This window comes from Lathyrus oleraceus, chromosome 2 (genome assembly GCF_024323335.1).
Source record: "Lathyrus oleraceus cultivar Zhongwan6 chromosome 2, CAAS_Psat_ZW6_1.0, whole genome shotgun sequence".
Taxonomy (NCBI): domain Eukaryota; kingdom Viridiplantae; phylum Streptophyta; class Magnoliopsida; order Fabales; family Fabaceae; genus Lathyrus; species Lathyrus oleraceus.
In genome coordinates, this window is record NC_066580.1 from 105,846,597 (window position 1) to 105,918,685 (window position 72,089).

Below are 72,089 nucleotides of genomic sequence, written 5' to 3' on the forward strand. Positions count from 1 at the left end.
AACTATTAGAACACTTTGAGGTTACGGACATAAGACATGTACCGAGAAACGAAAACTAAGAAGCCAACGAGTTGGCCCAAATTGCTTCCGGATATAAGATGTCTAAGTCGATATTCCAAGATATGATTGAAGTTCGAGAGAAGATGGTGGCGAACACACCACCACTGACAGAAGATACCCTCGACAAGAATGACAGTCGTAATGAAGGGCTCGACGTATAATGTCAGAAAGCCTGTGGAGTCAAGAAGTCCCGGGGACATGGAGTTTTCATTGTCAACAGTTCATCACGAACAGACTGGAGGAAACCAATTGTAGAATATTTAGAGAACTCAGTCAGAGGCACTAACAGGAAAGCCAAATACAGAGCTTTGAGCTATGTGTTATCTGGAAATGAGTTGCTGAAGAAAACACCAGAAGGGGTATTACTTAAATGCCTAGGAGATACTAAAGCGTATTTGGCCATATATGAGGTACATAGTGGAGCCTGTGGCGCCCACCGGGAAGGCCATAAGATGAAGTGGTTGTTGTGTCGGCAAGGGGTTTATTGGCCCAGTATGTTGAAAGATTGCATCGAGTTCGCCATGGGATACCAAGAATGCCAAAGACACGCAGGTGTTCAACATATGCCAGCGAGTGAGTTGCATGTGATCATCAAGCCATAGCCCTTTATGGGGTGGGCATTAAATGTCATTGGAGAAATTCGACCAGCCTCGTCGAAGCAACAAAAGTTCATCCTAGTGGGGATAGACTACTTCACCAATTGGATCGAAGTCATCCCTCTGGTGAAGGTGGATCAGGAGGCGGTAATTGAATTCATCCAAAAACATATAGTATATAGTTTTGGCATCCCAGAGACCATTACCACAGATCAAGGGTTAGTGTTTGTGGGACAAAGGATGCAAGAGTTCGTTGGCGAAACAAGTTTCAGGTTGGTTGCCTCTACGCCTTACTACACACAAGAAAATGGCCAAGCCGAAGCGGCCAATAAAGTGATAATAAGTTTTATTATAAAACATGTTTCTAGAAAACTAAATAATTGGCATAAGACTTTGGACCAAGTCCTATAGGCTTGTCGAACGTCCCCAAAGGAGGCAACAGATTCGACGCCTTTTCGACTAACGTTTGGGCACGATGCCATATTTCCATTAGAGATCTGCTTACATTCTGTCAGAGCACAACGCCAGAACTACCTCCAGTCGGAACAATATTGGAAAATGATGTTTGACGAATTGGTCGATTTGGACGAAGAAAGACTGGCCGCGGTGGAAATTCTGGCACGACAGAAGGAACACATAACCAAATTATACAACATAAAGGTAAAGAAAAAAACCTTTATTGTTGATGATTATGTTTGGAAAGTAATCTTACATATGGGTCGTCGAGATCGAACTCTAGATAAATGGTCTCCGAAGTGGGAGGGACCATTTCAGGTAATCTGAACATTCGCAAACAATGCATATGAGATCAAAGAGCTTGGTGGGGATCAAAGGCTCTTGAGAGTGAATGGGAAATATTTAAAGAAATATAAACCTATGCTACAAGAGATCTAAATTCGAACATAACAAGATTCATTGATTCTTTAAAGTGGTCCAAAAGGGCATTACAAAACATGGTCGACAGAGCTTACAGGAGAGATAAAAACAAAGGAGGGATCAAATAGGGAATCTAGACTTAAAGTCCTCAAAAGAGGTTATCTCGTGACTAATCCTATTGTCTAGAGAAACCTTCTTTCCACGCAAGTATTTTACGTCGGCGTCAATCTTGAGGGCTCTTTCCCCATGGGATATCCCCTTCAAAACCTCATTATCGACTGCTTCTTGCATGGGAATTCCCTCAACTGTCTCCAAGGAAGATTTTTGCGCTTCTACCTCAACAATATTTTTATTAAGTTTGACTATCTAGGCTTCATAGTCGGAGATCTGTTGGTCGAAGGCTTCCCGCTGACGAAGACGCTCCTCCTTCTTGTGTTCAAACTTGTCGAGCTTTCGTTCACAGGCCTCACTGAAGTCCCATTCAAGCTTTGCCTCATTGAATTTCGTCTTAATCTGAAGGTCATCATTTTTTTAAAGGTTAATGTCCTTGACAAATTGGGTAAAGAAGGCCTCAAACTCGATGAAATACTTGACCATTGAGGCAGAAAGATCATGAAGGGAAAGTGAGTCGAGGAATTTAAAAATATCACGAGCAAGTTCTTCTTCTTTTTCAAGAGCGCATAGAAAGTCGCCCTCGAAGAGTGACACCTTCAGTTTTTGAAGAATGAAAACAACCTCAACATGTAGCTCTAAGGGAGAAACGACGATCGAAGATGGGAGTGCCGCATCAATTGAGAGACGGAGGATTTGTTGTAACTTCCTAAGGGCCTCAAAGGGGTTCCTTTGTTTGATAATCATGATTTCTCTCGAAGTTAAAATGCTAGTTGACACACTTTTGTCAACAACGTTCGGAGGATTGAGAGTTGGTAGAGAAACGGGACTTTAGGAACCGCTGGTGAGGCACTTTGAAACTTAGCTTGCCGCTGCGGACTAAAGACAACGTTGGCTGAAGGACGGTCAATCTTATCTTTGACCATAATTCCGACCTCAATCGGAGAGTGTCGCATTACGCGAAAAACCGGCTGGAAACAAGAACAACAGAGCCGCCACCGTGCGTTATTTATCCCAAAAGAGGGAAAGGAAACGCTCAGAGTAAACCTGGAAAGGACATGGTCTCGCGACCAAAGAGAATGGGATCGGGAGTCGGTTATGCGAAGGGAAGGTATTAGCACCCCTACGCATCCGTCGTACTCGACGAGATCCATGCACAATAGGAAAGAAAATGGTTGCTAAAACACTGCTCACACACACACACTAGCTGAAAGAGACATAAGAAAACAGACTGAAACTGACTCGGCAGGATACCGCATCCTAGGCCTACTTAGTCTATCAGGCATAGACATCAGAGTCGAAGTAGTTCGGAATGGGGAAACAACACATGCTCGCTAGGATATCGCATCCTATGCATACGTATCTCCCTGGACGAAGGAGAATCAGAGCATTCGTAGCTCGGCTGACACGCACACAAACAAACACAGGCAAAGGAAAACGTGGAGCCCGAATGCCAATCACTGGACTTACATCAGCATCCAAACCAAAACGCACCCACACTGGAACCCGAATGCCGCTCGATGGACTTACATCAGCTTCCAAGCACATAACAACACACACAAAAGGGGTTGGGACACAAAGGTTGAAAAAGAAAAGAAAAAAAAAGGTGCCTGGAGAGATCAGCTCATCTCCTGCCTACGTACCTCATCTGGTATGAGGATCAGGGCGACGTAGTTGCCCTACGGAGGGAAAAAGGACTAGCCTAACCAGATAACAAAGGGGGACACAACTAGGGAGACTACGACTCGAGCCTAGATGTTATCATGCAAAATCATCCCTAAGTTAAGGTTTCTAGCTAACTTGCACAAGAAGCAAGCCTATCCTAAACATGACTTGCACAGGAAGCAAGCCACACCTAACTTGCATAGGAAGCAAGCCTAACTAAACCTAACTTGCACAGGAAGCAAGTCAAACAAACACACAAGCACAAGTAGCACACACTATACACAAGCAATGGGCTCATACAAAGGTTAGGAATTGGAGCCAACTGGAATAGGGTTAATGGTGCTCTTAACCTTGACATTGAGAGCCAAGGTGAAGCAGATGAGAGGAGATGAGGGGTGTGCCTCATTGCTCTTATCCCTGGTCAGGGAGAGCATTTGAATATCAGAAGGTGTGGGAGTTCAGAAAGTAGGAACTCTCTCCACAAGTTAGACTCTATAGATCTTGGGTTTTTACCCACTATGCATCAACACAAGTAGTGTGAGCAAGGTGAGTGACACACAGAATAGTAGGAGATAGGTTGCATATCTCTTGGATTCTACCAATTGCCTCTTCACTTAGGAGGTCTTTGAATATGTACAAGGACAAATTGTAAACAATCACAAACATTGCCTCTTAAGGAGAACTTCAGACAGGTGCCTGGCCAAGTAACAGGCCAGGTCTTCCAGACTACATGAAGATAAGAAATTATACCTCAATTCAAATTGCTATTAAGCAAAGCAAAGCAAAGTTCACAAGGAACTATAAGCAACTAAAGGTACCTGAAACCAGTCAGACAGAATCAGTACACAACTCAAAGTTAAATCAAAATGAGATAGAGATCAACAGTCAACACAATCAGTTAAATGTGCAATGCACAAGGCTCAAAGTATGTGAGCCAAGCAACCTACAAAAGAAACAAGTTAGTCATAATATTAAATCAAGCTCAATCAATTTGTATTGATCTCTTTGGGGCAATTGCTTCTTAACCTGAAAAAATGAACTCAAACATGAGCAACAAGACCACTAGGACAAGCCTAGAGTCGAAAGGGGATGAGAAAGTCAAAACAGCAAGTGGAATCCAATCAAAATCATATTCAAACAATCAAGAAGAAAACTAAAGTGGTTCCATGTTCATATCATTCATCATTATGATTTCATAAGCAAATTAGGTCAAAGCATGGCATATGGAAGCTCATAGAAGTCAACAGCAATATGCAACTCAAATCCAATCACAAACAATTCCAAAAATTCTCAAATAATTCATGATCAAACATCATCCATAACATGATAAGCACACCAAATTTCAGCTCAATTGGATCATGGGAAGTAGGGAAATGAAAACCAGAAAGGCAGGGCAAGTTCAAACATGCTCAAAGAAGTCAACCAAACATGCACCAACTTCAATAAATCATAAATCAGTGAAAACATATGAGAAATGAATGGGATTGAAACCATGATAAACCTTAAGATGTCTACTAATCACATGTCAAATTTCATGTCCATCCAATAATGTATGAAAATTTCACAAATCATATGGCATCATGTGTCACAAAAGTCAACATTTTAGTCAAACAGGGGAGAAAATTCCAAACAATTAGGAAATGCTATCAATAATTCCATAAAACATCACATGTAAACTAGACATCCATAAGTACATTCATGCAAAAATTTAAACCAATTTGAGTTCATTAAGCAAGGGAAGTAAAATTATGAAGTGGGACATCAATGGTGTGACACAAATTGTCACACCCTAATTCAAAACATCATAACTCACAAACCAGCAAAGATAAATTCACAAACTCTACACCAAAATCACCATGAATGTGTCTAGTTTGAGCACAAAAAATTTGAGAGGCATTGGATGATGTATCATCATTTCACAATTGATTTGGCAAAACATACATAAAATGGACACATATAACAAACCCTAGCACAATTAAAAATCCATTCATGCAAAAAATCTGGAAAAAACATGATAAAAAACTAGGGATCAAGATGAACATTTAGCAAAAAATCCCATGAATTTTGGATAAGAAACGAGTGTGCTATGATTTTTGTAAGATTAGTGATCAAAATGAAATAAAAATTAAGAAATAAAATGATTTAATTGAAATTGTAACACGGCAGTGGCATTTTTGAAATTATCTGGAACTTAAATGGAACGCTGCGTTCCACTTAGCCTGCGTGTCACTCAGCTAACGGTCACATGGCAATGGAATAGTGTTCTCTTGCAAAACAGAAAAATCAAAAAGAGCAAACACGATTTCCTGGGTTTATGCATTAGGGTTTCGAGCTACAGTGTTCATCATCATCCATGGAAGAACAATTTTCCTAGAAACTTGAATCAAGCATACCAAACGACTCGTCTAACAACCTACAAACCAAATCTAACCCTAATTTTGATTGAATCGAGCTAAACAACATGAATCATGCAAAAACATATTTGACTATCAAACTTTAGATCCATGTTACTCTCAAAATATTCAGCCATTTTCCAAACTACAACCACCAATGAACTCAGCATAAAAAGATCTTTCTAAAGCATGTCATGATTTTGGAAATGGTTAGGGTCGAAAATTTACCAGATTTGGAAGGCAGTGATGAATTCGTGATCCTTTGGCCTCAAACAGTTGAAATAGATGACCAATATTGCTTTAGATGATGAATGGTCAAGGAGTTTTAGCTCAGCAATGTTTGAAGAAGCTTCAATCAAGATCTGCCATGGAAATGAGCTTCAATGAACAGTCACGATTCTTGCTCTACAGTTGTGGTCTCAAGCTTGCAAATGCTCCACAGATGTTGGTAGATGATGGGACAAACAACAGGGCACGAGCTTCTTTGAGATTTTTCCGAAAAAGTTCAAATGGAGCAAAAGTGAGTTTTTGAGAGAAAGAGATTTTTGATCTGGTTTGGCAAGGTGTGCTAGGGCTTTTCAGAATGAAAATGAATAATATATAGTCTGTTTAAGGTTTGTTAAGCTTGGTTAATGGAAAAGATAATCACAATTAGATTAAATGAGTGTTTTTGACCAATTTTGCTAAAGACCAACACAAGTTGCATGGGGTGCATGGATGTGCACGAAATTGGGCTTTGGACAACCTCTAAATGTGATTTCAAGACAATTCCAATTGGCACAAAGTGTTGGAAATGCTTAAATTGAAAGTCCATTTTTTCACTTCACTTAATTTAATTCATGCTACCTTGAAAATGGCCATTTTGATTGGTAAACTTTTTATGAATTGTGATGACAAACTTGGAAAGAGGGCATCAAATATGACTTGTAGCAAAAAACCCCACCCAATTTGGCCAAATGGTTTGGAAGATATGCCACTTTGAAGTTCAAAAATATCTGAAAATGATTTGATCATAACATGCCAACCATACATGGGAATTGAGTGTTCTTGGACTTTTTGGAAAGGTAAGAACAAGATCTTAAACTTTCATGTTGGGCAAAAATTCATTTGAAGCTTGTATCATGATGTAATTTTGAGGATCAAGACTTTCCATTTTTGGCAAATTCCAATTACAGGTCAACTTTCTATTTTTGGAAATCTCTTGTTTGACTTCAAATTCTTCAATGTGGATGCTTGACATGTTATATGAGGCTTATATGGACATCAATGAGACCTCTCAAACCAATTCCCATCATCAAATCCCTGATTAAATGCACAGTTGACTTTCTAGGGTTTCTGGTAGACTGCATATTGACTGATGACTTCTGAGCATCCAATCCTTGACCAAAACACTTCAAAATGACCCCTAGGTCATGTGAACATGTTGGACCAACCCTAGGGCCTTGTCTCATTGGAAATTGTACTTGCTTGCTTGATTGACTGATCTCCTGACCAGTTTGACCTAATTCTTCTGAATGGCTTGCAGTTGGGCAAAAGGGACAATGCAATGTTATGCAGTGGACCATGTTAATGCTATGACCTAATATGAGAATGTATGTACAAAAGGTAGGTGCGAATTTGAGGTGCTACAGAGAGCCCACAGGTCCCTAAAAGATATAAGTCTTAGATCACATGACAAAGAGAAACCCATAGATAATGGGGAGGAGGGTGGATGAATACCTGAAGATCCATATGAGGTGGAGAAGCGGTGAGAGTCCTCTCTGAATCACAAGGAGTGAGAGCTTCCTTGACATCGTCTTGGATTGTTGGGGTCGGAGCCCTTGGAGCCACCTTCGACAGAGTCGTCTTGGCTTGAGCCTTCTTACGCCGCATAGGGGTAGGGGGTGTTTTGGGCGGCGCTTTCGACGTGGAAAAGATGCGCGAGTGCACGCTCCCGTCAGAATCCTCATTTTCCGCTACGAGAACTTCTTCAGGTACCTGAATCTCAAGATGGGTGAAGAGGTAATAGAAGTTGCTAAAGTAAAAAACATTTTCACAAGGCTAATATGTGATACATGTGATTGGGGGGGGGGGGGGGGTCGAAGGTGTTTTTTTCTTCTTCGAGGGCTTGGCCAAAGTCGGATCGCCCCTGATAACAGAAAGTGTTAGTATTGTACATTCCCCAGAAAAGGGAGAAACGAAATCAGTGACTTATACCTTTTTGGGGTCTTCGTCGACTTGAGAATTTTGGATTTTTGGGTCGGGAGCATTAACGGATGGAGGCGGAGGCGGTATATCTCCAGCGAGGGTGGAAAGAGCGTCGACCAGTTTTGGAGAAATTGGTCACTTGGGAAAGAGTGGCTCTGGTAGGAATTCCACCATTCGTCAAAGTCAAATGTTGTTAGAAAAGATTGTTGAAACTTGAAAACCAGGAGTTCGTAACGGTGAGTGGATTTACAAAAAGGAGACAAGCTTTATGATCATCAACTATTAATGATCGACCGAACCATACAATATCGGTGTCATGAGATACAAGAGGTTTCAGAACCATCTGGCTTAAGCCAAACTGACGAGCCACCAGATTCGGTTGATAGCTCATGAAACCGAAACCCTTCGACCCTGGCTCAATTTTTTAGGACAACAAGGTAGGATTCAAGAAAGCTCTCCATATCGCGTTCGATTGGGCTGCAGTCTATGGAGAGCCACTTGGAAAAGTATCTTTGAACCACTTAGGGCCGAAGGTTCGGTCAACAAATGACGCCATACCAAGAGCAAATTTATATGCATCGATGAACATATTTAAGTATTTCATGAAGAGATGTATGTTGGGAGTCTCTTGGCAGGTTGTCAAAGCCAACCTAGCTCCTTCGATCGGTCGATATTTAGTCAGTCTCACAATACGCTCTAACACGGGGTATCCTAGCTGATACTCAAAAGTAGATTTTAACCAAGGTTGCAAAAGCCATAAAGGACCCGAAAGATTCAAGGCCTTAGGAGTGTCGAAGAGAAACTTCAGTTTCAGGGTTGCCATCCCCAGGGCATGATATAAGGAAGCTAGCAGCAGTTTACCTAAAGACACCTATCGACCCTCATGAATTTAGATCGCCAGGGCAATATAGCTCTTCGCTATCTGCAAGGAACCAGGGCAGAACACTTAGTATGAAAGCCATAAAGTAAGGAAGGCTATATGCTCCTCGTCGGACACTTCGACAGAATCCCTGTTGTAGTGATCTTCGATGTAATTCAGAAGGTTGGCCCGACCAAACGAGAAGGTGTTCTCCATCGAAAGGGTGGGATCGAAGACTTCCCCTAACAGCGAAAGGTTGGTGATTTCCACCACATCAAAAAGGGTGGGTGTTGACATCCCATAGGGCAACTGCAATGTGTTGGTGGAGCCTTCCCAGAAATATAGGGATGCCAGTAACATGCAGGGATTTACACAATGAGTGTACCTTGATATTTGAATAAGGTCATAGATCCCTGCACTTATCTATTGGTCTTGACATTATCGTTGGACTTTATTAAGCCACGCCAGGTATTCTTTTTTTCCAAGAGTAGGAATGGACCTAAAGACCCTGGCTTTCGCCTCCATGAATCTGACATCGAGTACGACGAATTTGTCGAAGGGAGGAGGAGCAGCGGGTTTGTATCCAGGGAAAAAGGCTGCAACAACCTTTGAGGAAGATTTCTGGTCCGCGAGAGGCCCAGGGAGAGTTATTTATAGGCTGGCAAGGTGAATAGTTGAGCCCTAAGCGATTGACAAATGGATGGATAGGAAGTAGTAAGAATAGTTAGTGGCTTTGGTTGGAATCCCACGACCTAGGGATAACTGCTAATGATGGTGAAGTGTCTGGGGAACTGCGCGGCCAAAAAAATCATCATCATGTGCTAGGTTAAGAGTAGTGATAAGACGGCTATCCGAAATTTGGGGAATCAAAAGGCAAGTTCCTTGATCGACGAGCTCATGTCGAAACCAGCATTTTCAGGGGGAAATTTGTTAGTTGACCAATTTCGGCCAAAGAAGAAAATTAGTTCGACTAAGGAAACCCGTCGGAGCAGCATCAATAGGAAGGTGAACACGTCCATGGGTCGACATTTGTAGGCTTTAGTCAAAGTCGAAATACTTGAATGGTGAAGGCGATCGTGGGCAATGAAATAACATGGGTAGTTATCTACAGACATGGGGGAAGTGGACCAACACTTGTCATCACAAGATAGTTTCGTAATCCCCCGACAGTTACTTTTGAATAGTATTTAAACAACTGTTAGGGAAGATTCTATGGGTTGCATATTTAGCATTTGCAGTAGGAGTAAAATTTGAAGTACCAAAGCGTTTACGAGAAAAGAGTCATCTTCCTACAAAAAATATACTTTTGCCTCCATTTACATTTATAAGTCATTTAATCTTTCCAAATTTACCTTTGATTTTTTGCTTTACTTTCAATACATTCCCATTTGTGTTACTTTTTACCACATCCCTAACTCATCAAGAATTACATTTACGCTTTTTAAACCTTTCAAAGACATTGCTTACCAAAATACCATACGCTCAAACACTAAGTCCAGGACTTTGTAGTCGGTCCTATAAGTAATCCTCTCATAGGAAGGCTAAAGATTGTTGACGAACCAACATGTATATATGTAAATCGTATTTTAGTAATTTTTAGTAGTGTTAAATGTTATATGTTTGAGTGATGCTATTTTTGTTTCTAACCTACGAGTTCAAAAGTAGAAAAATATTTTTTTTTTGAAGTACTTTAACTTTCAATATATTCAATACATCATTTTTAAAATTAAATATAAAGGAATTTAATTGATAACTAATCTAATGTTGGAATTTCGCCAAATTTATGATGTGGAATTTCACTAAATTTATGGAGAATTTTGAATCAATCGTTATGAATAAGAATCAATCGTTATGATTGATGACTTTTCTTGTTCTTCACTTTTCACTCGAATGAATCAGCAACACCTTGAGTGCACGACGATTCCGCTGCACAACGATTATTAAAAAAGAAAAAGAAGATTTGAATTTGGGGAAGAAAAGGAATTAGGGTTTCGAAGAGAGAATGATCAGCAACACCTTGTTCTTCACTTATCATCACTACACCAACTTGAGTCAGTGTAATCCACTAGCTTGTATTCTTTTTCTTTCATCAATTGTAGGAAACAAAATGCCATTGTCGAGAGTTTCTTTCAGATACCTTAGTATCTTCTTCGTCGCTGCTAGATGTGATACATTTGACTTCTTCATGAATCTACTCATCATACCTACACTCTATGCTAGACCAAGTATTGTGTGACAAAGGTATCTTAATGATCCAATAAGTATTTTGTACTGTTTTGGGTCGACATCATCTTCATATGAGTTTTTCAACAGTTACAGTCTTGGTTCACCTGGTGTCGAAGTCGACTTGCAGTCTTCCATCTCAAATTTCTTGAGTATCTCATTTTCAAATCTTCTTTGATGCATCATCAAGTCTCTATTACTCTTGTAGAATTCAATATCAAGGAAGTATGAAATGTTACCCAGATCAGACATATACTCCATGCTCAGTTGTGCACTTCACAAGTTTCTTCTCCCTTAGAAAGCTATATATTTTCTTATTCCATACTCTTGGAGCTTGCTTAAGTCCATACAACGCAAAATCATTCAAAAATTCCAAATTTCATGCATAATCACCAATGACCTTTTTATCCTACATTCCAACTTGGTACTTTTGCAAAAACCAAGTATCATTTGTCTCTAACTACCTATGCATTCACAACCATTCAATTACACAATTAACCATTAATTACCATAACTACCAAAGTAACATAAATTCCAACTTTCATTTTCAACCAAATCTCCATTCAATCCTAGCCATTCATAAAAATCAATTCAAGGATTGGATGTATTGATCCGCAAGTAAAGCTTAAATTAGTATCCAATCATTGATAAATCTCTTACTTGGATCACAATCCAAGGGTCATCATTCCTCATAATCACCCCTCACTTTTAAAAACTATAAATACCTATTATTTTTCATCATTCTTCAACCATGAATTCATAGTAAAATTATTATGTCAAAATTCTTCACCATCCCCTAAAGCTCTTAAACCTAGTTGATGAAGTTTCATCACTTGAAACTCCATTCAATTTAGCATAAACTCCTACCATTCTTCCATAATCCATAGTTCTTCATCCTTCATCATATTCATCTCCCTCATTTCCATCACTTTTACCATTATTCATCTTCTTTTCCAATCTTCATCATTCCATAATAAAAAATCTACAAAAAGTTACAAAATCACTATTTCTCTCTAAATTTCTTCAAACCTCCATAATCAATTTTCACCAATTTTTCATATCATTTTTTCATAACCATCTTCATTCTAAACTCATCCAAAATGCAACATTTTCATCACCATTCACAAAATTCAGCATTACTCCTATCAATAATTCAAGGGCTTGAATCAACATTCATCAAGGGTTCAACATTTCTATCATATATTCATCAACCAAAAATTCATCAACATATTCATCATCTAGTTTCAAGCATCGTCAATATTCAACAATAATTCACCAATGCTTTCCATTCAAGAATAATCATTATCATCCACTAATCATATGTTCATCAAGAGCTTGGAAATTAATTGTATTAAAGGAGCTTACTTTGAAGTTCTCAGAGTTTCTCATCGGTAAAATTGTCAGCGATTCTCAATACTAACTGGGGAAAACCTCCATTCCGTCGGTACGATATTTCACCTCTCTTTTTCGTATTGTACATTACGCTTCCGAATTGCTTGAAACATTATATTGAGCAGCTTGCGTGCGTGCAAGAGCAAAATCTATATTGTTCTTCAATTTCATCGATAAATTCTCATTTCATTTATCATCATAGAATTGTATATTTACTGTTTATTGTGTTAGATAAAAGTTTGACCAAAACCAACCCCGAATCGCATGTAATTCGAACCGTAATTATGTCAAAATCATAAAAGTGCAAGAAGGTAAACCATAATTTAGAACTGAAACTGAACCGAAAACACTACTGAATTCAAAACGGAAACTCTAAATCCAAGACCGACGGAGTCTTGAGCGGATTCACTCATTGTTGTTGCGAAACCGTGAGTCGTCCCGAAACCGCACCCAAAAAAGCGCTTATCCAAGAAAATCACGTTTCCGTTTTTGCCTTCCGCTTGCATTTTCGCATTTTTTCTTTTGTATATTACTTTATTTTAATTTCATTTTATTTAATATTATTTTACCACGTGTCAATTGTTGAGTAGCTATTGACTTATGAAAAGAAATAATTTTGCGCTCTTTCTTTTTATACGGCTAGTTGCTGTTACTATTATGAGTTTGCTATTTTAACTTTTATTGCTATAGTCTTATTTAATATAATATATAATGTAATCTCTTCCTATTTATATTATATTATAGTAATCTTAGTTTATTATATGTCATATTTGAATTATTTTTAGAAATATGTTGCTACACTCTTTATGTTTACATACTGCTATATTTCAACTTACTGCTATTATATAACTATATACATTAGTTTCACTAAGTATATATATATATATATATATATATATATATATATATATATATATATATATATAATATAGATATATATATATATTATATATATATATATATATATATATATATATATATATATATATATATATATAATATATATATATATATATATATATATATATATATATATATATATATATATATATATATATATTAGTTTTACTAGTTTTATTTTATTTAATTAAGTTATAAGTGCAAATTCTATACCTAAATTGTGTGATGCTAACTTCTGCATGAGCTGTGGGGGGCCATGAATTGTGACATTGCTACTTGGAATTGGATTGCAGAGATATCATTGAGAAATTAATGCTACTTTTGGTTACTCTCCATCTCATAAAAATTTCATACGTGAAAGTAAATACATAGTTAAATAAATTAGAAATAATTCTACGTTTTTATTTGACTCATTTTATTTATTTATTTATTTATTTTTATTAGTAATATTATGTGACTAATTTTTATTTTTTGGGTGATTAATTTTATTAATTAAGTTGAATTAACTTTAAAACGATTAATCTTGATAACTAATTTTAATAAGTTTAATTATAATTATTTTAATTTGAGGTAATTCAATTACGACATGGATTAGTTCCTCCATTTTGCAATTGATTAAATATTTGACCATTAGGAATTTACCATGGACACCAATTTAGAATTTAATCATGAACACATAAAGAGTCCCTTTTGGTATTGCATAAAATGAACTTACATTTATCTTAGTACTACATCACTCTTTTGCAATATTCATTATTTCAATCATATATCTCTTTGTCCATTTACGACTAAAATTTCTTTTTCAAATAAACTAAAACACTTAATAATTACGATGTGAATTGTGTACCATGAGCCTTAAGAAATGAAGAAGGATGAGAGAGAGCATTTATATCCTCATTCTGAATACCTTTGGATACGATACGCATGACTTAGTTGTTCAAAGTATCCACCTCCATTCATAGACTTTAGTGCAATTCAAAGCAAGGAAAATTTTCATAATACAAGGAAGAAAAGGATAAGGAAATAGATTATCTCTCCTTGAATGATTCAGATACTGATGTAGAGCTCCTTGTTTGAATATTCTTCTTTAGACTAAAACCATTTACAATCAATCTCAAAAACATTCTGCAATCATTACTCTTGATTCCAATACAATTCCTCTTGGTTTTGACACTTATACTCTTTTCGTTTGCCTTGTAAATCCATTGATTTAGGCAAACCCTTATCTCGTTTGTCGTTTTCCTTGTTAATCCCTTAGTTTAGGCAAATCCTTATCTCGTTGGCCGTTTGCCTTATTAATCCATTGGTTTAGACACTACGCCAAAAATGACTTTTAACAGCGCATCTTAGACAGCGCTTTTAAAAGAAAGCGCTGTCTAAGGTTGAAATTAAAATAAAACACGGAAAATGTTCCAAAATAATAATGAAAGCGCTGTCTAAGGGGGGGTCTTAGACAACGCTTTCTAAAAGCGCTGTCTAAGACCCCCCCTTAGACAGCGCTTTTAGAAAGCGCTTTTAAATATAGACCTTAGTCAGCGCTTTTGATAAAGCGCTGTCTAAAGTCTTTAAATTAAAAAAAAAATTAAAACCAAAAGCGCTGTCTAAGGGGGTTTAGAAAGCGCTTTTGGAAACTCTTGGGTTTTTCAATGAACCCTCGTCTCTCTCACAAAACCGCTCAAACACCGCCTCTCAGACCTCTCTCTCACGTACTTTCTACCTCAAAGTCGCTCATCAACGAACCCTCTCACGCTCTCAAACTCAAAGAATCACTCTCTCTCAACTCTCACGATATCTCCATTAACAAGCAAGTGAAAAGGATAAAAGGAAAAAAGGAGAAGCTCTTACAAAGTGTCACGGCGGTGGTGAAAGGCGTGAAGAAGCTGGCCTCCCAATCCAGGTAATCAATTTTGGGATTTTAGGGTTTTGTTTGAGATTTTCCGCCTCCGATTTTCTGTTGTTGATTCCTCCTCTCTTACTGATTTGCTCTCTCTATTTATCTCCCAGCTTAGGGTTTCGAATTGGTGCCCTTGTGTTCAAAAGCGTATCTCTGCAAAATCCTCTTTGATGTTCTCTGCTAACAATGGACGGCGAAGAAGAAGATGAACAAGTGATAGCTGAAGAAGTTGAAGCCATGAAATCCGTTTATGAAAACGATTGTACCATTCTCAATTCCATTCCTCCTCACTTCCATTTATCCCTCAAACCCAGAACCGCTGATGTTTCTTCTCACCAGGTTCCCAATTTTTCTTCAAACCCCTAATTTCATTTTTTTTTAACTTTTCATAATTCTAATTCAATTATTCATTAATTAATCCCCATTTTTTAAAATAAATTTCTTTGCAGTTTGTAGAAATTGTTCTTGAGGTACATGCAACTCCACAGGTATGTTTCAGTAGATTAAGGTTATTATACTATGATTGTTGAATTCAATTATCTGTTTATAAATCAGTAGAAGCAACAAAAGCTTATGTGTTTTTTTTAGTATCCAAAAGAACCTCCTTCTGTTGCTATTGTGGATTGCAAGGGTTTGGATCAACATAGACAAAAGCAGTTAATGTCTTGCTTTCACTGTTTTCACAGGTAGGGTGCCTATTGATTTTATCCTTCTATTCTATTTTCATTATGTTAGATTTTTTTACGACCTTTGTGTCGTTAATTTTTTCTTGGTTTAACATTACATTTTCAATATCTAATTTTCCCTTCCAATTTCTATTTATAATTGGCGGTGAATGTATCATTAGATGGTGGAATTGGCTTGAGAGTTCTAAACAAACAGGGTCTTCCAAATCAGATAATGCAACGGCTCGTCGTAACAGGGGTATGTGTAATTGTAAAGTTGCATTTGACGATAGACATGTATAAATATAGTTTTCTTCAGTGTGAAATCATTCACTTTTACAAAGTATAGAAGCTTGAAGGACTAATAATCTAATATTCCTTGGTATGCTGTGTTTTCTTTTAGCAAATGGTTGCTTCCTAGTTGAAGATTTAAAGGGTCTAGGGATCACATTTGGACATACTGTCTTACAATATAAAGCAGTATGTCATGTTACACTGTTCAACTTTCTATTTCATGTTACATGTATCACTTTTCCATTGGTACATCAAAAGTTACTGATATAACAACAATTTTGCCAATGGTATCATACTTTTCTTCAAATGTCAATTTCTTTGTAACATGACCAAATGTGTTTTTGTATGCAACAAAACCAATATGCTGATATGAGCTGATTTGTCTAGCCAACCACTTCTCTATAACAAAATTGGAGTTCAAGTACAAGTTCAACCAATACTCCTGCTAAGTGAGTTACAAATCCAATTGGCCTTGAAGAGCTCTATGCATATTAGTTTTTAACTCCAAAAGAATCAGCGATACAAAAGTGAAACACATGAAGAATGAGTTATCAAATATTTATTCAATTGAAATCATTGATATGTGCTAGCAGTTAAGTAGGATAATTCGAATGGGCAGTGATATTTGACTTGTTTAAAACATATAATGTATTGATATAATGAATTTACCTTAGGTTCCCACCTGCGAAAAAATACAAGGATCAACACTTTATGTATTGTTTATTGGAAGTTCAAAAAGGATCGACATTTGGGTGTTGATCCTTGTATTGTTTATTGAAAGTCCAGGGCAGAAGTTGAAAAAGCCAAAGAATTCACTAAAGGAAAGAACAAAAAGGGTAGGTTCTTAAACTGAGTTTTTGTACATGTTCTTCAGTGTTTTCTGTAATCCTACTTTCCTTACTTTTAATTACGCGTGACTCGAGTTTTTGTTTTATACAGCGGCAATTCAATGTTTGAAGAGGAAGAGGTTATATGAACAGCAAATTGAGTAGCTTGGAAACTTCCAGCTGCGTATTCATGACCAGGTGCAAATGCAATCGTATTTGGTATTAGTTCAGACAATGGCTTATATTATTAATCTTCTTTTGCATCTTATGGTGGTGATTTGTGTTATAGATGATAATGTTAGAAGGTGCTAAAGCCACCACGGAAACAGTGGATGCGTTAAGAACAGGAGCCGCTGCTATGAAGGCTATGCAGAAAGCAACGTACATACTGCTATTATATGATTCTAAATCTTTAATGAGCCGTGATAATGATTTATGACATTACTATAGTCCTGTTTTAATTTGTTTATTTGAACTTATCTACTAGCATAAACATTTGTGAGACTGTTTAGAAGAAGTTGTGAAAACACCTTATGACATGTTTATAGTTGTTTTTCATCTACATCCATAAGCTCTTCAATATAGCATATGAAATTATGAATAGCTTATAGTTTGTATGTAAACAAAACACTTATATGATAAACACCTATGCTATAAGTGCTTAATTATGCTGTTCATCCAAACATGACCTAAGTTTGCTTCTGTTTCTTTTTTCAGGAATATTGACGATGTTGACAAAACCATGGATGAGATAAATGAACAGACTGAGAACATGAAGCAGATTCAAGAAGCATTGTCAACTCCAATTGGTGCAGCAGCTGACTTTGATGAGGTAATTATTTACTTATTTGTTATGTCGGTTGCAAACATGATATTTGTACCTTTTGATTGTTTATAGTGTTTTAGAGTGCTAATGCATGTCCATGACTGTTGGGATGGCTCGTAGTTTAATCATAAGAGGGCACATCACTCACAGTTCAAGGGTAATCTTGTATAGTGGACCGTAGTATTTAAACACAATTGTAATGTATAAACCCTAGACTTGAATAATAGAAAGATACTCCAGCCACACTACAATAGGAGACATAGGCACAATTGATTGAACTCCGTGATCAAATCTCGTGTTCTTTGTTTGCGTTTTTTCCGTATGTGTTTGCTTTTGAACCGGGGTTGTAATTCTAACAATGAGGCATTCTGAATATTTTGTCCTTTTCAGGATGAACTAGAAGCAGAACTTGAAGAATTGGAGAGTGTTGAGTTGGAAGAGCAGCTTCTTCAGCCAGCAACTACAGCTCCTGCTGCCACATCGTACGTCCCAGCTGGGCGGCAACCTACACGCCCTGTTCCTGCAAAGCATGTTGATTATTTGATACCAGTATGTAAAATGAAAAGCATGTTCCCTTAATCATTGAGTTAAATACTCGGAACTCACAATATAATATACTGTTCTGAACATACTTTTTAGAGGTCATGTTTCATCTGGTCTTGTTTTTTTTTTTAACATTCTTGTCATGTAAGTTAGTATAACAGATATGTAAAATATGTTAACAAGTGGTAAGGATTTAGTTTGATGAGCTAATTGGATTGAGAAAATTGGCAGTTCTAAGAGTTTTCACTATCACCAGCAGGTGAAAGCAATTGAGTTTTCCTTCAGGCTTTGATATATATAATTTGGGTGGTGTTTATAGCGTCCTATGTATTGATGACACACTCTACAAATTTAAAAATATCCTTTGTAACTTAGGGAGATTGGAATTGATTGAAATTGGGTCGATACATTTGTAGTATATGTAATGACTTGTAAATGTGTACATAAATTTGTATATATTTTGATACATTTAAGGCAAAATTGGTTTGAATTGGTATATATATATATTTGTTAGCCAAAAATTGGTAGAAAAAAGGCCAAAATGGCATATATAAAATGTGATAATTGTCTGTCAAAATCTGGTTGAAAACAGGTAGAAATTCTGGTTTATAAACCTGGAAAAAATGTGGTTTAAAACAAAAGCTTCAAAAAATTTCGTATACCTTAGACAGCGCTTTTGTAAAAAGCGCTGTCTAAGGGGGGGATTAGAAAGCGCTTTAGGCAAAAGCGTTGTCTAAGGGGGGGGGGGGGGGGGGGGCTTAGACAGCGCTTTTTGAAAAGCGCTGTCTAAGGTATACCTAAAAAAATTAAAATAGGAGGGTCTTAGAAAGCGCTTTTGGCCAAAGCGCTGTCTAAGGGGGTGGGGCTTAGACAGCGCTTTTCAAAAGCGCTGTCTAAGGTATACCTAAAAAATTTAAAATAAGAGGGTCTTATAAAGCGCTTTTGGCCAAAGCGCTGTCTAAGGGGGGGGCTTAGACAGCGCTTTTAAGATTTAAAAAAGCGCTGTCTAAACCTTTAGCAGCGGAGGTTTAGACAGCGCTTTAAAGCGCTGTCTAAGGCTAAAAAAAGCGCTGTCTAAGGTCTTGTTTGTTGTAGTGAGACAAACCATTATCTCATTGGTTATTTTCCTTGTTAATCCCTTAGTTTAGGAAAACCCTTATCTCGTTAGCTATTTGCCTTGTTAATCCGCTGGTTTATGCAAACCATGATTCCCGTTTGCCTTGTTAATCCCCTGGTTTAGGCAAACTTTGGCAATTCTTTGTCTGTGGTTCAAACACCTCTTTGAAAAAAATTCTTCTTTAGTTGAAACACCACTGGCTTGGTTAAGACATCGCTTTTATTTCCTGTTCTTGGTTAAGGCACCACTTTTAATTTCCTATTCTTGGTTAAGACACCACTTATATTTCCCGTTCTTGGTTAAGACACCACTTTCAATTTCCTGTTCTTGGTTAAGACACCACTTTTATTTTCTATTCTTGGTTAAGACACCAGTTTCAATTTCATGTTCTTAGTTAAGACACAATATTTACATTTCCTGTCATTGGTTTAGACACCACTTTTACATTCCTGTTTTTAGTTTAGACACAAACTTTTACAATTATTTGTCTAATCAACAATTTATTTTCATAAAAGAACTATTATAATCCATTCCTTAGCAGTCAGACTAACAACTTAGAGCATCTGAACCAAGATCAAACAACTAATTTCAAAACACTTCTAGGATACGATTATAACATTGTTCCCTAAAATCAACCAAAAAATACTCATTTTTACCCCATGAACTACAGAGCTTTGATTTTCTCATTGCACAATGGGAATACGTAGGCACGGGATTTCGAAATCTTTGCGAGCACATTAATTAAAAACTTAGGTTTACCTTAATTAAAATAAATCGCAAGTATCCTTTAGATGATAACACTGATCCGCGTAAATAACAATCAAAATGTTTCTCGTTGAGTACATCAGATGTGAGGAATACTAGTACCTTCCCCTTGCATAAATGAATTCCTCACCCTTTTCTCCTCCCTTTGGGTTTTATTGATATTTTCTCTTTCTCTTAGAATAAATAAAATTCGATGGCAACTTTGTTGTATTTCGAGCATGGGATGCGCTCGGGTATTTTTCACAGCGTGACACTTGCACACCAAACAATCTCCAACTAACCTAACTAACTCATCAAAAATAAAAAATAAAGCCAACTCTAAAGTTTTTGTTGAATTTCTTTCGACATTTCAATAGTTTTACAATTCGAAATACTATGCATTCCGATAGTAACAAACTCTGTCCAAATAATGCTTTGACACAAAGTATTACATTCTCAACACACCACATAACTCCCAACGCCGCTTCCTTTCATGTTGGAGGTGCCATCTACATATAACGCCCACTCTAGGGGTGTTTCCTCTTCTAATGGCAAGCTAAATTCTGCCATGAAATCTGCTATAGCTTATAATTTGATGCCTCCAATCGGGACATGTTAGATGTCATATTTTGAGAATCCACCGCCCAAGATACCATCCTTTTTTGTAAAATATGGCTTATTCAATACTTAACGAACATGATAGATGGTTTTCACAAAGATATTGTAACCCTGAAAGTAAGGTCTCAACTCCCTATAAATCTCTCTTTCTTCTTCAAGGAAACAAAGAAAAGGAAAGCCTTGTTATCAGTACACGAGAGGAAGCGAGATATGGAGGGAAGGTGATCAGTGCATTTTCACGCACATTCTTTTATTATTATGTTGCAAAAATTCTAGAGTTTATTTTTTTATTTCTAATATTTTAGTGTATTTCCTTAGCTTACGTTATTTTTACCTTTATTTTAATTTCGTATTGTGTTTTCTGAATAAACAACTATTTACACTCTCTCGCTGTGCAGGTTATAACTTGGGCTACAAGAATCAGATTGACGCATTATAATATGCATTGGAAAGCATGTAGAATAAGCTAAAAAGTTTATGTTGAAGTCAGAAGAAGATTCAGAATGAAGAATAGCCTAAAAAATAGTTTTAGTTTCAGACTTAAATAAAATAACTAGTTTTGGGTCAATTTTTATGTTTTCCGACCCGGTTAACCCGAATTCTTGTTTTGTTTAACCTAAGTCAACCACACTACTGTTCATTCATCCAATTAAATATTCATAAAAGTATGCTTTGCTTAGTATGATTTTCACGGAGAACTAATCCCTAAGGCGTATTATGCTGATTACGTGTATCCACCGCTTTGAGGTTATTTTAATTCCAATTCAATTTTGATTTCTGTTTAATTATGCTTATGAATTCATATTCTTAATTTGATTGCTTTCGTTTTCTTAATTTGATTGCATATCATAGGGTAAAATTGATTAAATTCAATTGTATGCATGTTCCTAATTTTAATCGCATGTTAACTTAGATTATTCGTTAACTTCACCTAATCTTTAAATTGTCATGCTTAATGCGGTAAGCAGGAACATAATTCACATGATTTTTATAGCGCTTGTTTAATTGATTTCATAAGTGAATATAATTGAATCCATTTAGGGGATTGGAGTTATAATAGCCAATGATAAGTCAGAACCCAAATCAATAGGATTATTCGTTTTAGCTTATTCGTAATCAAATCATTTTTACTATTTTTTATTCAAAACCTAAACCTTAAAACCCCCATTGTTTTCAGTTGGTAAAAATCAATCCAAGAGTCTTTGTGATACAACTCTCGAGTGTCGCTACCCTAAAATATAGTTTTTAACTACTCATATTTGACCCATGCGCGACAGCAGATCAGAAGGTGACATGTAAGCCGCTGCACTTCCTTGACAATTGTGGGGCTTCTCATGGTGGTGTCTTCTTTGAATTTATCCGGGTTGGCCTCAATGCCTCTTCCCGTCAACATGAACCCTTGAAAATTCCCATCCATAATCCAGAGAGAGCACTTGGCACGATTCAAAAGCATATCATATTTCATGAGTGACGGCAAGACATCCTCAACATCATCTACATGGTATTCCCTTTGATAGTTTTCACTATCATGTCATCAACATAGACCTCTAGGTTCTTCCCTATCCGATGGCGAAACACATCATCCATGAGTTGCTAGTAGGTAGCACCGGTATTCTTAAGGTCGGAGGGCATGTCATTGTAGTATTAGTTTCCATGATTCGGCATAAAGTCTGTTTTGTGAGTGTCTAGGGGGTCCAAATAAATCTTGTTATACCTCGAGTATGAATTCGTGAAGCTCAATATGCGGTAGTGGGTACGGGTCCTTAGGATAGACGAGGTTCATATCAATGAAGTCTACACACATGCGTTATATGTTGTTAACTTTCCATACTAGAACCCTGTTGTCTATCCATATATGATATTCTGTTTATGTGATGAACCTATTATCGAATAGTTTCCCCATCTCGTTGTTAATGACATTCCTCTTCTCCTTGCTAATTTCTCGCTTCTTCTATGCCACTAGTTTAGAAGAAAGGTGAAAGAGAAGCGATGTCTCACTACTTTGGTATCTATCCCATGCATATCAAAGGAATCCCAAGCTAACAAGTTGACATTCTTAATGAGTTGGTTGACTAGCTGACATTCTTCTTCCTCTGAAAGTGAAATTCCTGTCTTTGTGAATTTATGGGCGAAATGACCTATTTTGACTTCCTTCAAGTCCTTCGTGGGTTTAAGCCTTTCATCTTATGGGCCCTAGCTAGGATCTATACACTCGAGGTTAGTATTTAAAACTTAAGAAATGAGGTTTCCAACAAGGGATAACTCTTCCCTTTATGTGACCAGGCTACTTTTGGTAACACTTTTGAGTTATCTATTAGTCTAATCAGATTATATTGAATCTCCATCTTGGCAGCAAAGATTTCAAGACTAAGTGCATGGTGGAAATGACCTCCCCTAGTGCGTCGACGGAGGGTCGCCCAAGGATGATGCTTTATGGAGACAGGGCATCCCTAATAAGGTAGATGACATCGGCCACCCTAATCTTTATGCCCTCGCCACATATAGACTCCAAGGTCACAAGGCCCATTAATTTTACATATTTGCTTGAAATCCTCTTAACAAACTGTAAGACCCCAACTTTAACACTAAGATCTCTCATGTTATCTCATCATATGCATTGGCTTTGGGATCTCACCTTGGTATCCTCCTGACCTCTCATTCATTGGGCTTGCATTGGGAGATATCACCAAGCGCATTTTATTGTATCATAATTTATTTTATTTTTTTTATTAACCAAAATACCAAAAATATGTCTATGTATAACTTTGTGCCTTTTGTAGGTAATGTGTGCATCCACCCATACTATATCAAGCTCAGATCTAGGGTTTAAGTGAAGGAGAATTGCGGTCCAAAACGCAGCGGAAATTAAAATTTCTCCTTTAGAGATCCTTACGAATGGTCATGATCAGTGATAGAATATTTACCTCTTGTGACGGTTGAAACCTTTGGTGCAGATCTCTTGTAACGATCAAAACCCTTTGATGCAGATCCACGAAACGATCACGAACGTTGAACGATGACAACGTCTCTACTCAGTCCACACGAACGGATTCCTTCAATCTCAGTGCTAGCTGGTATGAATGAAGGCTTTGAGTGAGAGAGAGAGAGAGAAAAACGAAATAAATGCAACCGCCACTTTTTGCTTCGGCACAAGGGTTCTATTTATAGAACCACTTGTGTGGGCTTCAAGCTAAAAGCCCACTTAAGTGTATTTTGGCCCATATCTTATAATATTCCCAAAATCACTTAAGCCCATGGTACCTTACCATATTTCGTATTTTGCTCAAGTACATCGTACCTTACGATGTTCTATAATTCATTTAAGGGCACCGTACCTTACGGTATTCCTTAGTTACTCTATCTCTCATCAATCCGTCCTTTGTGTGTGACCCTGTAGGTTTTCGTGACGTTGGCAATTATATTAAATCATGCATTTAACATAATAAACAGTGAGCGGTATCTAGCAACACATCACTGCTACCCAAGACACAAAAATGTCATGTGATCTGACAATTCCTTCTGTGATAATACTTATGTGTATAATTACCCTTTTGCCCTTATGTCTATATTGAACACAAGGCATAGACCGTGTCATCCTTGTCCAGTTCAATATTGGGCCCATAGACATTTATCCTGTTATGCAGGATGGGCAAATTCCATCTAGGTCACTCATGTCCCTCAGCATGCTTTGTGGAGTACCCATCAACTGTCTTTATGGTTATCCAGTTACGGACAACGTTGGATCAGCAATAAAGCACTCGACTCCACATCTAGGATCCATAGTGGTTTCAGGTCGAAGAGTGGAATACACTATTATCACCATGAGAATAACTTATGACACTTTGCATAACTTTCTATATAGTATTCTCATAGCGGGTCAATCCGGTATAAATATTACTCCTAATATTCATACCTATGTTTAAGACTTGATAACTCTTTATCCATGATCCATGAGATGTGATCATCAGTCTACAAACATAATAGTCTTAATGCTTTAGTGTTATCCCACTTCACACTAAAGCTCGACTACGGATACTTTAAGAATAGTGTCCTTATGTTTAATGTGTTCTCATGATTAAGTCACACTTAATACATTAAACGAACTAGCTATTCCAGGGACTTTATTAATCAATCATAATAAAGAAAAAGCCTTTTATTAATTCGATACAAGTACCAAAAGGTATTGGCCTCTAGGGCTTACACCAACAATCTCCCACTAGCACTAGAGCCAATCAGACATACCCCGTATGCCCATTGATCTAGTATGGCCATCATGCTTCTGCTGCGCAAGAGGCTTTGTCAGTGGGTTAGCAACATTGTCAAGTGTAGGTACTTTACATATTTTCACACAACGTCTAAGTATGTGTTTGGATCGTCGGTGAGATCTAGGCTCCTTAGCTTGTGCGATAGCACCATTGTTATCATAATAGAGACCAATGGGATCCACAATGCTAGGGACTATGCCAAGTTCACTAATGAACTTTTTGATCCAAACAACTCCCTTTTCTGCATTTGAGGCAGCAATATACTCGGCCTCGGTTGTAGAATCAGCAACTGTATCTTGCTTTGAACTTTTCAAGCTCACAGTGCCACCATTTAAGCAAAACATGTAACCAAATTGCGATCATGCATATTAAAGTGTCTCAGCACTTTGTCTATGTATGTACTTTGACTTAGGTCAAGCAGTTTTGTGATCTATCTCTATAGATTCCTAATATATAGGCTGCTTCACCTAGGCCCTTCATAGAAAAGCATTTTCCCAACCAAGACTTTACTTGTTGCAGGGTAGGGATATCGTTTCCAATGAGTAATATGTCATCTACATATAATACCAGGAATACGATCATGCTCCCACTAACCTTCTTGTAGACACAAGGCTCATCTTCGTTCTTGATGAATCCATATCATCAAAACGAAGATTCCATGAGTAGGTCACAGGCTCATCTTGATCCATGAGTAATACATCACCTTGATCAGATATCCATATATCTCAGGTAGGTGACGTATCCTGCCTGACCTACGATGGTCTTGTTCTACTTGAGCAGATTGCTCTTACACAACTACTTGTGTTTCCTGCTCTAATTCCTCCATAGGTGTATCGATACTTTGTGATTCTTGAATTTCTTCAAGTTCTACTTTCCTCCCACTGATTCCTTTGGAAATAAAATCCCTTTCTAGGAAGACTCAGGTTCGAGCGACAAACATTTTGCCCTCAGAAGGATTGTAGAAATAATATCCTCTTGTTTCTTTAGGATACCCCACAAATAAGCATTTGTCAGATTTGGGCTCAAGCTTAGTTGAAATTTGTCGTTTCACATAAACCTCGCAACCCCAAATCTTTATGTAAGACATATGTGGTCTCTTGCCACTCCATATCTCATATGGTGTCTTATCAACCTTTTGGATGGAACACGGTTAAGTGTGTAAGCTGTTGTCGATTATACATGTCCCTAAAAGGAGTTTGGGATATCGGCGTGACTCATCATGGATCGGACCATGTCTAACAGGGTTCGATTTCTTCTCTCAGATACACCATTCCATTGGGGTGTTCCAGGAGGAGTAAGTTGGGATATGATCCCACACTCTTTCAGATGGTCATCAAACTTTAGGCTTAAATACTCACCGCCTCGATCTGATCGAAGAGTTTTAATATTCTTACCTAGTTGGTTTTGTACTTCATTCTTGAATTCCTTGAACTTTTCAAAGGACTTTGATTTGTGTTTCATTAAATACACACAACCGTATCTACTGAAATCACCGATAAATGAAGTACTGAAAACCTCCTCTGGCTGGAATGTTCAGTGGTCCACATACATCAGTATGTATGAGGGCCAAAAGATCATTAGCTCTTTCACTTTTTCCTGTGAATGGAGATTTTGTCATCTTCCAAGTACTTTGGGCAGTTTCTCTTCCAGTGTCCGGTCTTACCGCAATGGAAGCAGGTGCCTGCCTTTGTTATGCCTCCACTAGGCCTCAAAGCAACAACAGTGGGTCTGGGTTTGGCAACTTCCTTGCCCTTCCCTTTACCACCCTGCCTGGTGGGCCTTTTGTTCTGTCTCTTTCCATTTTCGATCATCAGAATGGACTTCCCTTTTGTCTTCAGATTCTGCTCGGCAGTTCTTAACATGGCGAGCAGTTCAGGAAGAGATTTGTCCATATCAATCATATTGAAATTTAGGACAAATTGACTGAAACTATCTGGCAACGATTTCAAGATCAAATCAGTCGCAAGTTCCTTTCCGAGGGGAAAACCCAACCTTTCAAGCTTTTCCACATACCCAATCATCTTGAGCACATGGGGACTTATAGGGGCTCCCTCAGCTAACTTGCTTTGGAAAAGGGCTTTTGAAACTTCAAACCTCTCATGCCTTGCTTGTTCTTGATAGAGCAACTTCAGGTGTTCGATCATATCGAATGCTGACATGTTCTCATGTTGCTTTTGCAATTCTGAGTTCATGGTAGCTAGCATGAGACAAGCAGTTTCATTGGCATCATTGACATGCTTCTTATAAGCATCTCTTTCTGCCTTAGGTGCAGAACTAGGAGGTTCCTCTTAAGGAACAGGTCTCTCCAAGACATACAGCTTTTTATCATGTTTGAGGACAATCCTCAGGTTTCGGTGCCAATCCAGAAAATTTGTCCCAGACAATTTTTCCTTATCAAGGATTGATCGCAAGATGTTGTTAGAGGTGTTTGCTGTCATGGTTATCTACACAAGGATTAATAAAAATATAAGTATCATTGACATATTTAATTAGGCCTTTAATTAAATATGCTCCCACTATTTTACTCAAAACAAATGACCCTCATCATTTGATTCGGAAAATCTCGTTGGAAGATTTTCTAGTGGGTCGAGATCCATATTTCACTTCGTTTTAAGTCCGCGTAGGCAGATTACACAAAACTAGGTTATTTAGGTAGGAACTCCTTCCAATTGTATCTCATACAACTCTCAAAATTTCAGTTGGGTGAATAACTCCTTATTCCAATCCATCATATGGATCATTCCCAACTCTTGCTTCTAAACATATATAAGAAAATTATAATTAAGTTTGACCCATTGTTTTAGCAGTTGGATATTACAATTATCCCATCGCACCTTACTAATATAAAACATGCACCTCGCTTTGGCGAAACCTACATTATCCGATACTAGTCTTGATGAGTGCTAAAACTTGGAAAGCAAACATATATAATATTATCATAATTTGTTTAGTTAAGTTTGACCCATTGTTTTAGCAGTTGGATATTACAATTATCCCATTGCACCTTACTAATATAAAACATGCACCTCGCTTTGGCGAAACCTACATTATCCGATACTAGTCTTGATGAGTGCTAAAACTTGGAAAGCAGAAACTTAATATTTTAGTTTGAGGGAATTGCAATTGTTATGATCTCACCGGCTTGTTTATCATATAAATCGTCTCTCACATGCATCAACATACATACATAATGAAACAGTTATGGCCCCTAGCGCAATTGTTCTCCCAAGCCAATGAGAGAACTTAAGCTAACCTAATAACGATCTAAGCTTCTCCAAGCAAGATCTTCAAGGTTGTCCTCCTTTAGTATTGAATTCTTCTCTAAGCTTCTCCAAGCAAGATCTTCAAGGTTGTCCTCCTTTGACATTGTCTTCTTCTCTTTCTTCATATTATTATTCTCCTTTGATATTGAATTCTTCTCTTTCTTCATATCATTACATTACAGAAGAAACTCGTTTTACATACGATGGTTTGAGATGAGAAAAGAAGTTACATTAAGAGATCAAAAGGAGAGGCACGACACGCAGGTCGTATTTAAAAAACCGAAAGCAAAATGAAGGAAGACTAAGGCCATAACTGATCACAACAAGGCAATAATAACAAACACATTATTATTATTAAATTTTAATTCCTTTAATTAATTAAAACAAAATTAAATTTCGGCGACCGATCACATTACGCAGAGTTAGCCGGGGGTTCCGCTGCCCGGTCAGCGGACGGTGGTTCCGCTGACCGATCAACACAACTCTTGCGTAGGCAAAAAAAATAGAAAACCCCAAAATTTTGACTCTGTGAGTGTGACGACCGTCACCCAGCCCATGACGAACGTCATGCCCAGCGTGTTACGAGCGTCATAGGCTTGTTACGACCGTCACACGGTCAAAAACAGAAACACCTATAATTCTTGATTTGTGAGTGTGACGACCGTCACAAAGCATGTGACGACCGTCACAGACTTGTTACGACCGTCACGAGTCCTATTACGACCGTCACGCATCCAACTTGTTACGCTTGTTACGCTCGTCACACGAGCTTCACGCGGCCAAAATAACAGAACTTTGAAACAGTCTACAGACCTCTTCCAAAAGCCCTAACGTCACAACTCCTTGACGGCACAACCCTTGCGCCGTCACCAACCCTAATGCGCCGATTTCAGACTGTCAAACACACCTCGATTGTTGATTCAGTATGATTGATCAACAGGTCATTGCTTCACCATACTAATGTCGGATTCCGAAGCAAATGACCATTGATCACTCAAAGGAAAACAAACATTTAGTGTTCGAATGAATGAAACAGAAACAGTATATCACATATACCATACTTTGAATTAGGATTACTTATATCTTATATAAGTTGATCGGTCTCAATTGTGTAACCTATGGACGATCGATGTATCGCTGCTTCACCATACTAATGTCGGATTCCGAAGCATAGTCAACATCAATCATCCAACTCGTACACTCATGATGCCAAATTTAATTACCCGTTTAATTAATTGATTCATTCTGTCTTTTAATCACATTAACACAGAAAATAAACAGCTATCCGATTCATGGTTTCGTAAGTGGCTCTGATACCACTGAAGGAGAATTGCGGTCCAAAACGCAGCGGAAATTAAAATTTCTCCTTTAGAGATCCTTACGAATGGTCATGATCAGTGATAGAATATTTACCTCTTGTGACGGTTGAAACCTTTGGTGCAGATCTCTTGTAACGATCAAAACCCTTTGACGCAGATCCACGAAACGATCACGAACGTTGAACGATGACAACGTCTCTACTCAGTCCACACGAACGGATTCCTTCAATCTCAGTGCTAGCTGGTATGAATGAAGGCTTTGAGTGAGAGAGAGAGAGAGAGAGAAAAACGAAATAAATGCAACCGCCACTTTTTGCTTCGGCACAAGGGTTCTATTTATAGAACCACTTGTGTGGGCTTCAAGCTAAAAGCCCACTTAAGTGTATTTTGGCCCATATCTTATAATATTCCCAAAATCACTTAAGCCCATGGTACCTTACCATATTTCGTATTTTGCTCAAGTACATCGTACCTTACGATGTTCTATAATTCATTTAAGGGCACCGTACCTTACGGTATTCCTTAGTTACTCTATCTCTCATCAATCCGTCCTTTGTGTGTGACCCTGTAGGTTTTCGTGACGTTGGCAATTATATTAAATCATGCATTTAACATAATAAACAGTGAGCGGTATCTAGCAACACATCACTGCTACCCAAGACACGAAAATGTCATGTGATCTGACAATTCCTTCTGTGATAATACTTATGTGTATAATTACCCTTTTGCCCTTATGTCTATATTGAACACAAGGCATAGACTGTGTCATCCTTGTCCAGTTCAATATTGGGCCCATAGACATTTATCCTGTTATGCAGGATGGGCAAATTCCATCTAGGTCACTCATGTCCCTCAGCATGCTTTGTGGAGTACCCATCAACTGTCTTTATGGTTATCCAGTTACGGACAACGTTGGATCAGCAATAAAGCACTCGACTCCACATCTAGGATCCATAGTGGTTTCAGGTCGAAGAGTGGAATACACTATTATCACCATGAGAATAACTTATGACACTTTGCATAACTTTCTATATAGTATTCTCATAGCGGGTCAATCCGGTATAAATATTACTCCTAATATTCATACCTATGTTTAAGACTTGATAACTCTTTATCCATGATCCATGAGATGTGATCATCAGTCTACAAACATAATAGTCTTAATGCTTTAGTGTTATCCCACTTCACACTAAAGCTCGACTACGGATACTTTAAGAATAGTGTCCTTATGTTTAATGTGTTCTCATGATTAAGTCACACTTAATACATTAAACGAACTAGCTATTCCAGGGACTTTATTAATCAATCATAATAAAGAAAAAGCCTTTTATTAATTCGATACAAGTACCAAAAGGTATTGGCCTCTAGGGCTTACACCAACATTAAGAACCTTAGTGCAAGGAGGTTGACCAGAGAACGTCAACTAGTCAAAATTAGGGTTCCCTAAACCCTATCTCCTACAGTTTTTGTCATGTGAATGTGATTCTAAGACCAAAGTTAATTTTTATGACATTCGGAAAAAAAATCATGTTGACATCAAGATCTAGTTTTTCTTGGAAGGTCATTTTTATGGTGAAATATTATAGGTCATTTTGTTTGTGCCCTAATTATGAGGTCAACTTCCAAGGATCATAACATGCTTAATTTTTATGATATGAAGGCTAAGTTGCATGATCAATTTAAAAATTTCTTCTCCAACTTTGATTCTTTAAGACATGTCAAATTCAACTTGAAAGGGTATGTGCCAAGAGGAAAGATTATAGGTCATTTTGGGCCATTACCATTGAACAAACAATTTTCCTCAACTTCTAAAATGCATAACTCCATCATGGAAAATCCAAATGATGTCAAATTTGTGACCAAATTGAAGAGGGATGAAATATCTACAACATTTGTGAAGAAACTATTTCCATTTGGAGCTCATAGCAAAATTTATTCAAGGTGAAAGAAGTTGTTATTGGACTTTGTACTTAGAAAATTTTCAACTATGTTTGATTTCTCCAAATTCCACATCAAAATTCATCATGATACAAGCTCCAAATGGGAAAGTGTTCAATATAAAAGTTGTTCCCCTTGATGTCATCTTTCCAAATCATCCAATATCACTTCATTTGGACAAGAATTGAGGGACTTACACATGATTTCTTTGTTGGATTTGTTTTGACAATTTTTTGAATTCAAATGATCATTTATTTCTGCATGCTTACATGTGATGATTTTAGTATTCATTATGCACGATTTGGAATTGGTTTGCATCATGGTTTGGGCCTAATTCATTGCCCATGCACCCATGCACCACTGTTGCTATTTTTGGCCAAATTTGGAAAGGTGCAAAACTGAATTCCATAGCCTATAAATACAAGTGCGTTGCCTCAAGATCAGTACACACATATTGCCCAAGCCTTGCCAAGCCATCCCAGAACCCTACACCATAGAATACCTTGATGATTTCTTTGAAATCGAGTTTGAATTTCACCTTCTATTTTGAGATTCAAATTCCATGGATTCATTGCCATTTTCATCTTAATTGGTCACTACAAGCAAGAGGAGGAATAACCAAGTGAATTCAGATCAAGATCAAGCCAAATCATAGCTACCCGAAGGTGAATTTTTAGAAACTTCAAGCCTTCGTTTCTCTCTCAAATTTTTTCACCATTCTCTTTGTTTATTGGTTATCTGAAGTCTTACCAATATAGGCAACAAGATTGAGTTGCTTTGAGGCTAAATCGAAGCAACTCAGATCATGCACCTCAAACTTCAAGTCCACGTATCTTTCAATATACTTGGAATTTGGTGAAATTGAGGCCAGATTGGAGCTCGTGAGCATTTTTCCTTTGAATTGATGCCCTTACTTTTTACTTTAGTGGTGGCTGGTGGTGGACCAGTCTGGTGAGGTCCACCAGAGAAGATGACCGGAGCCCTAGCTCTGGTGATGTGTTGGCACTCTCCAAACCATTTGATCTTAGCCCACATTATAATCCCGACCTTCGCTTCTGATTACCACGCGCGTACGCGCGTTGACTGCGGTACATGATGGAACGTGTGTTTTGGCCATCAGATTTGTCACCTCAATTAATGAGGGAGATCTTATGGCCCTTGTTTTTTTTATTTTCTTTTTCTTTTCCGAATTTTCATTTAATCCCTTTATTCTGTTTAATTCATAATAATTTTATTTTTAATCTAAAAAATATGGAACTTTCACCAAAAATATTTAAATATTTTTTTCTTTCATATTTTGAATTAAAATTATTTTTTGGATTAATTTTGATATTTTTCATGAATTAAATCTTTTTGTGCATATTTTTATCTATTTAAAAATACTTTTGACTTTAAAAAATCATGAATTTTTTTGTCGAAGGTCCTTTGACCTTGTTTGACCTAGGATAAATCCCTTGGCCATTTATTTGGTGTTTTGAAGGGATTTGAGGTTTTTTCCATTTTAAAATGCAATTTAATTCACTTTTTATTTGATTTTTAATTGATTAAATGTTTAAAAATCATGTTGAGCCATTTTTATGGTCTTGTGATGTTTGAATTTCTGTTTGGGCCTTGGTCATGGTTGATTTGACTTTTGTTTGATCAATACCATTGGATTTAGGGGATTCATTAAATGTACATCTCATCTCCCAAAATGAATGGATGATATTGATCAGATGAAAATCCTCTCATGATCAATTTGTGTTTCTATTTCCCCTTTCCTCTTCATCTCCATCCCTATTCCTTCCCAATCCTTCATTTGACCCATGATTTCTCTAATGTCTAAATGCTAGTTGATTCATCAATGACCTTGTGTTAGATGAAGCAACACAAGTCTGACTGAGATAGGTCCTTCCCATTTCTTTTAGTGTGAGGTATATTTTAGGAGTTTGGTTCTTTGTACCAAATCTCTAATATGCATTAACACCTATATTTTTATTGTCCGGTCTCAGATAGTTGCGACTTCTACATAAGTCCAATTACGATTGCTTAACATAGAGCTAAATTTGTCCATCAAGGCATAACATTATAGTAAGTGAGACTGTAAGCCTCTTATTCTTCATGGTATTGTGTGGAAACATGACCTTTTTTTCATTCATGAGAGCTAGTGGCATACTTGTTGATTTATCCAAGTTGGAGCCCTTCTCATGGATGATGTCTTGGTTCAAGGATTCATACTTGTGAATGAATGGTTGAGTGTTCTCCAAAGAATGACTTAATCAATTAAAACTCAACACTACCATTTGACTAACCGTTGACTAACTTCTTAATTGATGTTGATTTATTTTTAAGTCATTTACTTTATGCAATTTAACTTTTAGTACCTTTATCATTCATTACCATTTACATTTCATGCAACTTGTTTATGATTCAAGTGCTTTTAACTTTGCTCGTTTGAGCCATATCTTGTGATTGTATATATTGTTTGCTTGTCCTTGCTTTTGTTTATGGTCTTAGGACGTTAAAATACCTACTAACAATAAAACCCCTAAAAAATATCTTGTTGGACTGTTGGGACTTGATATGAACTTTTGGACTTAGGATTAGGCAACATTCTCTATGCTAAAGGACTTGGGCAATGCTAACTTTTGAGACTGAGCTATCCTTAATTGTGCCTTCATCTGATGAAAGATCTTGGATCTCTTTGATTCACCTGATATGTTGTCTTTGTGCTTAATTATTATTTTGTTATTATTGTCTATGTCTGACGTTTGTTCTAAGTTGATCAAGGAATCTTTCATCTGTTACATTGGAAGACACTGAAGACTGCTAGCTATTGGAATGCTTGCTTGGATATTATGGCTATCTTTATTTGATGCCTTAATCTTCACATGATGTTTGAATATTGTTTATTGCTTATTTCTTATCAAAGTCCAAAGGAAAATGGGTTTTTATATGACATTCCTCTCTGTTGAATTGTATCCCATTGGTCAGATCTTTTCAACCCTTAACTTTTAATTTTGCCTAGGGTAGTCTCTCAATCTCCTCCCACTTCTAAAATTTCAAAAATTTCTCCCTCTTTTACAAAACTTTCTTTGCTTGTGATTTCAAACATAGACATGTTTTAATGATTAGAAGCTCTGGCCTTATGCCATTGAATTTTAAACTTTTTTTTCTTAAATCAAACTTGTGAATAAACTTAATCATATTGGCTTAAATTTAAAAAAGACAAAAAGAACTAACAACCCCATTCAAATGTTTGGCCTTTTTGTGCCCTTTTCTTGTTAAACTTTTTAATAAAAGCAATTCACCAACTTCTTTGAAATTTTTACCATGAACTACGGGGTTTTGATCCCTCATTTTTTATGTTGGTACGTAGGCATAAGACTGAAGGTCCTGTCAAACACAAAAATATAATCAATGAATTCTTTTCTCATCTCTACACTCTATATTTTATCAAACATCATTTATACCCAAAAACATATGCATACAAAAAGGGCTCCCTAGGAGTACCTAGTACACTTTGGGTGCTAACACCTTCCCTCTATGTAACCAACCCCCTTACATGCAATCTCTGGCATTTTATTAGTTTTGATTTGAAAACTTCTTATCTTTGGGTTTTGTTCGTACTTTTCCCTTTTCCTTTGGAAACATTAAAAGCGCGGTGGCGGCTCTGGTTTTATTGACGTCAAGTTTATCCATAGCTTGTTGGTCACAAATTTACCAGTACAGAAATTAAGTGGCGACTCTACTGGGGACTAGTCCTTAGTGGATTTAGCCGACTTTTTATGTGTATATATTTGTATATTTGATGTTTGTTTGTATATTGCTTGTGTGATATGATCTGTCTATTGTGCTTGGTGATCTATTAGTGGTGAGATAAGTTCTAACCCAAACTTGAGTGAAATTAAGGAAGGAGGATGGTATAGTCATGTTTAACTTGTGTGGAGTAGTCCTTAATAAGTTGGCTTGAGACCCATCTACTCAGTGGAGACCCCCTTGGAATTATTGATGTCGCACAAGTTAATCGTGGATATGCATTACTTTTTACGACCTGGGAGTCCGAGAAGCTAAGGACCGCAGAAAATTTAACCCAACTTGGCCTATTTAAGACGTAGTGCGGAGACTGTTCAAGTTTAGACTTGATAACAGTTGTTACGCGATACTACGATACTACACTCACAAGAGTTCTCTTAAGAATATTATGGGTTGATGAGTCAGTCATCCTAACCTGTAATATCCGATAGATGTGATCAAGACTTTAGGAACTTTTTAGAACATGACCTACACGTTTTTATCCTTAGTACACTCCTTTGGGATGGTTCTTAACCCGACTCCATGCTCGTGACCTGCAACAAACCCTATGATTCTCGGTTGATCCGATCAGTCTTATAAATATCATGGAACTTGGGTGTTTATAAGGTGAAAACCATAATCCACCAAAAGGGATGATTGATCTTGATGATGACTTAATCTATCCCTTGACCTTTGTTTGTGTTTGCCTTGTGTGTGATCCCTTATGTGTGATTGTTTCATCCATACATTCATCACAGAAAAATAAATTTCAAGGAACTAAGGTCGTATTTGCAAATAATTTTCAGACCATGGATTGTGGATGAAGGAAGACTAAGAAGTACAGTTTCAGATGTCCTGACTTGAAAGAGTTAAGGAAGTTTTCGTCCTTTGTATTAGATCCCTTGGATTTCATACAACATCATGGCAAGCTTTTGTCCGTGTTATCTACTGATGTGGTTGAAGGACTTTTGAGCGTTTTGGTGCAGTTTTATGACCCTCTCTATCACTACTTCACTTTTCCCAACTATTAGCTTGTGCCCACGTTAGAGGAGTATACCCATCTCTTGGACATACCCGTGTCTAACAAGGTACCTTTCAGTGGATTAGAGGAGATTCCCATATCTCATGTCATAGCTGAAGCTCTTCATTTGAAGAAATTCGAGATTGGCTCATCTGGTGAAGAAAGGAGGTATTCTTGGGTTGACTTCTGAGTTCCTCATTGGTAGAGCTACTATTTTTGCTCAGGCCGGTATCATAGATTCTTTTGAAGTTATCTTTCTTCTCCTCATTTATGGATTAAACTTGTTCCCTAACATTGACAGTTTTGTTGATGTTAACCCCATTAAAATCTTCTGGATTAGAAAGCTTGTTCCGACTCTGTTTGGTGACATGTATTTCTCTTTGCATTTAAGGAATTCTAAAGGTGGTGGAACTATTGTATGTTTCATTCCTCTTCTACACAAGTGGTTTATTTCTCACTTTCCTCAGATGACTGCTTTCTTGGAGAACCAACAATGTCTACAGTGGTCCCATAGACTTATGTCTCTCACTAATGATGATAATGTCTAGTATGATTATGCATTGGGTAGATTGGACATTATTGATAATTGTGGTGAGTTCTCTAATGTGCCTCTCATTGGTACACAAGGAGGAATTAACTACAACCCTGCATTGACTCATTGCCAACTCGGGTTCCCCTTGAGAGATAAGCCTAATAACGTTCAGTTAGAGGGTTTATTCTATTAGGAGGGTAAAGATCCCTAACATTTGAAGAATAGGATGATGCGTGCTTGGCATAATGTGCATAGGAAAGGAATATCCGAGCTTGGTCCATGCAACTGTGTAACTTTGGAAGCTTACACTATTTGGGTGAAGAAGAGAGATTTGGAGCTGAAGATGTTGTATGCTTGTGAAAGACATATGTCTATGGTTATGGCTGAGTCGTCCATTCTCCCTCACCAAGATTTAGAGGAGTTGGAAAACGCACTCACCAAGATGAAGTGAGAGAAAGACTTCTGGGAAGAACGGTTCCATGCTTTGAGCCGAAAGAAAAAGAGTTGCAGCTTGAGTCGAAAGACAAAGATGCACTTATTGAGATTCTAGAAGAGCGCACAGTGAAGAGACAGAAAGAGCCAGAGGATTTATTTTCCTCTAGTATGCTTCAACCTTTCGGTGCTTAGAAGAAGATTGTTGATCAGTCTGTCCTCGAGAAGGCTCAGATGAAGATATTCTTTATGTCAAAGATTCGACGCATCCGCAGGAAGTACACTCCTTTGGCTAGATCATCTTACCCAGTTGCTAAGGATCCTTAGGATGATAGTTCCCTTTTCTCTTATATTTGTATTTTTTTCTGAAGTTATACTCGGTGTAATCCTTCCAAATTTTATGAATAAGAAGATATTTAATGGTCAATTGAATTATTATTATTGTTGAGTATTATTATATTTGCAAATAAGACTTCATATGTTCCTTGAAATTAAAAAAAAAATAAAAAACATTGCATTTCATGCATCATTTGCATAACAAGTTTCCTCTGCCAGGTGTCTTATCACTTCTTCTTCTGTGTATCAGCCAAGCTGACTCACCACTACAAAACTCGAGCTAATCTATCGAGAAGAATTGAGAATCTAGAGCAAGAAAACAGAGAGATGAATGATGAGATTGCCAGACTTACAACACTGATGGAGTTTGTCATAACTGCTCAGAACCAACCGTATCCGCCTCCTACAACTCCTTCTCCTCTGAGGACTATCATTTCAGAGATTGCTTCACCATCTGTGCCTATTGCTTCTGCCAACCAGTCTGTTCCTACTATACCTGCTGGGTTCCCTTAGGGAATTCCACCAAACATTGTACCTGAAGGGTATGCATCTACTTTTGCTTCTCTACCGACATCTATCCCTGTCCTATCAGTGCATCCTCATATTATTCACACTCTTCCTTTTGTCGAGGAAACTATTTACCATTCTGAGTCGTATGAAGGTCTGGATGTGTGAGAGAAGATGGATGAATGAAGGATTAGTTTCTTGAGTTGCTCAATGAATTGAAGACCCTGAGAGGAAAGTATCTATTTGGTAAGAGTGCTGATGAACTATGCTTAGTTCCCAACGTTAAAATTCTGGTGAAATTCAAGGTCCTAGACTTTGGAAAATACAAAGGGAATACCTGTCCGTTGATTTATCTTGTTATGTATGCTAGGAAGATGTCACTTAAACTGATAATGATCAACTACTTATTCACTATTTCCAGGACAGTCTAACTGGAGCTGCCCTCAGATGGTACATGGGCCTGGACAATACAAGTGTCTGTACTTTCAATGACTTGGGCGAGGCCTTTGTCAAGAAATATAAGTACAATGTTGATATTGCGCCAGATAGAGATTAGTTGAGGTCAATGTCTCAAAACTACAAGGAGACATTTAAAGAATATGCTTAGAGATGGAGAGAGTTTGCTTCCCAGATCAGTCCGCCTTTGGAAGAAAAGGAGATGACCAAGATTTTCCTAAAGACGCCGAGTTCATTTTATTATGAACATATAATCGGAAGTGCCCCAAATGATTTTACTGAGATGGTAAACATGGGGATGAGATTAGAGGAAGGAGTATGTGAAGGGCGTCTGTCCAAAGATGAAGCACCAACAACCAAGAAGTATGGAGGTAGTTTCTCCAAGGAGAAGGAAGGGGAAACTAACGGAGTATAAGCTAGGAGGCAGGGGAGGCCTCATGTGAGGAAAAAGTCTCAATCCCGTCAGCATCAGCACCAGGTATCATCAGTGATTCCAGTTTTTTCTAGTAATTCCAACAATTAACCAGTAGCAATTCAACAACAACCACAACAAAGAACCAACTACAATAACAATAACAATCATTAGCAAAACTTCAAGAGAAAGAAGGTCTCGTTTGACCCTATTCCTATGACATATGCAAAGATGTATCCGTCCTTGGTAACCAAGAATCTTATCCAACCAAGGAACCCTTCGCAAACTCCTGAGCCACTGCCATGGTGGTTCAAACCTGAACTTCATTGTGCTTTTCACCAGGGAGCTCTTGGTAATGATATAGAGAACTGTTATCCACTGAAATATGAAGTTAAGAAACTTGTCAAGAGTGGTATGGTGTCCTTTGAGGACAAAGCACCGAACGTGAAAGCAAATATGTTGCCTCCTCATGGAAACACCTCTATGAACATGGTGGACGGTTGTCCCGGAGAGTTCAAAATTTATGATGTCTGTTGTATCAGAAAATAATTGGTGGAAATTCATAAAGATATTTGCTTGGTCAGTGAGTGTAAACATGTTCATGATGGTTATGTGATTTGCAGTGTGAACCCTCGTGGATGTGTTATTGTCAAAAGGGATATTCAGAAGTTGATGGATGAAGGTCTTATCCAAATTTTCCAGTCCCGATATTGGGGTAAAGATGTGAATGTGATAGTGCCAGTATTCAAAACCCTTGAGCGGGTAGTTATCCAATTTAATAGTAGCAACATCAATAATGTCAATAGATTGGTATCACCGTTGGTCATACGGTTAACGGGCCATATCCCCTACTCATCCGATAAAGTTGTGCCATAGCAGTATAATCCACTATGTAGAGAATGGTTAAGAGGTTCCTCTTCCAGTTGCAGACCCAGTGGTAAATATTGCGGATGTAGCGAAGATGACCCGTAGTGGTCGTGTGTTCAGTCCAATATTTCCAAAAGCTGTTGAAGACGTGTCAGTGGGAAAGAAGACAAAGATTCCTGTAGTTGATCCAGTTAGTGCTCTAATGTGTCGGTCTGATGAATCCAGCAAATTGAAGACTAACGATGATGAAGAGGTGTTACGCCTGATAAAAAGAATTGAGTTTAACATTGTGGAGCAGCTACTCTAAATGCCGTTGAAAATCTATGTGCTGTCATTATTGATGAATTCGAAGGCACACAAAGAAGCATTACAGAAAGTGTTAGACCAAGCTTATGTTGAAAGTGGTGTTACTGTGGATCAGTTTGACCATATTGTTGCCAACATCACTTCTTGTAACAATTTGAGCTTCTATGACGAAGAACTTCCTAAGGAAGGCAGGAATCACAATTTGGCACTTCATATTTCGATGAATTGCAAGGAGGACGCTTTGTCCAATGTTTTGGTTGACACAGGTTCATCGCTGAATGTGTTACCCAAGTCAACTCTACCAAGACTCTCCTATCAAGGCACCCCGCTGAGGTTTAATGGCGTGGTTGTTAAAGCGTTTGACGGTTCTCGTAAAATTGTCATTGGAGAAGTGGATCTTCCAGTGAAGATAGGTCCGAGTGATTTTTAAATTACTTTCCAAGTGATGAATATCCACCCGGCCTATAGCTTCTTGTTGGGAAGGCCATAAACTCATGAAGTCTGAGCTGTGACGTTTACTCTACACCAGAAGCTGAAATTTGCGAAGAACAGAAAGCTTGTCGTTGTTGGTGGAGAGAAGGCATTGTTGGTAAGCCATTTGTCATCTTTTACTTATGTTGATGCTAAGGAGGAAGTTGGAACACCATTCCAAGCCTTGTCCATTGCTGATGAATTAAAGAAAGATGGGGCACCCATGTCTTCCTTAAAAGATGCACATGAGGCTATTCAGGTTGGCAGTATTGATAAATGGGGGTGCGTTGTGGAAGTCGTCGAAAATAAGTGTAGGACCTCAATTTTGACCCTAAGACCCTGTAGCATTAAATTCATGACCATCAAGCTATGGATAAGCTAGACGTCAATAAAACCAGTGTCACCACCACGCTTTTATTGTTTCCAAGGAAAAAGGGAAAAGTACGAACAAAACCCCAAAATAAGAAGTTTTCAAATCAAAACTAATAAAATGCCAGAGATTATAGGTAAGGGGGTTGGTTACACAGAGGGAAGGTGTTAGCACCCAAAGTGTCATAGGTACTTCTAGGGAGCCCTTTCTTGTGTGCATATGTGTTTTATACAAATGATGTTTGCAAATAAAAAGAGTGTGGGGATGAGAAAATAATTCATTAATTATATTTTTGTGTTTGATAAGACCTTCGGACTTGTGCCTACGTACCAACATAAAAACGAGGGATCAAAACCTCGTAGTTCGTGGTATCAATTTCGAAATGAATGAGTTGTTTTTAACAAAATTTTAGTTTGAAAGAGGAATATAAGGCCTAAAAAGGTTAGGATGAGTGTTAGTCCTTTTAGAATGAGATTATAGTTAAGTTCATTCACAAGTTTGATTAAGAAAAGAGTTTAAAAAATGCAATGGAATAAGGCCAACGTTTCTAATTTGCAAAATGGTCTAAGGTTAGAAAACAAAAACAAGCAAAAAAGATTTTAAAAGGAGTGGGATATTTGAAATTAATGAAATGGGGAGGAGATGAAGAGACTAATCCTAAGCACAAATTTAAAAGTTAAGAGTTGAAAAGATCTGATCAATGGGATGCAATCCACAGACAAGAATGTCATATAGAAACCCAAATTTCCCTTGGACTTTAGAATCAAGCAACATCAATACAAAAATAGGAAGGTGAAAAGGCAAGGCATCAAATAAAGATACCCACATCCAAACTTAGAAACTCCATGATATTTTGATAACATGAAATAATATCACATTTTTGGACTTGATTTAATTAAATTATATTGTTATTTGATTCGTTTTATCTTATATTATTCGATATTACTTGGTATTCTATTATTATTTATTTCAGGTAACATTATTTGAAGCATGTATGAAAAGGAAAGAAAAAGGGTGCAAAAAGAGGATTCTGTAGGAAAGCAGCTCACCAAAGCCCAGCCCACGTTTGGGGCAAGGAAATTGGCTGTGACGAACGCCACACTCATGTGACGAGCGTCACGCCCCTCTACTTAGTGTTACGCCCGTAACACATGGTGTGACGAACGTCACACCCCCCACTCCTATTTTTCTGGCTTTGACGCGTAACAGAAGCACGTTCTCCCCTACTCTTCCGCTTGACTCGTTGACACGTTAAAAAAAACCCACTGAAGAGACTTTGGAATGAAACGGTTACTTTATGGATGAATATAAATAGACCTCAAGGGATCTAATTGAGGGATCCTCTCCTTTTCGCCGTTCAAACTTTTACAGCAATATATTTTCCAGCATTCCATTTTCTCAGCATTTTTATTTCTTTAGCATTTTATTTTCTTTTATTTGCTAGCTTAATTTTTAAGCATTTAATTAATTTTCTCACAATAGTTTCTACACAAGAAACTATTATGTACTTTTACTGGATCTAACCTTACGTTAGATCATAGTATTTTATTTTTGTGTTTTTATTTTACTGTCTGATCGAAGATTGTGAAGAACAAATCCAACCGGTTTGTGGTGGAGTGTTCAAGCATCGAAGCTAGAGAATAACCAAGATTTCTATTAATTCTACAGGTTCATTAATTTATTGTTTTAATTGATATATGCTTCGCGCTGCTGTTTATCTATACTGTTTTTCTGATATGGCTGTATTTAAGCATAATTATTGTTTAGGCTTGTTTAACATGTCCGACTAAAAAAATTTAGATATCGGTATGTAAAGTAAGCGGAATAAAGGAATCAAAACTGAGTTGGTTTAAATTTATTTAAAAATATAGTCACTCTTTTTACGGTCTCAATTTACAGAGTTAATACCAAAGTTTTTGTACGAAAGTAAAAGACATAAAGAAGTTAAAATCAATAGAACGATGGTTTGAGCTTTTAACTGGACAGTGTAAATCGAACATTAACTTTAAATCAGGGCGAAAGAAATTTTTAAAGTTAATTAAATTCTAATCATTTTCAAAAAGTATTTTTAAAGGTTAAATGTGAGGACGAGAGTTAAGCATTTAAGTTTAATCATATAATCTAAGTCAACAGAGCGAGAGTTTGAGACGAGGGTGTTTAAACGGTTAGTATTTTCTCAAAAAGGGTTTCTATAGATTCTATGGTTTTCTAAAAGTAATTTTAGATTTAACTAAATAGTGAGAGCGTACGCTAATATAAAGCCATAGTCTGATTCAACAGAGCGAGAGTTTGAGAAAAGACTTTTAATCAATATTGTCTACTAAAAAGACTTATTTTAAAACTAAGAAACCAACGAAGATTTGATTCCCTAATTCCGACGAACTACATACCAATATCAGTGTTATTTGATATTTAATCCAGATCCAATTTTAGTTTTACTTTTCCCCCTAATCATCAAAGTATCATCCGCCTTAGCTTTACGAAGTAACCTTAGAAAAACGGTATATCGATTCATTAAGTCCCTGTTGTAGCACCTCAAATTAGCACCTCCCATTTGTATATACATTTCATTTTTAGGTCATTAACATTACATTAACATTGCATTCATATTGCATAGTCCATTGCATCTCATCAGGCAAGACTGGTCAGGAGATTCAACTGTGCAAGGCAACAAGAGCATTCTCCATGAGAGCAAAGCCCTAGGGTGATTCCCATGAGTTCATATGATTCAAGGATCACTTTGAAGCAATTTGGCTAAGTGTTGAAGGCTCAGAACTCACCAGTGCATGATCAAATCATCTGAGGCCCATGAAAGTCAACAAAAGTCAACTGCAAAGTCAATTGTGGATTTGAAGGTGGGAAGTGGGTAGAGATGCTTCATTCATGTTCAAACAAGTCTCATTTGACAGTTCAAACATCAACATTGAAGAATTTGAAGTCAGATCAAGACTTTCCAAAAATAGCAGGTGGCCTGTAATTTGAACTTTCCAAAAACGGAAAGATTTTGGACCAACTTCAACTCAAGATTACATCATCAAGAAAGCTTAAAATAAAATTTTGTCCAACATGAAAGTTGAAGATCTTTCTCTTCCATTTCCAAAAAGTCCAAGATCATGAATTTCTCATGTGTGGTTAAGGAGATATGATCCAACCATGGCAAAGTGTGTTTGAAAATTCAAATGGACATAACTTTTTAACCAAAGCTCCAAAATGAGTGGTTCTTTTTGCATTTTGATCCTCATAACATGTACTTTCCAAGCATACCATTACATGACATGAATTTCATTTGCATGGTCTTTGGCTTATTCATGAAGATTTTTGAAGAAAATTGCATAGCATCATTTTGGATAATCATGGGCATACAAAACCAATCCTAAAGTATGCATGGGATGTTTTTAAATGGATTTGGGTCAGAAATTGGCACTGTTCACGCATGCATGGGGTGCATAAAGTGAAAATCTCATTTGGCACACACACCTTCAAAGTTGCTAATCACCTTTGGCTTTGGCTTAAACATGATTTAAACATCATTAGCATGAAGTATATAAGGTTAATCTTAACTTCCTTGGCCATTAACACAGATTTCAAATCTGAATTTCAAAATCACCAAAATTTTCTCTCAAACTTTTTTTCAAATTCTTCACACATGAACACTTTCTATTGATTGATTCATCCTCCTGAAGCATTTCTGAGCAAATTTGGACGTGGAATCAAGACAAATCGTGGCATATTGAGCTAGATTCAAAGTTTGAAGCATCCATGGCATTTGAAGATTAAGCTGGATTCGTGTGCAATTGAGCTTCAAATTCATCATTAACTACCTCACTAAGCATTGTGGAGAAGAATTGAGCCATTACAAGCCTTACATTACGTGATTCCAAGTTCTGTTCATCAGGAAGGTCAGGATTCGACCTCTTTAATTTTCAAAATTATTGTGATATTCATGTAGATCCTTGAATGGTGATGATGCTGATGTAAATTTTGAGTGAAATAGAGCAATATCCATGAAGATACATGCATTTCAAGTTTTGATGCCATTTTTTCTTTTCTTCGATCTGGAATTGTTATGGTGTTTTGGTGTAAATCATTGCTTGATCTTGAATGTATGTGGAACGAGGAATCGAATGCTATGCTTGTTTTTAATTTCTGGACATTTTTTTTAATCTGGAAATTTCAGATGAAGATCATCATGATCTTCATCTTCAACCTTTGAAGCTCCTGCGTTTCCAGTATTGGCTAGGGTTTGGCTACCATTTTGCTACGAACATCCATCCATTAGCTACGAAATTGATTAGGCCACGGTTTCCATGTTCCAGCAACATTTTCTCTGGTTTGCATGCGTGTCTTAGGGTTCCATTGGGATTGGACCACGTATTTGCCTTGCTTGCGTTTTGTATGGTCCAGATTGGTTTGACCATGCCAACTGGGCGTTTGACTGGTGACTGGGCGTCCTAGTCATTAATGAAACGCTGCGTTTCATGAGGAAACGCGCGCCACATTTGAATCTGGAAACAGATCGAATCCGGCTGAAGACTTTTTTTCAAAATGCCATGCCATTTATTCCTTTTCCCTCCTATTTTCTAAGGCTTGCTCATTTCCATTTCCAAATTTTTCCTCAACTTCAAAAAATCACAATAAATTGAAAAATGCTCCAATTGATCTCCAATTTTTTGCTATGTGTTCCTTATCCTGTCTAGTTTTTTATGATCATTAAATTGCAAGTTGTGTCTGGCTTAAAAAAATGATTTGTCCTAGGGTGATTGAACATGTATCCCTTCATGATATTGCTTTGTTCCTTTGATCATAAAATGCTTGTTTCTTATCCAATGATTCTGAAATTTTGTGTGTGGATTCTAGACATGTTGAGCGACATTTTGGCTTTGGTTTGATATTTTTCCCATGCTCCCATTCTGTTTTATGCTCATACTAACTTGGTGTGACAATTTGTGTCACACATTTGATTGTTTGCATCGTTCAAGGTGATTGCCATGCCAAATGATATCCAATGCTCCTGATTTTTTGTATGATGATCATGTTATATGTCTTGTGTACTCATGAATGTTTCCAAGATTATTTGAGTCATTTTGGATTTGATGTGCATTTTTCTTCTTGATGTCTCAAATGTGACTAGCTTTGCATACCTTGCCATGTTTTGCTCATGAAATGAATATGCTTAATGATTTTGATGTGAGACTTTTTGAGACTTATTCTTGATTGGATAAGGTTGATTCATGTTAAATTTGAGGTTCTGTTTTGACTTTTTTCTCCATCTTTGACCCTAGGCTTTGACCTAGTGGTTTGTGGCTTACATGTGGGCTTTGATTTCAGGTTTAAACATCCAAGTCCATAGTTGATGATGCTTCCTCATTTGAGCATTGATGTTTGCTTTTGAGTACTAACACTTGTGTGTTTTGTAGGTTGATGCTAACTCATTTGAGTTTGCCTTGTGGCTTGCACATTGTGAACATTGTCTGTGTGTTTGTTATTGCCTATTGATTGTTTGTCTATACAGTTGAACTGATTGGTTTAGATTTTTCACAGGTACCTAAGTTGCTTTAAGTTCACTTGAACTTGCTTTGCTAGCTTGGTTGCTTAACCACTGAGGTATAATTCCTTTGACTTCATGTAGTCTGGAAGACCTGTCCTGTTATGTGGGCAGGCACCTGTCTGAAGCCCTCCTTAAGAGGCAATGCTTGTGAATGTTTACTTTTGTGCCAAGCAGGTAAAGACCTCTTTAGAGGCAATTGGCAGATAAAAGGGATGTGCAATGCATCCCCTGATATTCAGTTGTGTCATTCACCTTGCTCACACCATTGTGTTGATTCATTGTGAATAATAACCGAAGATCATGTTATGTCAGTCATCTGTGGAGAAGAGTTCCTACATTCTGAACTCCCACACCTTTCTATTTGAGTCAAGCTCTCCCAGGCCAGGGATAAGAGCTGTGAGGTCTTACCCTCACTTACCATTTCATCTGCTTCACCCTAACTCTCAATGTTAGGGTTAAGAGCTAACCACACCCCATTCTAGTTGGCTTGGTTTTACAGCCTAACCTTGTATGAGCCCAATTGTTTGCATATAGTGTGTGTGCTTGCTTTATTGTGCTTGTATGTGTTTGCCTGTGCTGTTTAGGATAGCTTGCTTCCTGTGCAAGTTAGATAGAAACCTTAACATAGGGATCGTATGTATGACAACTTCTAGGCTCGAGTCGTAGTCTCCCTAGTAGTTTGTGTCTCCCTTTGTCTCTGGTTAGGATAGAAGTTCTTTCCCTGTTTAGGGGAACTACGTCGCCCTGATCCTCATACCAGATGAGGTACGTAGGCAGGAGATGAGATGATCTCTCCGGGCGCCCTTTTTCTTTTTCAACCCTTGGTGTTGTGTTGGAGTATGATGTAAGTCCAGCGATTGGCATTTGGTTTCCTGTGTCTAGTTTGTCGTGTGCTTGGAGTCTGACGTAAGTCCAGCGATTGGCAGTTGGTTTCCTGTGTCTGGTTTGTCGTGTGCTTGAAGTCTGATGTAAGTCCAGCGATTGGCATTTGGTTTCCAGTGTGTGTTTGTTGGTTCGGAGTCTGATGTAAGTCCAGCGATTGGCATTCGGTTTCCATGTTTTCCTGACGTAAGTCCAGCGATTGGCAGTCAGTTTCTTGTGTGGTTTTGTTTGGCGTGCGTTAGCCGAGCTACGAGTGCTCTGATTCTTCTCCGATCAGAGAAGATACGTATGCATAGGATGCGACATCCTAGCGAGCACGTTTTCCTCCGTCCCGAACTACGTCGACTCTGATGTCTGTGCCTGACAGACTACGTAGGCCTAGGATGCGATATCCTGCTGAGTTAGTTTCTCTTGTCTTTCTGTGTTTCCTTCCAGCCTTGTGTGATGTTTGAGCAGTGTTTAGCAACCCTTATCCTTTCTTTTATGTGTGGATCCCGTCGAGTACGACGGATGCGTAGGGTTGCTAATACCTTCCCTTCGTATAACCGACTCCCGATCCCATCTCTCTTTGGTCGCGAGACCACGTCTTTTCCAGGTTTACTTCGAGCGTTTTCTTTCCCTCTTTTGGGATAAATAACGCACGGTGGCGGCTCTGTTGTTTCGTTTTTCCGCCGGTTTTTCGCTTAATGCGGCACCTGTGGGATCGATATCTTTTAAAACTACGCGATTAGACTGTGCACTTGCAGTTAATACCCCAATAGACTCATAAAGTTGCGATCAAGTTTTTGGCGCCGTTGCCCGGGACTTTTATTTAGTCAATATCGTAACTCTTCTGTTACGCTGTAGAGACTAAGGCTATTTCTATTTTTCCCTTCTTTTTCGTTGATTTGTATGCCACACACTCACTCACAAGGGGAACTGTTTTACTTACGAATCAACGATGTTGAACGATATCTCCGAGTCTTATGACGAATTCGGGAGTATCGTGTTGCGAACAATCTTCCTCCAATCGAAATTCCTGATCTCAAAAATCTCCTTCCTTCGCCGATACCCGAGATGGTAGAACCAGCTCGTGCTCTTCGTGATTACGCTGCTCCATCGCAAGATGAGCCACATTCGTGTATTGCTCCACCCGTAATCGAAGCGAACAACTTCGAACTTAAACCTTCGTTGTTGCAAGCAGTGCATTAGAACCAACTCTCTGGAAATCCTACCGAGGATCCAAACCTTCATTTATCCGTATTTGTCCAATACGTTGATACTGTAAAAGCTAATGGTGTCACTTCATAGGTAATTCGACTTCGTCTCTTTCCTTTCTCGTTAAGAGATAAAGCTAGAAGATGGCTTCAATCTCTTCCTTCCAACTCAGTCACCACACGGAATGAGTTGAAGAAAGTTTTTCTGGCCCGATATTTTCCTCCAAGCAAAACAGCTATGCTGAGAGCCCAGATAAATGGATTTAAACAGAAAGATAACGAGTCTCTTTTCGAAGCATGGGAAAGATACAAGGACATGATGAGACTTTGTCCTCACCATGGTTTAGAGGACTGGTTAGTAATTCACACCTTCTATAATGGTCTCTTGTACAACACAAGGTTAACAATAGACGCTGCCGCCGGTGGTGCGCTTATGGATAAACCTTACGCTGACGCTTATCAACTCATCGAGAGCATGGCCCAAAATCATTATCAGTGGGGAAGTGACCGAACAATGGTAGAAAAACCTCAAACAAAAAGTGGCATGTACGAGATAAGTAGCCTTGATCATGTTAATGCAAAAGTGGATGCTCTTGCCCAGAAAATTGAAAGCTTAAATGTATCACCTCCAGCCACCGTGGTTGCAGTAACTCAAAATTGCGAAGTCTGTGGAATTCAAGGTCACACGCCTACAGATTGTCAACTCCTAACAGGAATCCAAGTAGAGCAGGTGAACTATGCTCAAGGAAATCCCTACTCGCATACCTATAACTCAAACTGGAAGAACCATCCTAACTTTTCATATAAAAGTAATAATGCTTTATACGCACCCAGTCAAGCTCCAACTATACCTCCTGGATATCAAAAGCCGACCCCATCTACACCTAACAATAACATTCCTAGGAAATCCAATTTGGAAATCATGATGGAGAACTTCATAGCTTCTCAACAGCAAACCAATAAAGAGTTCTTAAACCAGAATGTACACACTAACGAACAGATTAAACAACTGGCAAGTAAAGTAGATGCCTTGGCTACCCATAACAAAATGTTGGAAACACAAATCTCACAAGTAGCTCAACAACAAGCACCTACTGCTGCCCCAACTGGTACATTTCTTGGACAGCCCCAACCTAACCCAAAAGGCCACGCTCATGCTATTATATTAAGAAGTGGAACAGAGGTAGAAGGACCATCTGACCCAATGATTGAAAATCAAAACTCTAAAAAGTCAACTGAGGAAGAAAGTAAACCTAAGGAAAAGGAAGAGTGTAATAAGGAAACCGTAGAAAAGAAAGAACCTTATGTACCTCCGCCGCCTTACAAACCACCTATCCCTTATCCTCAAAGGCTGATTAAAACCAAAGACGCGGGCCAATTTAAAAAATTTGTTGACCTACTGAAACAATTAAACGTCACAATTCCTTTTACAGAAGCTATTACACAGATGCCCTCATATGCTAAGTTCTTAAAATAAATTTTATCTAATAAAAGGAAACTTGAAGATAGAGAAACCGTTACACTCACTGCTGAGTGTAGCGCAATAATCCAGAATATGCCTCCTAAACTTAAAGATCCTGGTAGTTTTTCTATACCCTGTCACATAGGAAAATTTGTCATAGACAAAGCCTTATGCGATTTAGGAGCCGGTATCAGTGTTATGCTCTTGTCCATATGCAAGAAACTTGAAATGGGAGAATTAAGACCAACTAAAATGTCTGTGCAATTAGCAGATCGTTCCGTTAGATATCCCGTAGGAATTCTTGAAAACGTTCCCGTGCGCATAGGTCAATTCTACATTCCCACCGATTTTATAATTATGGACATAAGAGAAGATGAAGTTACCCCCATTATATTGGGAAGACCATTCTTAGCAACCGCCGGTGCTATCATAGACGTAAAACGAGGACGACTCACTTTCGAAGTGGGAGAAGAGAAAATTGAGTTCATTCTTTCCAAATTTTTGAAAGCACCTGCAATAGAAGACACATGCTACTTCATGGATATCATCGATGAATGCATAAAAGAAACAAAATTAGAAAATGACGAATTGTCTGACTACCGTGTAAAAGACAGACTGAACCAATGTTTAGCAATAACATAAGATCCTACGCAATGCCTTAAGAAACCAACCCTAGACCTGAAAACACTTCCCAAAAATCTGAGATATGACTTCCTAGACTTAGAACTTGAACGACCAGTGATAGTCAATGCACACCTAGGAAAACTTGAAACCGAAAAACTCCTACATATCTTAAGAAAATATCCAACCGCACTAGGATACAACATCATCGATCTTAAAGGGATAAGTCCTTCTATTTGTATGCACCACATCATGCTAGAAGAAGACTGTAAAAATTCTAGGGAACATCAGAGGAGACTAAACCCGATCCTGAGTGAGGTAGTGAAGAAGGAAGTAATGAAGTTATTAGAGGCAGGTATCATATATCCTATATCCGATAGCATATGGGTTAGTCCTGTACACGTAGTACCAAAGAAAGAGGGTATAACCGTGATCGAAAATGAAAAAGGAGAAACTATAACCAAACGAATTGAATCGGGTTGGAGAATGTGCATTGACTATAGGAAGCTAAACAAAGCAACCCGAAAAGATCATTTCCCTTTACCATTCATAGACCAGATGTTAGAGCGACTAGCCAAGCATTCTCATTTCTGCTATCTGGACGGTTACTCAGGTTTCTTTCAAATACCAATTCATCCTGATGACCAAGAAAAGACAACGTTCACATGTCCTTTTGGTACCTTCGCTTATCGACGAATGCCATTTGGCTTGTGCAATGCTCCTGCAACCTTCCAAAGGTGCATGATGGCAATATTCTCCGATTTTCTCGAAAACATCATGGAAGTCTTTATGGATGACTTTTCCGTATGCGGGCAAAGTTTCGAAGAATGTCTTGAAAACCTAGAGAGAGTTCTAGAACGATGTGTAAAAGTAAACCTAGTACTTAATTGGGAAAAATGTCACTTTATGGTACAAGAAGGAATTGTTTTAGGACACATCATATCAAATAGAGGAATTGAAGTAGACAAAGCCAAAATAGAAGCAATCGAAAACCTTCAACCTCCGAAAACTGTGAGAGAAATACGAAGCTTCTTAGGACATGCCGGTTTTTATCGACGATTCATTAAAGATTTCTCTAAAATAATTAAACCTTTAACCGGATTATTAATGAAAGACGCTGAATTCATCTTCGACAATAAATGTTTAGAAGCATTTCAAACACTTAAACAAGCATTGATCTCCACGCCCATAATGCAGACCCCAGATTGGAATGAACCTTTCGAAATAATGTGTGACGCAAGTGACTACGCTGTAGGCGCTGTTTTAGGACAACGAAAGGATAAAAAACTTCACGTCATATATTATGCAAGTAGAACTCTAGATGAAGCACAAATGAATTACGCCACGACCGAGAAGGAACTTTTAGCAGTAGTATTTGCACTACATAAATTTCGTTCCTACTTGGTCGGAGCTAAAATAATCGTTTATACTGATCACGCTGCCATTAAGTACCTCTTAACAAAGAAGGACGCTAAACCTAGACTCCTAAGGTGTATCTTGTTGCTACAAGAATTCGATTTGGAAATCAAAGATAAAAAAGGAACTGAAAACGTAGTAGCAGATCACCTCTCTACACTTGAAAACCTGGAACCGAAAAGAACATCGATCAACGATGACTTCTCGTACGATAAACTCATAACTAATTTGGAAGAAAATAGAGCTAATAAATAGGTAGAAACCACCTTGGCTGTATGCGTTACACCCTGGTACGCTGATTTTGTCAATTATTTAGCCGCTGGAGTGGTTCCACTTGATTTACCCTACCAACAAAAGAAACGATTCTTCCATGACGTAAAACGTTATTACTGGGACGACCCTTTACTTTTCAAAAGAGGCCCCTATGGTATTTTCCGTCGCTGTATACCTGAAGAAGAAGTAGAAAGTATAATCCCTTGAACTTGCTATACAGTTGAACTGTTGATTGTTTGTCTATACAGTTGAACTGATTGGTTTAGATTTTTCACAGGTTCCTAAGTTGCTTTAAGTTCACTTGAACTTGCTTTGCTAGCTTGGTTGCTTAACCATTGAGGTATAATTCCTTTGACTTCATGTAGTCTGGAAGACCTGTCCTGTTATGTGGGCAGGCACCTGTCTGAAGCCCTCCTTAAGAGGCAATGCTTGTGAATGTTTACTTTTGTGCCAAGCAGGTAAAGACCTCTTTAGAGGCAATTGGAAGATAAAAGGGATGTGAAATCCATCCCCTGTTATTCAGTTGTGTCATTCACCTTGCTCACACCATTGTGTTGATGCATTGTGAATAATAACCAAAGATCACATTGTGTCAGTCATCTGTGGAGAAGAGTTCCTACATTCTGAACTCCCACACCTTTCTATTTGAGTCAAGCTCTCCCAGGCCAGGGATAAGAGCTGTGAGGTCTTACCCTCACTTCCCATTTCATCTGCTTCACCCTAACTCTCAATGTTAGGGTTAAGAGCTAACCACACCCCATTCCAGTTGGCTTGTTTTTACAACCTAACCTTGTATGAGCCCAATTGTTTGCATATAGTGTGTGTGCTTGCTTTATTGTGCTTGTATGTGTTTGCCTGTGCTGTTTAGGATAGCTTGCTTCCTGTGCAAGTTAGATAGAAACCTTAACATAGGGATCGTATGCATGACAACTTCTAGGCTCGAGTCGTAGTCTCCCTAGTAGTTTGTGTCTCCCTTTGTCTCTGGTTAGGATAGAAGTTCTTTCCCTGTTTAGGGGAACTACGTCGCCCTGATCCTCATACCAGATGAGGTACGTAGGCAGGAGATGAGCTGATCTCTCCGGGCGCCCTTTTTCTTTTTCAACCCTTGGTGTTGTGTTGGAGTCTGATGTAAGTCCAGCGATTGGCATTTGGTTTCTTGTGTCTGGTTTGTCGTGTGCTTGGAGTCTGACGTAAGTCCAGCGATTGGCAGTTGGTTTCCTGTGTCTGGTTTGTCGTGTGCTTGGAGTCTGATGTAAGTCCAGCGATTGGCATTTGGTTTCCAGTGTGTGTTTGTTGGTTCGGAGTCTGATGTAAGTCCAGCGATTGACATTCGGTTTCCATGTTTGCCTGACGTAAGTCCAGCGATTGGCAGTCGGTTTCCTGTGTGGTTTTGTTTGGCGTGCGTTAGCCGAGCTACGAGTGCTCTGATTCTTCTCTGGTCAGAGAAGATACGTATGCATAGGATGCGACATCCTAGCGAGCACGTTTTCCTCCGTCTCGAACTACGTCGACTCTGATGTCTGTGCCTGACAGACTACGTAGGCCTAGGATGCGATATCCTGCCGAGTTAGTTTCTCTTGTCATTCTGTGTTTCCTTCCAGCCTTGTGTGATGTTTGAGCAGTGTTTAGCAACCCTTATCCTTTCTTTTATGCGTGGACCCCGTCGAGTACGACGGATGCGTAGGGGTGCTAATACCTTCCCTTCGCATAACCGACTCCCGATCCCATCTCTCTTTGGTCGCGAGACCACGTCTTTTCCAGGTTTACTTCGAGCGTTTCCTTTCCCTCTTTTGGGATAAATAACGCACGGTGGCGGCTCTGTTCTTTCGTTTTTCCGCCGGTTTTTCGCGTAATGCGACAGCTGGCGACTCTGCTGGGGATTTTATTGAGAAGTTGACCTCTTGCTGGTCCATCTTCCCTAAGCGAGTCTTGTAACACCCTTCTAAATACCCCAAAATATTTAGTTAAAATAATAACATATCAATCAGAGTAATTATGCCCCGAAGGGTGTCACACAATCATTTCACAACAATTATCAAAATATCCTGTCATGCTCATTTATTAAATCAAAATAAGACTCTTTTGCATAATTCGCAGCGGGTACAAACATCGACATTCAAATCATGTACTACATTACATGTAAAGTTGAATCAACAACTAAATTAAAACATAGTCAAACATTCCCTCCCGATGTTACATCTACCAGAGCATGACCCACTAAGGACGACACTAGACTCCATAGCACTAGCTTCCACTCAACTCACTTCTCGTTACCTGAAAAATAGATGTAAGGGTGAGTTCCTCAATCAATATAATAAGCATTATAGAACAACATGTAATGCTAAGTAATAACACATCAATTCACCCTAATCAGACTACGCACTCAGCAACGGCAATATCCATTCAAACATCATATTCAACAGTAACATATAGCATATGTATAATCTCAACCATACTCAACATCAACAACACAACACACAACACACATATAATACTGGAATACATCCATTCATATTACATGCCATACATTCATTATGCAATGAGACTCAACATATGCGGTACCGACTAATCTTGAACATACCGTTCAAGCTCACCGATCAAATCCAGATACGGCTACTAAGCTCACTAGTCCCACTCATTTGAGATCTAATGACTCACTCACTAATTCCTCACCGTGGGAATTAGCTACAGCCCCGAAGGCTAGACTATGCAAGCTAATCATCTAGCATGCAAACATCAACAACAAATCCACAATGATTCACTCACTAATTCCTCACCATGGAAATTAGCTACAGCCCCAAAGGCTAGTGTCGCATCGCGCGAAAAACCGGCGGGAAAAGAAAGAAACAACAGAGCCGCCACCGTGCGTTATTTATCCCAAAAGAGGGAAAGGAAACGCTCGAAGTAAACCTAGGAAAGAACATGGTCTCGCGACCAAAGAGAATGGGTTCGGGAGTCAGTTATGCGAAGGGAAGGTGTTAGGCACCCTACGCATCCGTAGTACTCTACGGGATCCACGCACAAAAGGAAAGAATAATGGTTGCTAAGACGCTGCTAAAAACTCACACGCACAACTGGCTGAAAGACACGAAAGAGACTGACTGAAACTGAACTCGGCAGGATGTCGCATCCTGGGCCTACTTAGTCTATCAGGCATAGACATCAGAGTCGAAGTAGTTCGGACTGGGGAAACGACACATGCTCGCTAGGATATCGCATCCTATGCATACGTATCTTCTCGGACGAGAGAAGAATCAGAGCACTCGTAGCTCGGCTGACACGCACACAAACAAAACAAAGCAAAGGCAAACGTGGAGCCTGAATGCCAATTGCTGGACTTACATCAGCATCCGAACCTAAAACAACACGCAAAGAGGCAAACATGGAGCCCAAATGCCAATCACTGGACTTACATTGACATCCGAACCTAAACAACACAACAGATAGATAGGGAGTCGGGGACTCAGCCTACAACTGTCAAACAAACACAAACAGACAGCACATGCTAAGGAGTACGGGGACTCGAGCCTAGCAAAGGTCAAACAACACACACAAAAGAAAAAGGGCGCCCGGAGAGATCATCTCAATCTCCTGCCTACATACTTCATCTGGTGTGAAGATCAGGGCGATGTAGTTCCCCTACGCAGGGACAAAGGTTCTAGCCTAACCAGATAACAGAGGGAGACACAACTCTAGGGAGACTACGACTCGAGCCTAGATGTTGTCATGCAAAATCAACCCTAAGTTAAGGTTTCTAGCTAAATGGCACAAGGGCCAACCTATCCTGAACAGACACAGGAAAACGCAAAGCCTCGATTGCAACTAGGGCAAGAGAAAGGGGAGGTCTCAATCACAACAGGGGTGAGAGAAAAGAAAAGTTAGTGTTAGTGGTTAGTCAAACTCGGCAAGACATCGCGTCTCGTGCCTACGTATCTCATCTGAACATGAGAATCAGAGTTGCCGTAGTTCGGCCAAACAAGCCTAAGCATGGCTCACACAGGGAGCAAGCCACACAGACTTGACTTGCACGGGAAGCAAGTCAAGCACAATCTACCTTGCACAAGGGCAAGTCTAAACTACACCTAAAGAGGCAAAGCAAACAGGCAATCACAATCACATACATCATAAGAATAAACACACCAACAAGGGGGCTCAAACATCAAAGGTTAGGCACTAGGGCCAACTGGAATGGGGTAAGTGTTGCTCTTAACCTTGCCATTGAGAGGCTAAGGTGAAGCAGATGAAAGGAGATGAGGGGTGTGCCTCATTGCTTCTATCCCTGGCCTGGGAGAGCATTTGACAAGAATGTGTGGGTTCAGAAAGTGGGAACCCTTCTACACATTTAAACTGACTCAACTGTGCAATTGCACAAGATCTTGGGTTTTTATCTGAAGTGCATCAACACAGTGGTGTGAGCAAGACAGAAGACACACTGAATAGTGGGGGATAGATTGCATATCCCTACCTTCCACCAATTGCCTCTTCACTTAGGAGGTCTTTGACTCTGTACAGGGACAAAGTAAACATACACAGGCATTGCCTCTTAAGGAGGACTTCAGACAGTTTGCCCGGTCAAATAACAGACCGGGTCTCCAGACTACATGAAGAAAGAAAGGTTTATACCTCAAAAGCAAATGCTAAAATAGCAAAGCAAGCAAGTTCAGAGAACTTAAGCAACTAAAGTACCTGAAAAAGTCAAACTTATTAGTAAACAAGTCAAAAGTTTAAATCAAAAGCAATGGCAAACAGTCAACACAGGGGATCAACTGAGCAAAGCATAAGACTCAAGTTATGAGTCAAACCGTCTGCAAAACAAAGGTTAGCATGGGATAAACAAATCAAATTCAAACAAGTTTGAGTGATCTTTGAAGCATTGTGCTCAACCTGAAACAGATGAACTCAACATAAGTCCAAAGGACCACTAGGACTAGCCTAGGGTCAAACATGAAAGAAAAGGTCAAGGCAGCAAGGAAAAGTCAACTCAAAGTCAAAGTCAAACATTTGGGAAGCTAACACACTTGGGCCCACATTCAAATCATGCATCATTATCATTTCATGAATATTTGAAATCAAAACAAGGCAAAGGAAAGCATACAAAAATCAACAGAATGACTTGCATCAAAAGTCAACTCAAACAATTCCAAAAATTATGAAATAAATCACACTCAATCCTAACATCTAACATGGTAGACATGTAAAATTTCATGGCATTTGGATGAGAGGAAGGCAGTCAAATAAAATCATGAAGTCAAACTAATTTCAAGTAAGCACAATGAAAGTCAACAAGCATGGGTCAACTTCAGAAAATCATATCAATTTGAAAACAGAAGAGAAATGAATGAGATTAACACCAATGCAAAGCTTGAGATGTCTAGTTATCACATATGAAATTTCATGGACATACAATATGATTTGAGAATTTCACAAAGGATTTGGCAAGGCATAGCACAAAAAGTCAACACATGACCAAGCATGGAAGAAAATTCACAATCAAATGGAAAACAGCAAGATTAATTCCAAGAAAATTCATACATCAATTAGACATACAAGGGATCATTCATGCAAAATTTGGAGTCATTTGGATGTAGGGAAGTGTGTGAACAAATTTGTGAAAATACATGATCATGGTATGGTACCAAATGTAACACATGACTTCAAAAATTCATAACTCTCAATCCACAAATGACAAATGCACAAACTTTATATGGAAATGAAGGTCAATGTGTCTATTTTCACCACAAAAAGTTTCAAGGGCAATGGATGTAACATCATTATTTCACAATTGAAATGGCCAAGGGTATCATTCATGCACACATGTTGAGAAAATAATTGCCATAAAAAATCCAGTCAATGAAAAAAATGATTAAAAATCACCATTAAATTCTAGACTCATTTGTGATCATGTGTAAAAAATTTCATAATTTTTTGGTGATGAAAAATGAATGAGAAAATAATTGTTGGAGTTTGGATGAAATTGGGTGAAATATGAAACAAACTAGCAAGGCAAGTGGTCAACACGAGGGTCAACCGTGGCATTGTGGTAATATTTGCTTTCATTTAACGAAACGACATCGTTTCAGGGGCGCCCAGGAAATGTCCTGATTGGCTCGCCCCAATGAAACAGTAAACAAAGCCAGCAACAACCAATGAGCTTTAATATTTCTGGGTTTGGCCTGTAACATTAGGGTTTTAACCATGGCAAGGCAACATGCAATTTTAACAGCAATTGTTCATCATCATTCATCGTGACAAAATGGAATCAAACACAATGATGCAACACAAATGGCAATGCAATCAAAATGTTCATGCAACAAACAGCAACAGCAACTAATCGTGTTCAATACTCCTGTGCAACCTTAGGGTTTTGGAAAAGCAGCAACATGCATTCAGCAACAAATGTTCATCATGCAATTTGACACAACCAACATCAACAATCAAGTACAACCTATGAACACCACCATTATATAACATTAACCAACAACCAAAACCAAGATTGATCAAGCAAAATCGGGGCAGAGAATAAGCATGAACAAACAGGGCATGAGCTTCAATCATCATCATGCACTAAAAATCAAATCAACCAGAAATCTAAATTAAACACACCAATAGCATCCTTAAGCATCAGGCAACAAGTATGTGGTGCCATATTTCATTGAATCAAACCCAACAGAGCAAATCGAAGAAAAACACATATGTTCACAAAAATAGAAATCAAGATATCTCAAACACGACACCACCATTTTGAGTGAAATAACTTGCAGTGGATTCATCAATGAACACTCTACCAGAAATGTAACATGGATTGGAGAAAAAGGAAGGTCCAAAAACTTACCTGATTTGAAGGAACTCGTGCAGCAGTGAGGTTTGAAGGCTTTGAGCATAAACAGGTGTACTCTTGGCCTTTGCAATGATGGAGAATGAGATATATTAGCTCAGCAACCCTTGAGGACTTCCAAAATCCAACTTGCCATGAAAGGTCCTTGAAGGAAAAGAACCACGATCCTCACTTCCAGTTGGAGAATAATGGTGGAAGCCAACCTTAAATGATGCACAGATAGTGAAGCAATGAAGAAGAGCTCAGGTTCTTTCAAGGGTTTGCAGAAAGTTCACTTATGGCCAAAATGCAAAATGTGAGAGTGAGAGGATTCTCGTGGAGGCTGCAGCTTGCTAGGTTTAGAAAAATGCTGAAAAATGGTTTATATGCCTCTGTTTAACCTTACTAAACCAAGTGCTAAACTAGTTTATGCTTAATGACACAATTTGCATTTTTGCTCATTGGTATGCAAGTGGAGAAGGGAGGTGTGTATTTGCTCGAGTGGGCCTTGGTACAGACAGCAAATGGCCAAGCAAAATGCTGTTTCATGATTTGCTTATGAGTAGTTAACTTGTTTTGTTTGAAATGCACTAATTGCACATTTGCCAATTGTGAGCACAAGTGAAAAGGAGGGTATGGATTGCCACGACTGGGCCTTCTAGCATGCAGCAAATGACCATTAAAAATGCTGTTTGATGTTTCCACATGAATTGCTAACTTATTTTGTCCAAATGAAGCTTCTTGCCAAAAATTGCCAATCTTGTACAAATGAAATGGAGGTGCAATGCTTGCTCAAGTTGGGCTTTAAACAGGCTGCAAGGACCATTCCAAATGCTGCTCATGATTTGCTCAAAGAAATACTAAACATTGCCTTGCTTTGTGAAGCTATTTGCACCATTTGTCAATTATGCATTTTTGTCCAAAATTGTGGTATGGTGATGGAATATGCATGAATTAGGACTTGAGGCAAGTTTCAAATGTGATTTTAAACCTTTCCCAATTGGCCAAAGTGAGAAAAAGTGTATGATTCAAAAAGTCAAAGTTTGGTCAAACTTTGAATTTAAATGCAAAAGGTCCAAAAATGCCATTTTGAATGGTAGGGTTTTAGGTCATGAAATTATATTTTTGGAAAGAGGATGAAAAATGTGGTTTGTAGAAAAAAAACCCACCAAATTTGGCCTTATGGTTTGGGAGATATGCTCAGTTGAAGTTCACAAATTGATGAAAATGATTGGATCATATCTTGACAACCATACATGGGATTTGAGAGTTCTTGGACTTTTTGAAAATGGGAGAACAAGATCTTCAACTTTCATGTTGGGCAAAAATTCATTTGAAGCTTGTATCATGATGTAAGTTGAGGATCAAGAAGTTTCTATTTTGGCAGTTGAAATTACAGGTCCAGTTTCTATTTTAGGAAATTTTCTGATTTGCTTCAAATTCTTCCATGATGTTGATTCCCATGACATATGAGACCTATTAGGACATGAATAAGCTCCTTCAAACCATTTCCATCCATCAAAACCATAAAAATCAACCACAGTTGACCAACTTTGACTTTCTAGGGTTTTGGACTTGACTGTGTATTGACTGATGACATCTGAGCCTTCAACCCTTGACTTGAACACTTCAAAAAGACCCCCAAGGCATGTGAACCTCTTGGACAAACCCTAGGGCCTTGATCCCTTGAGAAACACCTTTGCTTGATTAGTTGACTGATCTCCTGATCAGTTTGACCTAAATTCTTGCTTGCTTGCACTTGAGGCAACTGAGGACAATGCAAATGTTATGCAATGGATTATGTTATGCTATGACCTAACTTGAAATGATATGTACAATGCTAGGTGCAAATTTGAGGTGCTACAGCTGCCCCTATTCAATCAGCTGGGAACCCGAACGGATGGTAGCAATGGCTGTCAGACTTTCAGGGTAAACAGGGATTGAATACAAAAGAACCGTAGAAATTTGCACCGACTGGGTAAAACACAAAGAAAACCACGTCATTTACCGATGACAAACTGCATGACAGCTTCAGAAAAGCAAAACCATTTACCGATGGTGGAAGAACTGGAATCTCGATATTTACCGATATCAACTTAGCAAGACCATTTACCGATGGCTGCTGCAACTGGAAACTCGATATTTACCGATATCGAAGAGAACTGGGCCATTTACCAATGGCATCTCCGCTTGGGGAGGAACAAAATCTTCGTGGTGATACCAGACAAGACGTTTACCGACGACTTCTGGGGATTTTGATTTTATTAACGGACGAACAAAGAATGACCAGACATTTACCGGTGACTGGGGTGAGACACGATGTTTACCGACATCGAAAGATGATGTTTACCGACATCAAAAGGAATGACCAGACATTTACCGATGACTGGGATGGGACATTTATTGGGGGTAGGACAAACAAATATTCGCAACTGAAAACCGGGTAGGACATTTACAGATGACTCTACTGGGGATTTCTGTTGGGGATTATCAGACATTTACCGATGACTGAAAGAAATGCTTGATGTTTACCGACACCGAAGCAATGGCGTTTACCGACACCAAAAAAAGACCAGACATTTACCGATGACTGGGTGGAACGACTCGATGTTTACCGACACCGAAGCAATGGCGTTTACCGACACCAAAAAATGACCAGACATTTACCGATGACTGGGTGGAGCGACTCGATGTTTACCGACACCGAAACAATGGTGTTTACCGACACCGAAAAGAATGACACACGCGGGTGTTGACATGACACTTACTGATATCACAAGAATCAAATCTGGGATATGCTGAAGCAAGGCTGATCACTTGCTGGGGGTCTCACTGGCGAGAAACAAACTTTCTGTCACCATCGGGTGATGAAATAGTCCTCTGTGGGGATAATCAAATTCTGAATGCTGTCGAAGCAACTGTAGCAGACTGGGTGCTGATGTTGAATAAAGATGATCCGCCTCTGCCAGGGGATACGGTCTGATGTGGTTTCGAACACATGAATGCATATGTTTGAATTTTTCCATGGCGTAATGCTCCATGTGGAATGGAAATGCTACGCAGTTTTGAGGATGCAATGATTACTATATGCAATGCAATATGATAAGAACTCTGCGGGGAGAGATACACAGGACGACTGTGCTGAGGAAATCTTCAAGACAAATCCACTAGGGAAAAAGAGGGCAACTGCTGGGGAGCCGTCAATACAGATTCGCTAGGGGAAGACAAAGCAACACGCTGGGGAGCAATGAAGCAACTCTGTTGGGGGAAAACAAAGGTAACCTGCTGGGGATAGCCCAATCAATCCATGAAAAATTCCGCTTGGGGAAATAAAAAACTCTGCTGGGGAAGCTAAACCAGGCGACTCTTTGGGGATGAGGCTTCATGCAAACCTCATATAAAACAGACTGCTTGGGGAATAACTGCTACTCCGTCGGGAACGACCCACATAATTCACAAGTAGAAACAACTCAGCGGGGGATGCGGGTATCGACCTGCTACTGAAACCTGTCCAATCCACTGGGGGGACGAACCCTGCTGGAGAAATATTTCGTGAAAACCGCTCCACTCGGGGATCAAGGTCATGACAGCGAGCAAACAGGAAGGAACACCATGGATACCGGGTTGTAGGTATGAAACGGGTGACCGACCAAAGCGTGAATTGGTTTGTGCTCCAAAACACTCAACATCCTGAAGAGGGCTTAGAAAAGCAGTCTTGTTAAAGGATGGACATTCGATTCCACAAGGAGAACGAATCTTACTCGGCTGGGGAGGACGACTTCGACCCAAGAGCGCATGAGACATATTATCTATTGCCGTCAAAACGTAGATAATAAACTCGCATGGAAGATTATCCATAACCGGGTTGTAGGTTGTTAAATGAATAATCGACCGAAAACATCCTGAAGAGAGCGAAGGCAAACTTGTTAAAGGATGAACATCCGATTCCGCAGGGAATACGAATCTTACTCTGCTGGTGATAACAACCGAAAGATTGACCAAAGAGCGCATGAGATATATTATCTATTGCCGTCAAAACGTAGATAATAAACTCGCATGGAAGATTATCCATAACCGGGTTGTAGGTTGTTAGATGGATAAACGACCGAAAAGAAAGGCATCGGTACCAGGACTAGGTATGCAAAGATGACCAATCCAAAGAGGATAAAGTTGCTTACTCGGAGCAAGTATCCAAAAAGAAGGTAAAGACCCAATGGGGACAATACTGCTTGATCAAGGCAAGTATCCAAAGGGGACAAGACTATTAATACCACAAAGAGGGGATTACATCTACCGGTTTGTAGGCAGAAAACCGCGGAAAAGTAACCAGTCATCATCGGGATGAGCACAAAGGGTTAACTCCAACAAGGGGAGGGAAGTGGGATTTTACAACTACCAGCTAGTGGGTAGAAAACCACAAAGATAGGACTTACAGCTACCGGTTTGTAGGTAGAGGCCACAAGATTCTGCTGAGACAGAGTGAGAAAAAGGATTTACGACCACCAGCTAGTGGGTAGAAGACCGTAAAGATAGGACTTACAGCTACCGGTTCGTAGGTAGAGGCCCACAAATTCCGCTGAGGATAAGATGAATGAGTGCCGGTTAGTGAGCAACTATTCATTTATGCCCCAGGGAAGTACAAAAGACAGTAGAAAGCCAATTTAGGATCGATCCAAAAAGGCAGACTGAAACAAGACTCATCCTAATGAGGAAAGAACTCAATAGGGAAAACCCATCCCAATGTGTTGGGAGGGAACGGAAGCAACCGTCATCCACGAGGACGTATCTCAGTGGGGAAATGGCAGGAAAGGGTAGACACTTTCTGCTTAAGGGATAGACTCTACATGGAGAGATCGGACACACCCATATTTGCTTGAGGAAGATCTACTGGAGAGATTCTGTATCACCAAATAGCAATAGGCAACAATCAACAGATACCCGGCAACAGCTGCAATATGAGTATCCAAATGCTATGATTATGCATGTATGCATTCTACCTAAAATGTATGATGAATGCTGACAAACAGACATGTTCAACACGCAGGTCCGGGAATCAATCGTCCGGAGATAAAACCAAAGTCATCATCCTGCAGGGGAGGAAGAGCCACAAGAGGCTTCCGGAGGGATCGTCGGTCACAACCGGAGAACAGAGTTCAATCATACAGGCGGACGCGCCACAACAACTTGTGCTGAAGATCAGAGATACCAAGAAGCAGTCAGATCTCTGGTGAGGATACATAGGCATTGATAAAGCTTATCATGCCAACAACTCCGCTAGGGGATCCATCTGAGGGCATGACATAGTACTGGGATATTGATCTACCAAATACTGAAAAACAACCATGCTGGTGGAGAGGAAGACTGCCCTGCTGGAGAGGCGAAAGTTGAAGTCTTCAGTAAACACTCTGCTAGGGGAGCTGCCCCACAAAAGTATTTCAACAGCAACCTTGCTGGGAATGCCCCACGGTAGGGCTCAAGCAGCACTCTACTGGGGATGCCCCACAATAGAGCTAACAGGGATTTGGAGGAAGAATCTGTACTGTCGGGAACACGAAGATGAACAACTTCAAACAACACTGCATCGGGCAAAATTACTGAGGAGAGACCATACGAGGTTCTGCAGGACAAAGATACAGTCATGCTCGAGATACGAACAATTGTCTTACCTGTTGGTAATCATACCACCCTTGGGAGAGCACTGTAGGTCTCCTAAGTATTCTTCCATCATTGTGAAGGTTCACTTTGTTTAAGAACAATTTTGTGAAAATTTTTGTTTATTTTGAAAACAATGATACTTTATCAATTAAAACATGCAAAACATCTGTTGAGTTGAAACAAACAAGAATGCAAATAATTGGATAAAAGCTCAAATTGATGTGATGGAATGGTAGTCTGCAAAGGGCGAGACTCCATAGATCTGTACAAGTTTGAAATCGGTGATGTAAATTGGAGAGGACTACATTGAACATAATGACCTTTCCTCTACCATTCTGAATTTTCGATGTATTCAAAGCTTCAGTCGACGACGAATCGAGAATCCCTGACGGATGACAGATATAGAGCACAGTCTTGTCAAGATGCAGTTACTTGCCAAATCCCTAATTTTTGCCTAGATTGCCCCCGTGTGAGGTGTTCAATCTAGCGGGATGCAAATTCTTTTTTTTCAATGTCTCTAACTTTTGCTTGGATCGCCCTTTCGGGTTTTCAATCCACCGAGACGCTCCTTTTTGCCTAAGTCGCCCTTTGGGGTGTTCGACTTAGCGAGCTTTTGATTTTTTTTTTGTTTTTGTTTTAGGTGAAGTATTTCTTGACTGCGTCAGAATTCACAGGACGAGTGAACTTCTTTATCCATTGTTGTCAGTGTTAAAGCACTGCCTGAAGAGGCTCTCCGGACAACATATGGACATTCATAGCTTAGAGTTCACTTGCCCCTGGAATCGGGCACGAAAGACAAGACTTTCTTGAGCACAAGGTTCCTCGGAACACACGAGGCTTGATCTTCTTGTCGAATGCTTTTTTACTCTCTGCTGATATGACTGACCATGACACATGGCAGTTGATCTCTTGCTTTTGATCGAATTCAGCATCAGTCAACTTGGGACTTTGAGGGTGCTATTTTCTTTTGTTTTCTTTTGATTTTTCTTTCTTTTGATTTTGCTTTTGATTTTGCTTTTGATTTCTTTTGATTTTGCACCCTCCTCTTTCTTTTTTTTTTCTTTTTTTTTTTTGATAATGCCCCAGTTGGCTGTTCTGCTGATTCTCGAGATGCAGCTGAGTGATCTTCTTTTCTTGCTCAAGAAGTCGGGAAATCTCGTCAGGAATCCCTTCAACATCATCTTCGTCCGCTTCGAATACAGGGAATTCAAAATTGGGAGATGACGTCCGATCATTATGTTCAATGGGTTTGAGAAATAACCTGCATAATGATTTAGAGATGAAAAGCTTTTTGAAGAATCAAACAAGACAATCGTTATGCAGATGAAAAGATTGCTTTTATTCTTGTTTTTTTTTAAGGTTTTTTGTGATCACCAATTTCATGCAAAAGTGAAAAGGGAAAACAATTGGAAAAACAAATGTTTTAACACGAATTTATTTGAATGAAAATATCATTGCACAAAATGTTGCCAACAATGCCATCACTTCTCCTTTTGGCATGGGAGAAGGGTTTTTAAGCAAAGTGATTATTACAAAAACTTATGAACGACTGTAGGAACGCCCACAGTGACCCAATTGTGATAGATCCCATCGGGGACGACAACTGTCAATATTTCTTGCATTAGCAGCTTCTGCTTTCCGAACAACCCCTCTGAAGAAAAGTCGGCGCCAGCCCAGGACTTGTTATCTTCAAACTTGATTAGCATTGGGACCTAAATCCTCCAAGATCAAAATACCTGACCTCACAAGGTCTTGAACCTTCATCTTCAGCTGGAAACAACTGTCCACATCATGACCAGGAGCACCCGAATGATACACACAGTGTTGTTCAGGCCTATACCACCACCGAGGGTTGACGGGTATGGGCGGCGGGTCTCTGGGGGTGATCAAGTTCCGCTCTATCAGAGTGGGATACAGTTCGGCGTAGGACATGGGGATTGGATCAAAAATGATCTTCTTCCTCTCATTACTTGTACTAGCTTGATTGTCAATGGGAGGCTGGTAAGCCTGCTGCTGAGGATGACGTTGTGGAGTCTGATACTGCTGAGTTGGTCTTCTCTGTTGTTGCGTTTGAGTTGCTGGAATAGTTACAGCAGCAACTTGCCGATATGGTCCTCTATTTGCACTCCTTCGACGGTGCACAGCATTTGTTTCATTCTCTCCCCTTTTGGGTGCCCCTGAGTATAGCTTCTTAGAATTGGAAGAGTTTGAAGAGCCAAGATCTTGTATCCTTCCTGCTTTGATAAGGCTTTCAGTTCTTTCCCCACAGACAACAACATCTGAAAAGCTACTGAACGGGCAACTTCCCAAACGATCCATGAACACACCTTGCAAGGTTCCAATGAACATGTCAGTCAGCTCTCTCTCCAACATCGGAGGTTGCACCCTGGCAGCTAGCTCACGCCATCTCTGAGCATACTCTTTGAAACTCTCCTTGTCTTTCTGATACAAGCTCTGTAACTGAGTTCGGCTCGGCGCCATGTCCATATTATGCTTGTATTGCCTTAGGAAGGCCTCACCCAAATCTTTCCAGCTTCTGACTGATTCTCGCTTCAGATCCATGTACCAATCCAAAGATGCCCCAGATAGGCTATCTTGGAAAAAGTACATCCACATCTTTTCATCGTCAGTGTAAGCAGAGATCTTCCTGAAGTACGCCTGCACATGGGTGCGAGGACAGGAAGTGCCATTGTACTTGTTGAATGAGGGTGCCTTGAACTTGTAGGGGATCTTCAACCCTTCCACCAGACCCATGTCGGTCACATCAAACCCAAGGGAGTTCTGACATTCCATGGCTCGGATTTTCTCAGCAAGAGCATCCACTTTTCTGTCCCTCTCTTCGGTTTTCACAACATCATAGTCCTCACTGAGGAGAGTAAACGTGTCCTCTTGTTGGTTGACAAACGGAGCTGGATGACGAATCGGAGCCCGGGTAGCTCTGACATTGACCTCTGCAGCAAGAGGCTGTCCATTGATTCTTATACCCTCAAGTTCATCCCCGACGGCATAGTCGTTAGTGGGAGCAGCAACATTGATAGTCTCATGAGCGGGTGCAGCAACAGGCGAAGCACGGTTGGATGTTGGAATCACAACTTCCTGCCTCTGGGCTAAGGCACGCAGCTCCTCTTGCCCCTGAACGACCCCTTGCATCATTGTCATGAACTGGGCCATGTTCGCCCTCATCTCAGCTAGCTCAGCTTGAACCTGGTCCATACTCCTCTGTTGATTTGGTCTGGTTGCGGTGCGGACGATGATCAACAATCCTGTCTCAGTCAAAACCCAAAGTGAGAAGTCACGCCCCCAAACATGTCTATAATGCAAGGATGATATGTACATGATATGCATATGATGCGAATGCTATTTTATCATGAATGATCTTGAAAAGGATATGCGTATGCGAGTTAACTTTTTTTTTTTCATTTTCATGCATCACTATTTTTTGGAAAATAAACATGCTATGATGCAAATGGTGCAACATGACGGGTCAGGCTGTGCATCTCAAGGCACAGGGTCGGAGCTTCGGCTTGAATTCTGGCGTCACAACTTCATCTGAAACCCAAGGTCATCTGAGGAACTGCCATCTGAACCCATCTGAGGAATATAATATAAGACCAAAACTCTGCTCCAGAAAACCGGGTTGGTTGGAAGTTAAGGTTTCCTGAATTTAGCCCGCCCCTCACTTGTAGGTTCTAAGAACAGAAGTTTGTCAGTTTCAGCCCTTCAGTCGAGAATAATACGTTTACCACTGAAGGTTTGGTATTATTACGGGATGAAAGAACTCTGCTGACTCCCCTCAACAGGACATCCTATAGCAAGTTCCCAATCTCGGGGTCCTCGGATTGAGCAGCGAGAATGCGCCCACCAGAGCTAACATAATCACTTCTCGGAGGAGAGGCCTCGACTGGGTTCTCGGGAAATGGTCACCAGAGTCGACGATTTCTAAAGGAATATTCGTCGTTATGGAACATCCATAGGACAAAATATATCCAACAGAAACCTCGTCTGGAATGTGGGTCTCATGAACGACTTAACGTAGCAACATGCCGCGCAAGCCTCATGACTATCCACTCTAACACCTATGTGTGCACTCAAGCCTGGGTAGTGGGCTTATTTCTCACAAAATATCCCATCCCAACAAACAGGCAACCAGCAGATGAATATGAATGAATGCAAACATAATTACAAACATAAATGCAAACAATAGGCAATGAATGCAAACAGTAAATAATGAATGCAATAAATAAACACAGCAAAAGCAACCAAGACCCTAACCTAGAGAGCGCTAGGAGAGACTCGCTTGGGGAAGATGGACCAGCGTAGGTCAACTTCTCTATATCCCCAGTGGAGTCGCCAGCTGTCGCATCGCGCGAAAAACCGGCGGGAAAAGAAAGAAACAACAGAGCCGCCACCGTGCGTTATTTATCCCAAAAGAGGGAAAGGAAACGCTCGAAGTAAACCTAGGAAAGAACATGGTCTCGCGACCAAAGAGAATGGGTTCGGGAGTCAGTTATGCGAAGGGAAGGTGTTAGGCACCCTACGCATCCGTAGTACTCTACGGGATCCACGCACAAAAGGAAAGAATAATGGTTGCTAAGACGCTGCTAAAAACTCACACGCACAACTGGCTGAAAGACACGAAAGAGACTGACTGAAACTGAACTCGGCAGGATGTCGCATCCTGGGCCTACTTAGTCTATCAGGCATAGACATCAGAGTCGAAGTAGTTCGGACTGGGGAAACGACACATGCTCGCTAGGATATCGCATCCTATGCATACGTATCTTCTCGGACGAGAGAAGAATCAGAGCACTCGTAGCTCGGCTGACACGCACACAAACAAAACAAAGCAAAGGCAAACGTGGAGCCTGAATGCCAATTGCTGGACTTACATCAGCATCCGAACCTAAAACAACACGCAAAGAGGCAAACATGGAGCCCAAATGCCAATCACTGGACTTACATTGACATCCGAACCTAAACAACACAACAGATAGATAGGGAGTCGGGGACTCAGCCTACAACTGTCAAACAAACACAAACAGACAGCACATGCTAAGGAGTACGGGGACTCGAGCCTAGCAAAGGTCAAACAACACACACAAAAGAAAAAGGGCGCCCGGAGAGATCAGCTCAATCTCCTGCCTACATACTTCATCTGGTGTGAAGATCAGGGCGATGTAGTTCCCCTACGCAGGGACAAAGGTTCTAGCCTAACCAGATAACAGAGGGAGACACAACTCTAGGGAGACTACGACTCGAGCCTAGATGTTGTCATGCAAAATCAACCCTAAGTTAAGGTTTCTAGCTAAATGGCACAAGGGCCAACCTATCCTGAACAGACACAGGAAAACGCAAAGCCTCGATTGCAACTAGGGCAAGAGAAAGGGGAGGTCTCAATCACAACAGGGGTGAGAGAAAAGAAAAGTTAGTGTTAGTGGTTAGTCAAACTCGGCAAGACATCGCGTCTCGTGCCTACGTATCTCATCTGAACATGAGAATCAGAGTTGCCGTAGTTCGGCCAAACAAGCCTAAGCATGGCTCACACAGGGAGCAAGCCACACAGACTTGACTTGCACGGGAAGCAAGTCAAGCACAATCTACCTTGCACAAGGGCAAGTCTAAACTACACCTAAAGAGGCAAAGCAAACAGGCAATCACAATCACATACATCATAAGAATAAACACACCAACAAGGGGGCTCAAACATCAAAGGTTAGGCACTAGGGCCAACTGGAATGGGGTAAGTGTTGCTCTTAACCTTGCCATTGAGAGGCTAAGGTGAAGCAGATGAAAGGAGATGAGGGGTGTGCCTCATTGCTTCTATCCCTGGCCTGGGAGAGCATTTGACAAGAATGTGTGGGTTCAGAAAGTGGGAACCCTTCTACACATTTAAACTGACTCAACTGTGCAATTGCACAAGATCTTGGGTTTTTATCTGAAGTGCATCAACACAGTGGTGTGAGCAAGACAGAAGACACACTGAATAGTGGGGGATAGATTGCATATCCCTACCTTCCACCAATTGCCTCTTCACTTAGGAGGTCTTTGACTCTGTACAGGGACAAAGTAAACATACACAGGCATTGCCTCTTAAGGAGGACTTCAGACAGTTTGCCCGGTCAAATAACAGACCGGGTCTCCAGACTACATGAAGAAAGAAAGGTTTATACCTCAAAAGCAAATGCTAAAATAGCAAAGCAAGCAAGTTCAGAGAACTTAAGCAACTAAAGTACCTGAAAAAGTCAAACTTATTAGTAAACAAGTCAAAAGTTTAAATCAAAAGCAATGGCAAACAGTCAACACAGGGGATCAACTGAGCAAAGCATAAGACTCAAGTTATGAGTCAAACCGTCTGCAAAACAAAGGTTAGCATGGGATAAACAAATCAAATTCAAACAAGTTTGAGTGATCTTTGAAGCATTGTGCTCAACCTGAAACAGATGAACTCAACATAAGTCCAAAGGACCACTAGGACTAGCCTAGGGTCAAACATGAAAGAAAAGGTCAAGGCAGCAAGGAAAAGTCAACTCAAAGTCAAAGTCAAACATTTGGGAAGCTAACACACTTGGGCCCACATTCAAATCATGCATCATTATCATTTCATGAATATTTGAAATCAAAACAAGGCAAAGGAAAGCATACAAAAATCAACAGAATGACTTGCATCAAAAGTCAACTCAAACAATTCCAAAAATTATGAAATAAATCACACTCAATCCTAACATCTAACATGGTAGACATGTAAAATTTCATGGCATTTGGATGAGAGGAAGGCAGTCAAATAAAATCATGAAGTCAAACTAATTTCAAGTAAGCACAATGAAAGTCAACAAGCATGGGTCAACTTCAGAAAATCATATCAATTTGAAAACAGAAGAGAAATGAATGAGATTAACACCAATGCAAAGCTTGAGATGTCTAGTTATCACATATGAAATTTCATGGACATACAATATGATTTGAGAATTTCACAAAGGATTTGGCAAGGCATAGCACAAAAAGTCAACACATGACCAAGCATGGAAGAAAATTCACAATCAAATGGAAAACAGCAAGATTAATTCCAAGAAAATTCATACATCAATTAGACATACAAGGGATCATTCATGCAAAATTTGGAGTCATTTGGATGTAGGGAAGTGTGTGAACAAAATTTGTGAAAA

The 72,089-nt window shown here is 39.2% G+C and overlaps 1 non-coding gene and 1 pseudogene across 1 annotated transcript; one reads left to right on the top strand and one right to left on the bottom strand.

Moving 5' to 3' along the window:
- The first annotated feature begins 14,974 nt into the window (after window positions 1-14,974).
- LOC127122105 (uncharacterized) lies at window positions 14,975-38,183 on the top strand (annotated as a pseudogene).
- Window positions 38,184-48,923: 10,740 nt separating this feature from the next.
- On the bottom strand, window positions 48,924-49,030 carry LOC127124815 (small nucleolar RNA R71). The gene has a single exon (XR_007804288.1). It is a non-coding gene; the product is annotated as a small nucleolar RNA R71 (small nucleolar RNA).
- Between the last annotated feature and the right edge of the window lie 23,059 nt (window positions 49,031-72,089).